This window comes from Gossypium arboreum, chromosome 3 (genome assembly GCF_025698485.1).
Source record: "Gossypium arboreum isolate Shixiya-1 chromosome 3, ASM2569848v2, whole genome shotgun sequence".
Taxonomy (NCBI): domain Eukaryota; kingdom Viridiplantae; phylum Streptophyta; class Magnoliopsida; order Malvales; family Malvaceae; genus Gossypium; species Gossypium arboreum.
Genome location: NC_069072.1, coordinates 12,134,946 through 12,207,034, shown reverse-complemented (window position 1 = coordinate 12,207,034; position 72,089 = coordinate 12,134,946). Strand labels below are relative to the sequence as shown.

General features: G+C 34.9%; 1 protein-coding gene across 1 annotated transcript; it reads right to left on the bottom strand.

The window, feature by feature from the left end:
* Positions 1–25,225: 25,225 nt before the first annotated feature.
* LOC108474446 (LEAF RUST 10 DISEASE-RESISTANCE LOCUS RECEPTOR-LIKE PROTEIN KINASE-like 1.5) lies at positions 25,226–27,613 on the bottom strand. The gene has a single exon (XM_017776368.2). It carries the CDS (start codon positions 27,353–27,355, stop codon positions 25,448–25,450), a length of 1,908 nt encoding a protein of 635 aa, XP_017631857.1. The 5' UTR covers positions 27,356–27,613; the 3' UTR covers positions 25,226–25,447.
* Between the last annotated feature and the right edge of the window lie 44,476 nt (positions 27,614–72,089).

The following is a 72,089-nucleotide window of genomic DNA, read 5'->3' as shown; positions in this document are numbered from 1 at the left end:
ACATACATTTAAGCCAAAATAACACGAACCACAAATTCAGACACTTCCAAGCCTGAAAATTCATTCTCGAATTTTACCTGATCGAGAATATTACTGACTCGTCGAATCCTCTGGCTCCCAAGTAGCCTCCTCAGTGCTATGATTCCCCACAGCACCTTCACTAAGGGAATAGACTTTCTACGCAGTGTCTTAACATCGCGATCCAAAATCTAAACTGGCTCCTCCTTGAATGTCAGATTTAGTCTAACCTCAATCTCCTCCACAGGCACAATGTGAGTAGGATCAGAGCGATACTGTCTCAACATTGATACATGGAATACGTCATCAATATGATCCAACTCTGGAGGTAGTTCCAACTGATATGCGACTGGCCCCACTCACTTCAGAATCTGGTACGGCCCAATAAATCGAGGATTCAGCTTACCCTTACGACCAAATATCAAAACCTTCTTCCATAGTGAGACCTTAAGAAAAACCATGTCTCCCAGAGAATACTCGATGTCCTTTCTTTTCAAATCCGCATAGAACTTCTGTCTATCAGAAGCCACTTTTAGTCGGTCACGAATCAAATGGACCTTAACCTCAGTCTCTGAAACTAACTCTGGAAACAGAATACGCGTTCACCCAACTTAGATCAGCACAAAGGAGTACGGCACTTACGACCATAAAGTGCCTCATATGGTGCCATCTATATACTAGACTGATAATTGTTGTTGTAAGCGAACTCAGCTAAAAGCAAGAACTCCTCCCATCTGCCTCGGAAATCTATTACGCAACCCTTCAACATGTCCTCCAATATCTGAATTACCCTCTCCGACTGTCCATCTGTCTGAGGATGAAAAGCAGTCCTGAAGTTAAGACGAGAACCCAAAGCCTTATGAAGTTTTCCCTAAAATCGAGACATGAAACGAGGATCCCTATCAGAAATAATCGAGACAAGTACCCCATGAAGTCTCACTATCTTAGAAATGTACAGGTTGACCAATTTCTGTAGAGTGAAGTCTGTCCTAACAGGGATGAAATGTGCAGATTTGGTCAACCGATCCACAACGACCCAAACAGAGTCTTTCTTACTGGGTGTTAGGGGCAACCCATTAACGAAGTCCATCGTTACTCGCTCCTATTTCTACATTGGTATCCTTATTGGCTGAAGCAAACTCGAAGTTAACTGATGCTCAGCCTTAACCTGTTGGCAAGTCAAACAACGAGTAATAAAGTCTGTCACCTCACATTTCAACCCTGGCCACCAGTACAACTCTCGAAGATCCCTATACATTTTGTTCCCACCAGGACGTATAACATAAAGGCTACTATGCGTCTCTCTTAGAATCGACAACCTCAAATCCTCATCATTGGGTACACAAATCCTATCTCAAAAATGCAACACCCCATCACTGTCTCCTAAAATCAATGGTAGAACCAACCTCAACCTGACGGAATCGCAACTCAAGAGACTTATCCGTCAACTGTTTATCCTTAATTCGATCCAACCACGTTGGCTTAACCTGCAACTTAGCCAGAAGACTCCCATCGTCATAAAGACTTAGTCGATCGAATATCATTCTCAAATCGATCATCGCACTACGACTTAACGCATCTGCCACCACATTGGCTTTACAAGGATAATACTCAATGTTGTAGTCATAATCCTTAAGTAACCCCACTTATCGATGCTGCCTAAGATTTAACTCCTTCTAAGTGAAGAGATACTTGAGGCTCTTGTGATCAGTATAGATGATACACTTCTCGCTGTACAAGTAATGCCTCTAGATCTTAATAGAGAAAACCATCGCTGCCAACTCAAAATCATGTGTCGGATAATTAGCCTTGTGAGTCTTGAGCTGACGAGATGCATACGAGACCACTTTACCATCCTGCATCTAGACGCAACCCAAACCCACATGTGACGCATCACTGTAAACCATGAAATCCTTGCCAGACTCAGGTTGTATCAAAACTAGAGCCTGAGTCAAGGCTGTCTTGATCTTCTCAAAGCTCTCCTGCTGAGCGTCCTTCCAAACAAAGGAAACCTCCTTACGTAGTAACTTATTCAATGGCACTGTGATCAACGAGAACCCTTCTACGAAGCGTCGGTAATAACCTGCGAACCTCTGACACACTCTTCGGCTGTTTCCAACCCAACACAGCTTCAACCTTTCGAGTATCCACTCTAATCCCCTCTGCAGAAACTACATGTCCCAGAAATGTCACTTCTCTAAGCCAAAATTCGCACTTACTAAACTTCGCATATAGCTGTTTCTCTCGAAAAATCTGTACAACCACTCTTAAATTCTCGTCGTGCTCGTCCTCAGACTTAGAATGTCATCGATGAACACCACCGCGAACTGGTCTAAGTAGGGCTGGAACACACGGTTCATCAAGTCCATGAATGCTGCTGGTGCATTAGTCAACCCAAAAGGAATAACTAGGAACTCGTAATAGCCATACCGAGTCCTAAATACCATCTTATGCAAATCGGCTTCCTTTACTCTTAACTGATGGTAACCTGAGCGCAGATCAATCTTAGAAAACACTAAAGCTCCTCTGAACTGATCGAATAAATCGTCTATCCTTGGAAGTGGGTATTTATTCTTGATCGTCAACTTATTCAACTGATGATAATCGATACACATCTTTATCGTGTCGTTCTTCTTCTTCACAAATAGAACCGGTGCTCCCCATGGAGACACATTAAGACGAATAAACCCATGATCCAACAGCTCCTGAATCTGAGCCTTAACTTCTATCAACTCATTCGGTGCCATTCGGTAAGGGGCGATAGACACCGGAGCTGTACTAAGAATCAACTCAATCCCGAATTCTACCTCACCGCCCGGAGGCAATCCTGGTAATTCCTCTAGAAAAACATCTGGAAAGTCCTTCACAGCACGGATGTTATTGACCAATAAGCCCAGAGAATCAGAAGCACTGATGTAGGCTAAAAACGCCTCACATTCTTTCCTCACCAGTTTCTCTGCTACAATCGCTGATATCACATCCTTTCCTCACCAGTTCCTCTTCGGTCCTCAAAACCATCCTCTTTTCAGTATAATACAGACTTACACGATGCTTCACCAGTCAGTCTATACCCAGAATCAGGTCGAACTCCCCAAACGGAAGTTCCATCAGATCGGAAAAAAATATTGTCCCTTAGACTTCTAACGGAATGTTCCTGAACAGCTTACTGACCTTAATGGACTGTCCCAACGGACTCACCATAGAAATCTCACTAGAAGTGCTCTCATGCGAAATCCCCATGGTCTCAGACACAGAACATGCAACATAAAAATGTGTAGAATCTATCTCTATCAGTGCAACATAAGGTATCTTAAGAATTAAAAACGTACCCGTAATGACATCTGGAGCATCTCCATCCTCACGGCGACGTGCAACATAGACAAGTGCAAGCTGCCTCGCCTCAATCGGCCCAGTATCCCTATCAGGTACTCTCTGACCTCGACCCATATCATTACCACCCCTAGCCTGTCCTCGACCCCTAGTTGGCTATTGTACTCCTCTCGGTGGCTACGCAGTTTCAAAAATCAAAGCTTGCACCTGATTACCCCTCAGTAGACAATCCTTAACTCGATGCTCAGTCGATCCATACCTCAAACAAACGCCAGTAGATCTCCAACACTCGCTTGGATGGCTTCTATTACATAGCAAATAGATCGCCACCCCAGCAAGTGCAACTGTAGGCCCAACTCTAACAGACCTGTCAGCCCTAGCTTTTTTCTTAGGCCTCATCCCAGAACCAGTAGACTCAGAATCCCTCTTAACTTTCCCTTTCTCACGGTTTTGGCGCTCAGAGCGCTTTACCTCCTCAGCTATCTTGGCCTTCTCAACCAAGACTGAGAAATTTCACTCCCTCTGAGGAGCTATCAAAACTCGCAGACTATCATGAAGACCATCCTCAAATCAAACACAGTGCTTATACTCATTTGTCACCATGTCCCTTGCATAGCGACTCAGCCTCAAAAATTCAGCCTCATACTCTGCCACTGAATGATCTTCCTAAGTGAGATTCAGAAACTCACGTCGCCTAGCGTCAGTGTAGTTAGCTCCCACATACTTACTCTGATAGGTGGTCTTAAACAAATCCCAAGTCAACCTATCAGGCTGGGTACCCTCCTTAACGATCAACCACCACTGGTATGCCTCATCGCGAAGTAGAAACACAGCCCCCTTGAGCTTCTGCTCATCAGTAAAATCCAAATCATCAATTATGTGTTCTATCGCCTCCATCCAATACTCGGCCACACTCAGAGCAACTCCAGCAATCCCTTTAAATATCTTAGCCCCATTCATCTGGAGTCGTTCTGTAACCGGCCCACGACCTCTAGATCCAACATTAGCTCCAGCGACCTCTCCAAAATTCGCAGTATGGCCTGAGACAATGCGTCGTCCTCAGCTGTACGGTCTTGAGACTCAGCACTCGTCTCAGTAACAGGTGACACCAGCGTCTCGCTAGTGTCCAGATTAGGGATCGTATCAGATACGAAAGACTCAGTTTGATTCCCTAAACGGCCTTTACCTCGACCTTTAGTACCCCGTCCATGAGTACCACGTGTGCTCATCGTACTTATCGAATTAATCTGTATTAAAGAATTTTATGCACATTAATTTACAGTTTCGATAATTATTAGCAGATATTTTATGCAGAACAATATCAGAGTTTCAGAGCCAGTTATCGCGAGTAATAAGCTCACTACAGTTTCAGTTTACACTACCTAAGTGTTTCAGTAAAGTTCTACCTGTAGTAGTCTCACAATACATACATAGTATTTCAAACAAATACAGACAATCTTTCATTTTAAGCATGCTTTCAGACAATAAATATCAAAGTGTCAGAGAACTTACAGGATCAGTACTGAAGGCCCAATGTACCACATACTTATTATCAGAAATATTTCCAATTATTTCACAAATCATTTTCTTTAAACCCAACTTTTGAAACCAAAATCCACAGTCGAGTTTTACAAATCTGGCTCTGATACCACTAAATGTAACACCCTAAACCCGACTTAGACGATATGGCCTAATCTGGCGACGTCACAAGAGAGTGTTTCTAGAAAATCTTAGCTAGTTAAAAATCGTTCAATTTATTATCGTTACTTAAGTCGTAAAATCTTCAATCCGATTATTAGGTAAACACATTTCATTATCGCGGAAGCTAAAACACCATTAATTCATTAATCAATAGCTTAATAGTTTAAAATCTCGAAAATAAATATTTAAAATAAAGCAGACAAAATAGAATGTTACTCAAAAATCCCTAAATGTCCAATAGTGGTCACCATCAAGCCCACCGCCACACCGATCTACCTACTGTTGAGGATTACCTGACATAAAATAAATAAAGGGGTGAGTTTCTGCAAACTCAGTATGTATATCCCCACAAACAGCATGTATACAAATAGATAATACAGATATTCGACCTTATCCATACAGATATCGCATGCAGATCAGATCAGATATAAAATAACAAAAATCATGCTCACCAACCCTACACACCAAGTATGGGGATAAAATTGACCCATCCAGCCCTACACACCAAGTGGTACTACAAAACAGTACATAACAGATATATGCAGCGTAGCTGCCCGATAATAAGCTAATCGCCTCTCAGACTTCCATCTCTTCACAACAACTCAACCCAATGCAATGCATCATAAATATCGTATCATACTTATATGTAGAAATCAGATCATATCATAGCAGAACATAACAGATATATGAAATCAGACAGATATACATGCTTATTGTAACATGCTTTACATACAACACAGTAATCATTCATAGTATAGGGTCTAAATAACGCTTACCGTCCTTACAGGCAGGTCACAGTCGACTTAGGTGACCCGTGCAACCTTACAGAACATTTTAGGAAAATTGGGCTCACACGCCCGTGTGGCCTGCCCGTGTGGCCCACACGGCTCAAATTAGCATTGTCCGTGTGGATCACACAGCCTAGCCTAAGACTCACATGCCCGTGTGGTTAACCCGTGCGACCCAAATGCCCGTGTGTCGCGACGCAAACTACCACACTGACAGACTACACGTCCTTGTGGCGTCGACGGACTGGTTTTTTGACTTTCGCCAAAACTCATTTTCTGTGCAATCGGAGTACACACCTGGTTTGTTTCCTCTACAAATCCAACCACGAGCACTCCAAAGCCTAAGATTGACAAAACCGAGATCAATCACTTAAATTGATTTACCTCAGATTAGATAAAACTTGAAACCCAAGATCTTCTTATCTTCGACGAAAAACGGTGTTTTCTTGCTGTTTAAAACCCTGATTAATGATCCACACCTTCGATGAAAAACAGTGTTTCCTTGCTGTTTAGAACCCCGATTAATGATCCACAGATCATTGAATCCCCTCTAAGTAACAACCAAAACCTTTCTTAACAATCTCCAACAGAAAATACTTAACTTATATAAAGCGATACTTACCGAATCGACAAAATCTACTAGCAAAGCACCAAGCCAAACGAAAGGGAAAGAAAAACAAATGGAGAGGAGAAGGAGAATAGGAAATTTTGGCAGCAAAGGGAATTTTTGGAGAAAAGAGAAGACGGCAAGTAAAAACTATTTTGCCAAAAAGGAGGAACAAAAAGATAACCCTAGGTTTTTTCCTTAAAGCCCACAACTTAGAATTTTTATAAAGCCCAACGCTTATTGAAACTTGTAGCAAAAAAATAATCCTAACGCCACTGCAGGGAATCGAACCCCTGACCCTGAGCGTAATCCCTTGTCACTTAACCACTAGATTAGCAGGCCCATTCTGTTAAATTTTTATCAACAATTCCTTATAAGCCTACTGACCTCAAGTCAGGCTTAATTCATTTAAAAACCCAAATTTAGCCCAAGTTACAGCCTGAACTTAGGACCTCCCAAACACATCCCAGAGCTCATAATTACTTAACCCAACATACATTTAAGCCAAAATAACACGAACCACAAATTCAGACACTTTCAAGCCTGAAAATAAAAAAAAAGTCAAAAATAAAAAAATTGGGGCTTTACGTTTTCGGTGGAGGAAGATGAAAATGAGACTCTCCTTCCATCCACTTCAGCCCATAACACTTAACATCTTAATAACCAACTACTCTTCAACCTACACTTACAAGTTAATCAAACAATTACTTATACTATTCATCAAGCATTCATAATAAACCATTCAATCATCTATCTGAAGTAGTAATAAAACTCCAAATCATTAAAGAGTCCACAATGTCCAATTACAAATCATTAATAGTTCAAGGTCTAAAACCCTTTAGATTAGTCCCACATTAACTACTTTATTAAGTTGGAAACACATCAAACATACTCAAGGTAAATTACATTGCTTTGGATCATTTGGTAGCTCACTTCTCCTTATTGTTTCAACTATATCCTTGCATTGTTAAACGTAAAAGAGTGTGAGCTTTTTCAAGCTCAGTGAGTGCTCAAAGATTGCCACAAGTAGTCACAATATCCAAAGTTAAAAGAAAGCATACTATCACAATTAACCATGGTAAGCAATCAAGTATAACTTATAGCATTCACATTGATATGTTGGCGCAATGTGATCATGAAGCATATATACAAAATATATTACATTGGACAACCAGATTTTCAAATGAGACCAATATAATATGTAGCATAAAGCTATCACCCACCAATCACAACCAATTATAGCCTCAGAAACAACCAATTTACCCTCCAACACAACCATGTATCCTCCAAACACAACCAAATATACCCTTCAAACACAACCATATATATAACCTCCAAACACAACCAAGTATACCCACCAAATACAACTAATATACCCTTCAATATATCCACTTAAACATGTATACTTACTGTTTTATACACACTTTCACATGTCACACAACTCAAGTTCATATCACATAGTCTAGTCTCATACCATACACTTCCAAGTGCTCACACTATGCTCAAATAGCCACAACATATAAATCTCATATAGTGTATAAAATCAATAAGACTAATATCATATTCAATCATAAACATATAACATTGTCATTGTCATCTTAATATAAATCACATAACATATCACATTTATGCATCATTTGTAAATCATCATTGGTTTAAGTAGAAACACTTACTCATGGAACTTAGGATAGGTGATTAGGCTACCTAATCTCCCTTTTAAAACTTTTATTTGTGCATAATTGTAGCGCACCAAACCACTCACATTGCAACCTTGACTTTAATGGCAAAAACTCAAATAAGCCTTTTTTTTTTGCCTTTCTCCTTACTTGTAGAACCTCCCAATGAGTCCGAAACTTTGCATTCACATTAAATACATTACAAAAACATTATAAACAGTCTCAAACACATTTAAATCATATAAAAAAATGTAGACCACAACTATTCTATCATATTTACCAAAAACTAGCTAGTTTTGTCAAAAATGCGATTTCACCACTCAAATCTAGTTTCTAAACCTTAATTTTGATTCCAAACATCCTAAATATCATTTAATTACCTATTTAAACCTTCAATTTAGGCTAATTACACGAATCTCATTTATTTGAAAAAATCAAGCTAAACATATTCATTAAAAAGGGGAAAAAATCCAAATCAAATTAAAATAACTTTTAATCGGATCAAAATAAGTTGAAAATAACTTTGAAATCGCAACTTACCTTAGTAAAATGAGATCCTCCATTTTCAAGCATAAAATCAACTTAAAATCAAATGATTTTTTATGATCTTGATTTAATCGATTAAAACTCAATTTGAAAAGCTAACACACTTCGTTTGATCATGAAAAGTCATAATGTTACCTCAATTTTGCAAAATCGACAAGCTACAAAGCTAATTCAAGTTTTGAACATATGAAGAACTTTAGATAAATTAAGGTTTCAAACATGAGTATTTTTCAAAATTGAAGAGAGATTTTGTGTTTGGAAAGCTTGAAAATTAATGAGGATGAACTAATTTTGAAAGTAATTGTAATAGCCCGTTTTAGGGTCAAATCAGAACAGTGGTTTCGGGACCACGAATCTGAAGTAGAAATATTTATTGTGATATTTTTTAAGGTCTACATTATGATTGAATGATTTTGTGAAAATTTCGTTAAGAAATTATATTGATAATGTGTCCAATTTGACTAAAAGGACTAAATTGTAATAGGTGTAAAATGTATGTTAGAAGCCTGAGGTGTCTAATTGTTATTAAATTTTAAATTGAAGGTCTTTAAATGGTAATTAGACCATTATAATTTAAATTTGGACAAAAATAGACATAGTAGGGTGAAATTTCAAAGTTTGGCATTAAGGGCATTTTGGTTATTTGGCTAATAAAGACAAAATTTAACAAATAAAAGATTTCATCCTCTCAATTTCATCCTCCCATGGCCGAAAATAAAAATATAAGACATAGCTAAGGTTTTCCAAGCTTTCAAGCTCGATTGTAAGTCCGTTCTAGCCTCATTTTTATTGATTTTCATGTTTTTGAGATCCTTGTAACCTAATCTAACTATTTCAATGACTAATTTGAAAGCCAGATGAAGTTTAAAATTTTAATCATGTTAGATATTTGTGTATTTTGATGTTTAATGGTATAAAATGCATGTTTGGTGTTAGATAAACAACTTCTGCTAAGTGATTTTCGGTAAAAATGTCAAAATGACTTATTTGTAAAAGTTATAAAATGAGTAGTAAAAGTGTGATTAAGTGGAAAATGTGGGATGATATGAGTATGAAAATGGTTCGGCTAGGCTTGGGTTTTGAAGAAATTGAATACATTTCATTTTACGAGGCTAAGGACTAAATCGTAAAAATGTGAAACATTAGGGGCAAAAATATAATTTTGTCATAATATGATTTTTGGGTCAAATTTAATAATGTGAGTATTAAATAAGTTAAATTTTTTATTATAAATTAAGAAAAATGAGGTTTGGACCTAGATCAGGGGAAAAATAAAGTGTTTGACGATTAGATCCAATTCTACTAATTTTTGTATCGAAGTAAGTTCGTATGTAAATAATGCAATGTTATATTTATTTTTTAAATGCTTTAATATTGCATGAATTGTGTGATTGACTCTTTGGACATATTCGACAAAGTTTCGACCAGTAAGAAATATCGGTTGAACCTTAGGAATAGCATAGGATACGAGTGGCATGTCACTAGAAACCCATGTATATATGTGTTTATGTAATCTGAGTGTTGGTCTTGTACGTCCTACCAGTGGCTGGGTATTCCGGCATATATTGCGGATACCTAACAACTTGTGTGAGCAGTATTGTGTAGCTACGTCCTGACTGACAGCTTGTGTGAGCAGGCCCGTGAATAGCTCGAGAGCGAGCCCATATGTGTTATGAGATATGAGGTAGCTTTAGCTACATATATGACACATATGTGCAAGATTTTTCGAGTCTCAGATAATATTCCAAGTGTTCAACGAGAATGTCAAAGATGTGAAAGGATGTGGTTATGTTACGAGTTGGTGCAGGTATGTACATAGAACTCATAAGTAATAAACTTGATGGGTGATGAACTATTGGTAAAGTTGTGATTGAGTAAGTTATAACTATGAGATTTTAGTAACATTTATGTTATCTCACTTTATATAAATTGCATGATTAAGGTGTTGTTAAGATGCATATTATTTGTATATGAACTTACTAAGCTATATAGTTTACTCCCCTTTCTTTCCCTTGTCTTTTAGTGTCACCAACTTAGCTCAGGTTCGGAGGCCGTCGGAGAGCCACTTACAATATCAACAATTATTTTGGTATTAATGAAATCAACATTTTGAGTTATGGCATGTATAGGGGACTTGTTCATTTTGTTACGTGTCATAATTGATTTGGCCAAATGTGTTGGCTTATATTGGTTAGAAGTTCATTTTGTATAAGGCCATTGGAAATGGGCTTGTAATACCCCTACCCGTATTCATTGCCGGAATAGGGTACGAGGCATTACCGGAGTTTACGAATTAATTTTTTTTTTTTTATATTCAATATAGCCCTTTTATAAATATCTAACCTTCCCTGTAATATTAAATCGAGACCAATACACATCAACCAAATCAATTCAACATATTTTTATGATAGATTCATGCATTTATATAAAATAACGTCATCACATATCTATAACCAGGTTTGTTAACCATACTAATGGGTAACTTTACATTCATTTCACGTTAACATTTACTTTGTTAGCTTATACATGCCATTGATTTCCAAAATAAAGTTTCTTTATATACCGAAATCTTGAGGTTGACAGTGTGATGTGTCTCCGACCAAATCCGACCTCCGAGCTCTTAACACTACAAAACAGGGAAAAAGGAAACGGGGTAAGCACTTTGTGCTTAGTAAGCTCATGTAACAAGAATTATACTTACCTAATATTTTCAATACAATATAATAAACATTCATATATCCATTCAATGCATTATTACCCTAACATGCACAAACTCAACATTCAAGTTAGTACAATAATTTCCATGTATCAATAATATATATATATATACCATGATTGATGTACTCATCAATACCATGATTTTCATTCCCTTATTATTTTTCATATTTATCCCGTTGAATTTATCAGAATTTCAATGGATTTTCAGAGGTACACTTTTAGTGTACAATTCCGGGTCCGTCAATTCATATTCATGTGCGCACATTTCCATTTCAGAGAGCACACTCCCGCGAACCTCAACCTTGCAGCGGGATTACCAGTCCAGGCTAAATCCCCTGCAATATAAACTCATAGAGTATTGTCGGGATTACCAGTCCGGGCTAAATCCTGCAACGACAATTACTCTAATGAGCTTGGATCCAATTACCAGTCCGAGCTAAATTCAGACCCTAATTCGGATTACCCGTCCGGGCTAAATCCATTTTACACATATTCTTTGGAGGGCTATATCGGGATAGGATCACCCGTCCGAGCTAGATCCTTTTACCGTCAATTCCTTTTCGTAAATCCATCGAATTTTCCTTTCATTCAAACGGATTTCTTCCCATTTTATCAAATATATCAATGTTTCATAAATTTTCATACAATGAACATTCAAATCATATTCATATCAAAAACATACAATCTCAAGTAATTTAAGAATATAATTCAAGTTACACGAACTTACCTTGATACTTGATTGTAAGCAGTAAAAATCTATTAATCCCGAACTTTTCCTTTCCTCGATCTAGCTTCAGATTTGAATCTTCGGATTTGGTGCAAAATTATGAAATACCAGCTTAGAAAACCCTCCTATGGCATTTTTAGCTGCTGGAATTGAAGAGAAATGAAGAGAAATCTAGATATTTCCTATTTAGTCCTAGTTTTATTTAGTTAATTTTGCAATATTCCAATTTTACCCTTAATTTATCAATTTTTCATTGATTGCATACCCTTGCGGCCAGCCCAAATAACTTTTGGGTCTAATTTCCTTTAAATCCTTTCTCATTAGACTAATAAGCTATTTAATCACTCTAGCAACTTTTACACCTATTACAATTCAGTCCTTTTCATTTAATTGACTACCCAAACATTAAAATTTCCTAACGAAATTTTAATACCACATTAATAACATTTCATAAATATTTATAAAATTATTTTTGACTCGGTTTTACGAGATAGAGGTCCCGATACCTTATTTTACCCAATTTCTTTAATAATTTCTTTTTCGAACTAATCACTAAATCGATAAAATTTTCCTATCAATATTTTCATACGATTTTCCTATCATATAAATTTTCAAGCAAAAATATTAAAATAAATTTTTCTTTAAATCGGATCTATGGTTACGAAACCATTGTTCCGATAACCTTGAATTTAGGCCATTACAACTCTCCCCCCTTTTAAGGATTTTTGTCCTCGAAAATCTAACCAGTAAAGAGGTTTGGGTATTGTTTCCTCATTGCCTCCTCCGGTTCCCATGTTGCTTCCTCAATCCCGTGCTTTTGCCACAATACTTTCACCAAATTTATCTTTTTATTTCTAAGCTCTTTTGTCTCTGTGCCAATATCTTGACCGGTTCTTCACCGTAAGTCATATCCGGTTGAATCTCTACTCATCGGAGAAATAACATGTGAAGGATCGATCGATATCGTCGTAACATAGATACATGAAAACATTATGGATTCTATCAAGTTCCGGTGGTAATGCCAATCGATAAGCGACCGGTCCAATTCTTTCTATGATTTCATAGGGCCCGATAAATCTTGGACTCAATTTACCCTTTCGACCGAATCGAAGAACTTTCTTCCAAGGAGACACTTTCAGAAATACCTTGTCACCGACTTGAAATTTAATCTCTTTTCGCTTAAGGTCGGCATATGATTTTTGACGATCGGAAGCTGCTTTTAGACTATCTCAATAACCTTTACTTTTCTTCGTTTCCGAATCAAATCAACCCCATGTATCTTCCTTTCACCGAGCTCATCCAATATAACGGTGTTCTACATTTTCTACCATACAAAGCTTTATACGGAGCCATTTTAATACTAGATCGATAATGTTATTGTAAGCAAATTCAATCAAAGGTAGATACCTCTCCCAATTACCTTCAAACTCTAGTATACAACATCGAGCATATCTTCCAATACTTGAATTACACGCCGATTGACCATCCGTCTCGAGGATGAAATGCAAGTCTTGAAATACAACCGAGTACCCAAGGCTTCTTGCAATTTGTCCCGTAAACGAGACGTAAATCGGGATCTCTATCGATATAATGGAGACAGCACTCCATGTAACCCGACAATCTCGAGATATGTACAGTTCAACTAGTTTATCTAAAGAATAATCCATACGCATCGAAATAAAGTGAGTGACTTTGTCAATCGGTCTACAATCACCCAAATAGCATCTTTTTCCTGAGACAAAGGTAGCCCGATATAAAATCCATAGTGATTCTTTCCCATTTCCATTCCGGTATAGTAATTGGTCAAGTAACCCTCAAGGTACCGATGTTCACTTTAACTTGTTGACATATTAAACACCTTGATACAAACTCGGAGATATCACGTTTCATTCCGACCACCAAGTACATCTTTTTCAGATCATTATACATTTTATTACTCCCGGATGTACGGACATAGTACTACTGTGGGCCTCGCGTAGAATCTTTCAGATGAGCTCAATTCGAGGTACACATACCCTACCTCGAATAATAAACAATCATCGAACCAATCAAATTCAGAATCATTACCTGACTCACACTGTGCCCGTTTAACCTGTAACTTCTCATCATTCTTCTGAGCTTCACATATTTGTTGTAAAAATGTCGGTTTAGCTCTCAATTCAGCTAGGATTGAACCATCATCAGTCAATGATAACCGGGTATTCATAGCTCGTAAAGCAAACAGAGATTTTCGGCTCAAAGCATCAGCTACAACATTAGCCTTACCCGGATGGTAATCAATAATCAAATCATAGTCCTTTATTAGTTCAAGCCACCTGCGCTGTCTCAAATTCAAATCTTTCTGTGTCATCAAATATTTCAAGCCTTTTTGATCAAGTATAAATATGACATTTCTCACCGTACAAGTAATGCCGCCATATCTTCAAATAAATACAATAGCGACTAATTCAAGATCATGTCTTGGGTAATTTCTTTCATGTGGTTTAAGTTGTCTTGAAGCATAGGCTATTACTTTACCTTCTTGCATCAAAACACAACCTAAACCATTTAATGAGGCATCATTGTAAATAACAAATTCCTTACGGGTTCAGTTGCACTAATACAGTGCTTTCGTTAATAGGTCTTTCAATCGATTGAAACTTTGTTGACATTCATCATCCACTCGAACTTTACATCTTTCGCAATAATCGAGTCATTGGAGAAGCTATCATAGAGAATCCTGCACAAATCTCCGATAATAACCAGCTAAACCCAAGAAACTTCTAACTTCGGATACATTCTTGGTGGACTCCAATTGACAATAGTGAGATTTTACTTGGATCTACCCCGATGCCTTTGGCAGATACAATGTGTCCAAGAAAACTCACTTCTCAAGCCAAAATTCACATTTACTTAATTTAGCATACAATTGCTTCTCTCGTAGAATTTGCAACACAATTCTCAAATGTTTTGCATGTTCTTCTTCATCCCGAGAATAAACCAAAATATCATCAATGAATACTACTACAAATCTGTCTAAGTACGGTCTAAATATCCGGTTCATCAAATCCATGAATCTGCAGTGCATTAGTTAGCCCAAACGGCATAACTAGAAACTCATAATGCCCGTACCTGGTTCTAAAGGTTGTTTTTGGCACATCTGACTCCTTTACCCGTAACTGATAATAACCTGATCGAAGATCAATCTTTGAAAACATAGTAGCACCTTTCAGCTGATCAAATAAATCATCAATCCGGGGTAACGGATACTTATTCTTTATGGTTACTTTATTGTCTGCCAGTAGTCGATACACAATCTCAAAGACCCATCTTTCTTTTTCACAAACAGAACCGGAGCACCCCAAGGTGAATGACTCGGTCGAACAAAACCCCTGTCAACAAGCTCTTGCAATTGTGTCTTTAACTCTTTTAATTCTATAGGAGCCATCCGGTACGGAGCTATGGAGATCGGAGTAGTTCCCGGAATCAAATCTATAGAAAATTCCACTTCTCTTTCTGGTGGCAATCCTGGTAATTCTTCCGAAACACATCAGAAAATTCACATACCATCGAATCGCTCGTATCTTTGACTCGAGATACCTTGGTGTCGAGTACATAAGCCAAGTAAGCATCATACCCTTTTGACATACCTCAGGTCGCCATTATCGAAATCATATCGATAACCCTCCGTCTGATCAGATTTCACCCGGAGCAACTCACCATTCTGACATTTTAACACAATATATTTTTGTTTACAATTTACTACCGCATCATGCTGGGTTAACCAATCCATACCCAATATCACGTCAAATTCATCAAATGGCAGTAACATCAAATCAGCTGGGAAACAATAACCTCTTACCATCAGTGGACAATTTTTACAAATTTTATCCACTAACACAGACTGGCCCAGGGGGTTTGAGACTTTAACCACAAATTCAAGAGGTTCAACAGATAAATTTTAACAATTGCAAGTTTAACACATATATATGAATGCGTAGAACCGGGATCAATCAATGCAAGAATATCAAGATCAAGTAAAGAAAATGTACCAAGAATAACATCGGTGTCAAGCATCTTCTCCGCACGAATGGCATATGTCCTAGCAGGTGCTCGTACCTCAGGCCTACCTATAGTATCTTTTGTAGCTCCTCGACTACCACTGACATTACCGGATGGTCGAGGTGGTCTGCCCCTCGAAACTAGATTACTCGGCTTCGATATATGTTCAACTTCTTTTTCAACCCTTTCTGGACAATCTCTGAGGAAATGGTCAAAAGAACCACATCGGTAACAAGCCCCACTCTTAAATCGGATTCACCAAAATGAGCTTTATTACAAGATCGGCATCTCGGTTTAGGAGTGCCAACACCGCCAACACCGGTCATCGATGGAGTAGAAGGCCTTGGATTAGTGCGTTGAGAACCTCGCTCTTTGCCCGAATACCCAATGGTCAAGTAGAACGATCCGATATTTCTTCAATTTCTTTGAAGCGTAAAACCGGATTTTCCCATCGGTCTTTTACTAAAATTCGAGCTTCCTCTCACTGTTTCTTTTCTTTGCTCAATTCTTCGCTTTATAAGCTCTCTCGCCAATGTAGCAAACTCTCGAATTTCAAGAATTCGATCAAGAACTTAATGTCTTCATTCAACCCTTCTTGAATCGTTTTCACATTTCACTTCGACTGCATCCATTCTCGAGCATATTTACTCAATCGAACAAATTCTCTTTCATATTCGAGACATCGATCTATTGCCTGCTTTTAGCTCAAGAAATTCTTTTCTTTTCGGTCAAGGAACCTCTGGTCGATATATTTTTTTCGAACTCGATTCGAAAGAATTCCCATGTAATTTCTTCTTTCGGAACAACTCAAGCTTTAGTATTCCACCAATGGTAAGTTGTATCTTTTAGCGGTGAGACGGCACATTTCGGACATTCTTCTAGTGTACAAGATAATTCTTCCGAACCCGAGTAGTATTTTCTAACCGAATTCAGCCCGCTCGAATCATCATCAACTCTCGCTCGTCAAATTCTTCAGCCCCATATTTTGAATTTTATCTCTGGAGCTTTCCTTTTCGATGATTCAAGACTGCACCTTGTGGGATCTCGGGAACGGTGAAGGAGCAGGAGGGAAGCTTGAACTTGCTGCACTACTGTGGTTAGTTCTTAAGTATTGATTAAACCATTCATTCATCATTTGAAAGAAGGTTGTTTTTGCCTCCTCCCTCGACCCTCCTGTCTCGGGCCTTCTATCGCTAGTTTCTTCTCTTTGTCTTGAAGTCGAGCATGACTCCCGACTTCCTCAGATTGAGCTCGGTCGGATGACATTACTATAAGAAAAACACATTTTAAATGGTCGAGATATCACACTATCAATAATAATTTAAATGGCATGTATAGCTAATCCCGTATTTGCTACATCGGTCCTAGAACCGCTAAACCGTAGCTCGATACCAATAAATGTAATACCCTACCCGTATTCATTGCCGGAATAGGTACGAGGCATTACCGAGTTTACTTAATTAATTTTTTTTATATTCAATATAGCCCTTTTATAAATATCTAACCTTCCTCGTAATATTAAATCGAGACCAATCCACATCAACCAAATCAATTCAACATATTTTTATGATAGATTCATGCATTTATATAAAATAACGTCATCACATATCTATAACTGTGTTTGTTAACCATACTAATGGGTAACTTTACATTCATTTCACGTTAACATTTACTTTGTTAGCTTATACATGCCATTGATTTCCAAAATAAAGTTTCTTTATATACCGAAATCCGAGGTTGATAGTATGATGTGTCTCCACCAAATCCGACCTCCGAGCTCTTAACACTACAAAACAGGAAAAAGGAAACGGGTAAGCACTTTGTGCTTAGTAAGCTCATGTAACAAGAATTATACTTACCTAATATTTTCAATACAATATAATAAACATTCATATATCCATTCAATGCATTATTACCCTAACATGCACAAACTCAACATTCAAATTAGTACAATAATTTCCATGTATCAATAATATATATATATACCATGATTGATGTACTCATCAATACCATGATTTTCATTCCTTATTATTTTTCATATTTATCCCGTTGAATTTATCGAATTTCAATGGATTTTCAGAGGTACACTTTTAGTGTACAATTCCGGTCCGTCAATTCATATTCATGTGCGACATTTCCATTTCGAGAGCACACTCTGAACCTCAACCTTGCAGCGGGATTACCGGTCCAAGCTAAATCCTGCAATATAAACTCATAGAGTATTGTCGGGATTACCGGTCAAAGCTAAATCCCCGCAACGACAATTACTCTAATGAGCTTGGATCCGAATTACCACCAAAGCTAAATTGAGACCCTAATTCGGATTACCCGTCCGGGCTAAATCCATTTTACACATATTCTTTGGAGGGCTATATCAGATAGGATCACCCGTCCGGGCTAGATCCTTTTACCGTCAATTCCTTTTCGTAAATCCATCGAATTTTCCTTTCATTCAAACGGATTTCTTCCCATTTTATCAAATATATCAATGTTTCATAAATTTTCATACAATGAACATTCAAATCATATTCATATCAAAACATACAATCTCAAGTAATTTAAGAATATAATTCAAGTTACACGAACTTACCTTGATACTTGATTGTAAACAAGTAAAAATCTATTAATCCCGAACTTTTCCTTTCCTCGATCTAGCTTCAGATTTGAATCTTCTGGATTTGGTGCAAAAATTATGAAATACCAGCTTAGAAAACCCTCCTATGTCGTTTTTAGCTGCTGGAATTGAAGAGAAATGAAGAGAAATCTAGATATTTCCTATTTAGTCCTAGTTTTATTTAGTTAATTTTGCAATATTCCAATTTTACCCTTAATTTATCAATTTTTCTGCGATTGCATACCCTTGCCGGCCAGCCCAAATAACTTTTGGGTCTAATTTCCTTTTAAATCCTTTCTCATTAGACTAATAAGCTATTTAATCACTCTAGCAACTTTTACACCTATTACAATTCAGTCCTTTTCATTTAATTGACTACCCAAACATTAAAATTTCCTAACGAAATTTTAATACCACATTAATAACATTTCATAAATATTTATAAAATTATTTTTTGACTCGGTTTTACGAGATAGAGGTCCCGATACCTTATTTTACCCAATTTCTTCAATAATTTCTTTTTCGAACTAATCACTAAATCGATAAAATTTTCCTATCAATATTTTCATACGATTTTCCTATCATATAAATTTTCAAGCAAAAATATTAAAATAAATTTTTCTTTAAATTGGATCTATGGTTACGAAACCATTGTTCCGATAACCTTGAATTTAGGCTATTACAGGGCTAATATTGGTTATAAGTATATTCATATAATGATGTCTCTCGTGAATGATGTGTTGATGTTTTGGTTGTGGATGTTTGGTTGAATGTATATGCTTGGATTGGTGCTATGTTATGTTGTGTAGATGTGTGCATTAAAGGGTGACAAAATGGCTTGGTAAATAACCTTATTTTTTTCCACACCTCCCGTGTGTCTAGGCCATGCGTGACACACGGTCTGCCCCATGGGTGTGTGATTCGGCCGTATGTCCCTTACACCCTAATTTTGAGAAATAGAATGCTCAGAATTGAGCATACGGGCAGAGACACTTGCGTGTGTTTCAACCATGTGGACGGCACGGCCTCGAACACAGGCGTGTGTGCTGGCCGTGTGAAGTCTGCACCTATTTTAGGAAAATTAATTTTCCACAAGGCCTAGCAACGGGGCATGTGACTTGGCTGTGTGATCTCAATTTGTTCATGAGTTACAAGTCAGTGAGTTACACGGGTCGGGACACGGGAATGTGTGACCACAAGGCCTGCCAACATGGGCGTGTGACCCATGTATAGTGGAAAATTTTTCTATGTTGTGTAAAAATTTTAAAAGTTCTAGGTTTAGTCCCGAACCACTTCCAATGCATGTTTTGGGCCTCGTAGGCTCGTATCAAGGACTTTATGATTAAATGCAAATAGTTTTAATTTAGACGCAAATTCATGACTCAAAATTCTATGGTTGTTCGTGTGATAAGTTCGGTAATGCTTCGTACCCTGTTCCGGCATTGAATTAAGGTAAGGGGTGTTACAGTAATACTTTGATTTGGTGTTTGAAAATTTTTTAAAGAAGATAAAGAATATGAAGGAAGGAGATGTGGAGGTTGTTAAATAGGCAACCAATTTTTAAAAATTGGGCCATTTTCCAATTTTCTCCCTTTTCCAAATTAGTTTTTATTTTTCAATTAAAACAAATTTTAAAATTATTTTCAAATCCAATATCATTTTTAAAAGTTGTTTTAACCAAATTAATTCTTGAACACTTATTTTTTATTTCTTAACCTAAAATTATTAATTCTAATTATTTTAATATTTTATTTAATTAATTCTTAATTATTTTAATTATCTAATATAATTATGGTTTTCGGTTCACTAACCCCCAATTTACTATCTCGATTCTACTAGCCTGGTTTTTGGGATGTGACGGTCATTTCTTTGAAAAATTCGTTAACTCCTCGGCATTGCAACTCTTACTTCACCCAAGGTTTCACCCCATCCATGAAGGAGAAAAATGTCTCATTCTCACCCAAATTGGAACTCTAGAGCATTAGCTCATCGATCTCCTTTACATACTCACTAAATGTGCGTTGTTGCGTAAGCCGATGATCTGTCATAATTTAGTGTAGCAAATTATACTAGTTTTCACATTTAAGTAGCTTAAATACAAGCATTTTCGTTATGTTTTAAGTAAGTTTCTTTAGTTTTACTTACATTCAATAAAATGTGCACATTGAGTCTTTTATTGACCTTAAAGGCTGAATGAGGCCTAAAGGAGAGCTAACGTACTTTGTAAGTGCACAGGAGACTGTTAGAAGGCATTTTGGGCCAATACTGGACGCTATGTTGCAACATAGGAGATCTGATGTCGCAACATAGAGAACAGAATGGAGAAAGTAAGAAATTGCCTTCAATGTTGCGACACAAGCTGAGGGTATCACGGCATACCCCTCAAGACAGTTGTAAAGGAGTAGATTGGCTGCTATGTCACGACACAAGTCCTAATGTGTCACGACATTGACTTTGTGACGAGAATAAAACACAAAATAGGGACATTTTGGTTTGCACAATCGAACTTAAAGTTCGAGAACGTCAGCTAACCTAGAGTTAAGGAAACGACTACTTGAAGGCTAGAAATAGGCTCTTTTGGCACACATTATAGACATATTCGATTAATTGATATTCTCTCTTTAGATTTAATTTCGTTTTCTTAGGTTTTTAAAGTTACGTTCATTTTGTTCTTTTTTTTTCTTTCAAGAGATTTGAATGGTAAATGAGATAAACCCTTATGTATTCGCATTCATTACCAATATCATTCACGCTTTTTTTTAAACTCTCTACTATTTATTCATTATAATTAATTATTCCATCTACACCATGTTGTTTATGAAAGCCATGATGAACTAATCTTTCTATGGGGTATTAGCGAGTAGAAGCATAATCTTTTAACTATTTTGTAGGGTTATTCAACGGATCAATTGTCTAGAAAATGAAGAACGTGAAACAAACCATAGTCCTGACAACCCTAGGAAGTCATCAAGATGGGAATTAACCCAAAATTAGAATTGCCCATTCGTGAACACATTAACCCCAAACCAATATGGACTGTGAAGTCAGAAGATAAGTAGTTCTTGTTGACTCGCTATATTAGTGAAAGATCGAAAGATCCTGCTAGGGTAGGGACTAGTTGATTGACGAAGAACCCAATACGACAGTTGATTGATATTGCTGAAGCGAGCTAATCACCCATCTTTAGATCTGATTCACTTTATTTCTCTCTATCTCTTGCAATTTTAATTCTTTTATGTTATTTTATTTTATTAATTTGAAAACCGTAAAAAAATATCTCTTATTTTACTATCGTACTATAATTATTTTAAAAGTATTAATTAGGTCTTTAAGTGTTTAGGTTAAGATTGATTTAGTACTCGCCTCCCTTGGGTACGATCCTTGGAGTACTCACTTACTTCATTGTCATATTACAACTCGACCTGTATACTTGCGAATACCGCCTTGTAATTCTTTATTTTATTGCAGTTTTCACACTCTGCATGTTAGTACGTCCGGAGGTGGTCAGCCGGCGTAACTTAGCCTGAGCTTCATCTTCGACATACTTTAAGTAAAACTACCCCTTAAATTCACTACAAAACTTATCCCAAATTCCAATAATGATACCAAATCATCTAATCTGTGGACCTACAATGGCACCATAACAAAGCAACATCAATAAAATACATTGTAGTAATATTTACCTTGGTAGCATCATCCAATATGCCTACGGCACAGAAATATTACTCTATTCCCCACAAGAAGTTGTCCACATCCGTTGCGGACTTTCTCCCATTGAACTCTTTCGGCTTTGAGAAATCTACCTTAGGCTTGGGTGCCGTAGCCAACACCCCATTTCTCAAAGCAGCTTTGCGAATATTAAGCTCATCAATCTATTCCTATAAGATTGTCATTATAGCCTCGAGAGCATTCTCTTTCTCAGTCAGCTCATCCAAAGCAGAATTAAAAACCCATTGCATTGCATCCATATTATCACTGAGGGTCTCTAGCATTTGGTCCTCGAGCTAGTCTTGCCTCAATTCCAACTCTGTAGTACGCCCATCAACATCCTCAAGGGTCTTATTCACATCACCCTTGGAACCCTCAAGTTTGGCACCCTGCCATCTCAAGCTGACAACATATCCCTCGATCAACTTAATTTCCTTGCCCTCCTACAAGTTTCTATTGGCTCAACTTGCTCGTGTAATCCCTCGATCAACTGGTACTTTCGAACTTGGCTGAAATATCAACTGTCACAAGGCTAGAACTTTAGTCAGGCAAACTGTGTGACCTTAGGTGTACTTCAAATCTGCCTAAGTCAGGCTACCTCTTGAAAGATGAGAATTCTCCCGAAAATTCTCTAAGGCACTAAAAAATATAGCGGAAGCAACTCGAAACGAAAGAGCAATGAAAGAATTGAAAAGCCACAAGAAAACAATACACACAAGGTATTTAAGTAAATGCTCTCAATCTTTAACTCAAGAAAGAATACAATGGAATCAATACAAATGAAGAGGAAAACCTATATTTATAGTTAAGCTCCCCAAATTCAACTGTATAAATTAAGTTACATCAATGATCAAGATTAGAGTTTATCTACAATTTAAAGTCCTAAGGGATTTAAACTTTATACAGTCACATCTGTTTAGGATTTACACTATTTACCCTGGTAACTCTAGTTTTACTAGAGTGTTTCATTAGACCACTAAGGCTTCAAGTAGATGGGCTTCCATGGGTTGCACGAGTCGATCCAATTCAAGCGAGTTAAATAAGCCTGATTTAATAAGTTGACCTCATGGGGCATTTTGTGCGCAATAGTCACAGGCTTTGATCCGTTGCCCGTGGCACTTCCAGTAATTAGGTTGATCATTGTGTCCCATTCCCCTTTCAAGGTGTTTGCCTCTTTGATCCCCATCCTCATGGATGTCAACCTGTTTTCCTTTCCCTTTTGTTGCAAAAATAATTTATTCTCAAACTACGTTAGAAGTTGGTGTCGATGAAAGTTTGCAATCTCCAATGTCTTGATTAGTGATCAGTAGTCTATTTTTACTAAAATAGGAAGTTTTATTATTATGAATATAATTATTTATCCTTTTATGATTTTATAAAAGAATAAATTACAAAATATTCATTTAATTATGCCTTTTGTTCTATTTTGGTTACTTAACTATTGATTTTTTCAATTTAATCACTAAACTTTTCGAAATTAAATATTTTAGTCACTTTGATCGATGCGGATTTTTTAATTGGTCTAATAACAAATAGTGTTAATATTTACACATTGTATTAAATTGATCCTAAATATAAAAATTTCAACATATTTAGCTCTCAATGTTTATAAAATTTATCATTCTAGTTCGAATTTTTAAAATAATTAACTCTTAGCATTTATAAATTTTATTAATTTAGTTCTAATTCTAAAGTTTTGATGATATAAAATTTAAGGCAAGGTCATTGAACAAAAGAGAATTGAAGAAGTAACTAATTGTAGTCTTTTTGGCTTTTGAAGATATTTGAGAGCAAAGGAGAATTGAGGATCTTCTGTAATGCAAAGAAACAAGTGATGATACCTCAAGAAATCCATTTTGCAACAAATGATAGGATACTCTCACTAGCAGTTGCTGTCCATTTATTTGACAAGGTTATAAGCAAATTCACTAAGTCATTATTCTGCTACTGATCTAACTATAGAAGCAAAATAGCAGTATTCACTACATGTTTGTTATCTTTTAGAGCTTTCTCCATGTTGATCACAGAAGGGTAGAATGATCAGAATTCGATCAATAAGTAAAATTCTAGTTTAAGTGTCTTGCTATATTTCTAGTCGATATACGTTCTTATTAAAGAATTTTCTTTTACACAAATCAAAGAGAAAGAAATTATGTGCAAGAGATACAGGCAGGAGAGTGAAGCTGCTAGGATGGTGTGTTATATTTTGTGTCCTATACTTATTTTAACATATATGTTTATGGCCAGCATGTGATGAGAATTAAAAATATAAATCTTACGTCAAAATTTTTGAATTAAAACTATATTAACAAAATTTTTAAATGTGTTAGAGAATTAAATTGGTTGAATTTTTTTTTATATTAAGAATTGTTAATACAATGAATGAATCAACAGAAGTAAAGAAGGAGATCCTAAAATGAGAGAAAATGATATTTTCTTGTTTTTGAGAAAAAAATGAAAACCGAAAAAGGAGCCCTCATTTTGGGGTTTAAAATTTCCTTTTTATTATATCAAGTCAAAACCCAGATGAGTCATTTTTATTTTATTAAAATTAAATAAAAAAATCAAATAAATAAAATATATAAACATTAAAAAATTAATGTTGTTACTCGACCAGTAAAAAACCTAGATCTTCTCGTGGCTAAAATATTTATTTTTAAAAGGTAATAATTAAGTAATTTTATAAAATTAAAATTTAAATGCTTAAATTGAGCAATTCAATGATTAAAAAGAAAAAGAAAAAGAAAGAGGTTGGATGAGAATAAATTAAGATATATTACAGTGCAGATGGGTAATTGTGAATGATTACTCATATGTACATTGCCAAAATTTCGTAATTTACCGATAAAAGATTGGAAATAGCCACGGAGAGTAATTAAAAAGAACTGTAAACCTACAGTTCAAGAAAGCAAAATTGAGTAAACATTTCTGACTCATTGTCTGGTCAAAACCCCACATGTGCACATGGTCCCCCTAACCCCACGTGACGTCAAACATCCCTATATTATCATCCTTTGCCACCTCACCATTGCTTCCATTCGAATACGACAATCTTAGCACACGTGTACGGTTCTTGATCCGTTTGAGTTCCCCCACTATCTCTCTAGCATCCGGCCTATCATCCTTATCAGCCGCCACACACCGGAACGCCAGTTCCGCCACTGCCTCCACGCCGTCCATCGGCTGCCCATCGAGGACCAAAGCCGGGTCCACCACCTCGTGCAACAAACCCATCTGGATCTTCGAAACAACCAAATCTGCCAACGCCATTTCCCTTTTCTCCCTCCTCTGATCCACCGCTTTCAGCCCGGAAATCAACTCTAGTAACACGACGCCGAAGCTGTAAACGTCGCTTTTCTCTGTTAGCCGGAACGACCGGTGGTAATCCGGATCCAAATACCCGGGTGTTCCCTGAGGCCCGGTCCAAACAAACTCCGATTTCAAAGACGAGTTTTCAGGGAAAGCCAAAAGCCTGGATAGCCCAAAATCACCAACTTTAATCCTCATATCTTTTTCGACGAAAATATTTGATGTCGTCACATCTCGATGAACAATGGGTGGCACCACAGAGAAATGCAAGTACTCAATAGCTAGAGCCGTTTGCAGAGCGATTTCGAGCCTCACTGGCCAAGTAAGTGAGGGTTTTGGACGGCAGTGAAGGTGGTCGGCTAGGGTCCCATTAGGAACATAGTCGTAAACCAAAAGTAACCCTCTGGGGTCGCTGCAATAACCGTGGAGTTTAACGAGATTTGGGTGATTTATTGACGAAAGAATCAAGATTTCGTTGCAGAAAAATTTGGATGATAAAGCGTTGCCTGACTGGTTGTTTTTGTGAAGGTATTTAACTGCTACTATCCGGTTGTCGTGGAGTTGGCCCAAGTAGACTGACCCAAAGCCGCCGTCACCGATTTTGCGTTCTGGGTCGAATTTATTGGTGGAAGATTCGAGTTCTTCGTAGGTGAAAACGGGAGGGAGGAGACTGGCAGAACGGTGACGCCGCAGGAACAAATCAGTGGGGTCTGCTACGGATTGAGATTTGAATTTCTTTGATCGGAAAATAACAAAGGTTACTGAAAAAATAAGGAAAATGCAAGTTAATGTGAGGACAGAGGATAAGATTGCCATTCTATGAGTGTGATCTACGTGAATCAAAGTAGGGGAAATGGTGGCTTTGGCTTGGAAACAAAGGAACGGTTTGTTGGGGTCGGAGAAATTGAAGCCGCAAATGCCGTTCTTCAATTTACAGTCTCGGCAGCTAGAGAAGTAAGAGTCTTGAGCTTCGTCCCATTCAACTTGAAAGCCCATTTTAAAGAAGAAATTTTGGAGGTAACCCAGGACATCAGGTTGGCATCCTTGCTCGGGAAGTTGGCGGGTTGGTCCGCAGTCATGGAAGAGTTTGAGTGGATGTTTGATGACGCCACATTCCCAGGCACATTGGTCGCAGTTAGAGAGATTTGAAGGGGAACAAGAACGGAGGATGGATAATCTAGAGCAAGAAGCATCGGAGATTCGAAAAGGGGAACCAGAAAGATTGATGTGAAGGAAATTGAAAGAAGAGCAAGTGGAAGTGGTAGTAGGGGGCAAAGGAGAGAGAGTGAGGGAAGTGGAGTTGGGATCGAAGTGGATTAAAGAAAAAGAGAGGTTGTTAATGGAAATGGTGGAGGAAGGAGTGGAGCAATTGATGGGGAAAGAAGGGTGGCCACACCCAGCAGAGAAAGAGAAAGGGAAAGAGGGTGGTGAAGTGAAAGGTGGGCATGGGGATGTAGAGGAACATGGATGATGAGGTAGAGTGGCTGCTTCTGTGACCACCCACTCAAAGGAGATGAAGAAGATGGTGGTTAATAATAGTAAGGAGATGGATGGTGGTGAAGGTGAAGGCATCAAGGAAAAATGGTAGAAGAGCAGAGTTTGCAGTTGCAGTTGCAAGTGACAGGGGTCATCAATACTCAAAGGGGAATCTGGTTTCTAGTCCCTAAGCTATGAATTGCCTGGGTTGTTGGAGTCTTTGGGGGGAGGGAACAACTTGTCACGTGAACTCAGGCGTAGTTAAGACAAAAATCAAAATTTTAAAATAAAGCTGCCCCTACACAGTACATTACAGGGTCAAGGCCTTGTGTGTTTTTGCTTTCTTACTCTCTTCCTTTAGCTTTTATCAAAGCAAAGCACTTTTACCCAAATAATATAATTTTGGGCCTAATTAAAGAATGACTTTGAACTTATCAAACTAAAGGTAGATCTAACATGATTAGATATTAGTAGTCATGATAGCCCTTGGGAAATTTCTCCTTACCCTAATATTAGCGTGAAACACTCAGGTTCCACGCCGTTCACGGGACACCATCTTTTCCTCTCATCTCCCAAATTTTTCATAAGCAAAAACATCTTTTCAGATTTTTCTACTCCTTCAAAATTTGTTAACTAAAAATGAGTTTAGGTGCAAAGTGCATTTATTTATAGTTAATATCAAAATAATAATAAAGATTAAATTAGATATTGTGGTGATACTATAGCATAAGATAAAAAAAAAAGTTAAACACATTATATCACACTCAATCGTCCATCTAAACTCATCTTAAATATGGTCATTTTTATAAATTATATGTCTATGAATACAACTTAATCATCATACACATTGATAAATTTTGATAAAAATATTAATAATATTAATAATTAAATTAAGAATTTTAAATTAAAAATAAAAGACCTAATTTTTAAGTAGTAAAATTTTGTCAAAATAGATGAGTGGGTAATCTATTAAACTAGTGTTAAATATTTTATTGGGTTTACATTAAACAAATCTAGAGCAGCGCGCCTCCTAGGCTACTGCCATTGAATTTGTAGCTGAGGAAGCTGTGCGGTTGGTAATGTTATACTGCTTCACATTTAAGAATTTCTATTGAGGGTTTCCGGATTTATATGTATATTATTTTATAGATTAATATAATTATTTAGAAGTTTAAGGATAATTTAAAAAGTATATATATAATAAGAAATAGGGGTGAGTATTCGATCGAGTCGAGTCGAATCGAGTCAAAAATTTTCGAGTTAGTCGAATTGACAAATCCTATTTTAGCAACCGAACTCAATTTGAAATTTTTTCGAATCGAATCGAATCGAGTCAAAAAATTTCGAGTCAAATCGTGTCGAGTTAATGAATCCTATTATTTATATTTAATGTTGTGTTTAGATGGACCGATTATTTAACTAGTAGATGAAGTACAAGATTATTTAACTACAGGAACAATATAATGATTTAGTCTTTTAACTTAATGAGTAAACATTTATCAAAACGACGTAGTTTTACCTTTTAACTTAATTATTTTGAATTTTAACTTTCAATAAAGTAAACATTTATCAAAACTACGTAGTTTTATCTTTTCTTATTCGGATTTTTGGATAACTCGAATTGTGTAATTCATATTCGAGTTAAACCGAAAAACTTAATTTTTTTTATTTGAGTTGATCCAAATAACTTGACTAACTCAAATAACTCGAACTATTTAATTCAAATTTTAAATTTTTTATCGAATTTTTTGAATCGAATCGGATTTTGCTCACCCCTAATAAGAAATAAAATTTTGTGAGGGGACGGGTACTGATATTGCAAATGAAATTTCACATTATTTTAAGGTTTACGTGAATTTAAAAAAGAAATTATTAAATTTTTGTTACTATCTACACTTAACTGAATGCTTTAACTAGTAAATGAATCAAATAATTTTTGTCCATTAAAAGTTAATAGCTTTAATTTTTCTTTTCTTTTAATTACTTTCATCATAAGTCACGTTATGATTATAACATGTGACAAAAATTATTATTAAAATCAATAAAAATTTCAAAATATTAAAAATGTTAAAAATTTTAAAAATATATAGAAAAAATTTTAATTTATGAAAAATCAGAAAACTATTTAAAATTACTAAAAAAGTTATTATAAAATATAAAATATATAGAATTTTATTAAAAATATAGAATTTTTTAATTTATAAAAATTATAAGATTTAATCTCCAACACGTGTTATATCGTGTTTGTAACACATGGTGAAAAAAGATAAAATATTATTATAATCAATAAAATTTATATAAATTATAAAAATATATAGGAGAAAATATAAAATTATAAAAATTTTATATAAAATAGAAAATATCTAATATTTATTAAAAATTTGGAAAATATTAAAAATTTTAAAAATATAAAAAATTTATTAAAAGTATAAAAGCCTAATGAAAATTATTATAAATTTAAGTTGTCTTTATATGAATCAAGAAAACAAACAAATAATCATAATTTAAATTTAAAACAATAAATAAATAAATAATGAGAAAGTGTAACACTTCATACCTAGTCTAGACATTAAGACCAAGTTTGGAGGTTACATCATACCATCAACCGAAACCAAACTTAATTATTTGAAGTTTAACAGTCGAAATCATTTATATAATTAAGTCAACATAAAAACCCAAATCGTAATCTGAAATACGAAATACGCCTAATAGTATAAGTTCAGATAAAACATTAAATAAGAAATAAAGAAATGACCAAACTCCTGCCACATCAATCCACCTAAGTATATGGGTTACCTGAAATCCAGACAAACAACCAAATGAGCTTACAACTCAATGTGTGTAACTTACATTTAATAATACTCAATAATATACAAATGTAGTTTCACTTTCCATTGATCAGTCTTTTCTCAAAGTCGGATACAGAAACAAAAATAGAGAATATCAAATACATATGCAAATTCCTACCCCTAACCGCTACACACCATCTCCGTCCATCCCGATACACCATACAAGGCATCAAGTACCCATCCATCCCTACACATCGCGTAGTGACTGTATGTTACGTTTCAGAATAATTGCAGCCTAGCTGCCAAATCGAATTGCGATAAATCGCCAGAATCAAAAATATATGTGGCTCAGTCACCAAATTTGGCAGATTATTAAATTGTCCATACTTTCTTCTATATACAGTCCCAATCTAGATGCAAATACAAATTTGACAGATATCAAATATAAGTATACAATAATATAATTTTAGATTATACTCATGTATTGGTATCACACTAATTACCAAATCTCATAACAATGTATATATATACATATCACAATAACAGATTACTTAGTAACAGATTGCCAAATAAAATTTCAATGTCTAATTCAGATTTTACAAGTCCTACGGTAGGCTTGCGTTTGATTTGAACAACGATTACGATTCTAGGAAAAAATTTTGATTTTTGACCCACAAACCCGTGTGGATTCATATGGCCTAGGTAGTTGGCTCGTGTGGTCCACACAGCCATGTGACTCAAAATAATAAGTTACACGATCTGGTACACGGCTTGACGTACACCCGTGTAACTCACAAGCCTTCACACAGCCTGGGCACACACCCGTCTCCCTGGCTTGTGTAACCCTAAATCCAAAATAGTGAGTTACACGGCTTGGACACGCGCCCGTGTCTCTAGCTTGTGTACCTCCAATTCCAAAACAGTGAGTTACATGGCCTGACACACAACCGTGTAGCGTCAAGAGCCATATTTTTCGGCATTTGAAATTAGCATTAAGTCAAGTTTTCGTTACACACCTAGTATAGTTTGGAAGTAGGAACAACGCAGAAGATTCCCATAACCTAAAACGACCAACCAATTAACACCTTAATCAACCAATTTCACACAATTTAACGCTGAACTAACTATGTCGAAAACTTCGACGCAAAACTTTCAAACAAAACCAACGCTTACAGATAAATCAGCGACAACTACTCGAATTAGCGCGTTGGAGATTGCTACCTTCGATATCTACACCTAAAAAGGAAGTCAAACGATCGCTTAACAAATAACTCAAACAAATTAAGTTGAAACCAACTTCGACAAAAGTGAACGAAAACGGATGTTTAATAGAAATTTTACAATTAAACTCATGCAATTAACCTTTCAGTCAACAAATGATGAAATGCTCACTTACTCGACCTCACAGCAGCAAAAATTAACAACTTCAGCAATTGAGAAAACCAAAAAGAAAAAGAAAGAAAAAGAAAAAGAAGGAAGAAGAAGAAGAAGAAGAAAAGAAAAACTAACGTAAAAGAAGAAAAAAATTACAGTTCAGGAAACTAATTTTCTTTTTAAAACAAAACTAATTCTACAACATAGCAAAAACATATCCTCATTTCGCTTACATAGAGACTCAAACACAAGACTAGGAAGTATATAAAAACTTAATCATCAAACCAGCATACTCATTTTTTACATAAATTAACACAAAAATAAACTTAAGTCAAATGTTTATGGATAAAGGTTAAATCAAACAAAATAATAAATTTTTCGAAAGTGAGGGTTGAACCCCTAACATCCAAAACACAAACTAAGCACTTAACCACAAATTTAAAGATTTAATTATAATAAAATTTAACAAACAACACTCAAATTTTTGGGATGTTACAGAAAAATTGAAATTGTCCCATTAATCCTTTTATTCTCATATATCTGAATATTTCAAAGCCTTTTTGTTTCTGTGTCTTATCGTTCTTTTTTTTCACCACTTTTGTATCTTGAGAGTTAAGAAGATAAGGTGAGTAATACTAAATAAAGTATTAAATTGGGAGGAAAAACTTAAAGAAAAACATATAAAAAGTCTAAGACTTTCCATATTTTTAATAAATTTCTATATATTTTAAATATTTTATAATATTTCAGATTTTTTATTTTTAAATTTTTATTTAATACTCGAAATCCAAGAGTAAATACAAATACAAGTATTTTAATTATCAATTTATATTAAAATATATATTAAATATAAATATTTAAAGAAATTTATTTAATTTCCTGCTTTAACCTTCTCAAATACTTCATAAAGAGCTTGTTTATGCTTTTTCTTCAACCATTGTGTAAAAGGTATGCAACAATGTCATGTATATATAATCACCGAATATATATATATGAAAAAACATTTATTTTCCTAAAATTTCATGGAATAAAATCAATAAGGTTTATATTAACAAATTAAATTTTTTTATAATTTTAACATTTTTTCTAATTTTTTCTAAATTTTAAATATCTTTCTATTTTTTATAATTTTGAATATTTTATTTTCTTTTCTGGATTTTTATAATTTTTAAATAAAAATTCATAATTGGAATTTAATTATTTTACCTAAAAATAAAACTTGAGACATTATTTTAGTCAAAGGATTAAAGAAATCGTTTTAATACATTTTCATAGTTTAAATATCTAATTGAATGAAATAATAATAATAATTTTTAAAAGAAGTGTGAGACCTAATTTTAAAGTAGTTAAAATGGTAACCGTATGGCTTAGTGGTAGGTATAGGACCAAATAGAAGTGTTTACGGGCTGGGCTAGGTTGGGTCCAACCAAAATTTTAGGCTTGTTGGTTGGGTTTGGGCCCGCTTAAAAATGAGCTTAAAATTTTGTCTAAGTTCGGTTTGGATAAAATGTTAAAACACGTGTCCAGCCAGTATTAAAATTTTTATATAATTTTTTAAAAAATAATACATCAAAATACTAAAAATATCAAAATAAATATTTCCCAATAAATTAAAAATAAATAAATATATATATATACTTAAATAATACTAAGATAGATGCAATGTAACAAGCAAATACCTCTAAAATAGTAACAAAATTAACAATAAAATAAGAGTTATACAATAACAACAAAATAGTAACAACATAATAGTGAAAAAAAAAGTAACAAAAAAAAAGCAGTTTCTTTTTTTTTGCATATTTAAGCTGGGTCGGGTTTGGAAAAAAAGCCTTACTTGAGGCTCGGCCCATTTTCTAAACGAGTCTTAATTTTTTACCTAAGCCCATTTTCGAACATATCTTTTTACCCAAACTCTCTCACTTTTCGAGTGACTTTTGAGCCGGGCCAGATAACTTAGGCTATGATCAGGTGTAGGCCCAAGTCATGGGTGGGTTGAAATGAAGTCCAACTCATTACTGCCTCTTCAATTGTCGCTTTAGCTTTAACAAGATTCGAGAGACGGCAAGCAAAACAGTTTTAAATTAAACATTTATTCTATTATTTATGGTTGTTTTCATTCAATCATTTGAGTCCCAACATTTTTAATCAGATAGTTGATTTCTGGTGTTAAATCTATCTTCATCAGCTAATAATATATTTTCATTTTTTCCTTTAATATCACAATTTATTTTATGGATAATTGTTTTATACATTATTAATGGAATAAAATAATTACAGACCTAAGATTTTTTTCATATATTTTTATGTTATTTATATAAGGCATATGGCAACATCTTATACACATTCGTGAAGGTTTTCATTTTAACTTCATTGACAACCTTATTTCATTATATATTTGTGAGGCTTTTATTGAATTAGAGTTTTTTTTTTCTCCTTTTAAATAGGATATTTCAAAATTAAATCCTTAAATTGAATTTTTGTTAATATTAAATGATGTTAATAGACATGGGTGTAAGTAGCCTAATTTGCCCGGGCCCATCAAAAACAATAAAACAAAATAATTAATTAAAAAAACACAGTCCAAAATAGCTCATTTATAGCCTTCACCAGCCCAAATACAAATTACAATCCAAATTTCAAAACCTATTTTATAATAAGACCAAATTAAAACCCAAGCTAAACCTAATTTATGGGCCCAATGGTCCAACTTCGAAACTGGCCCAAATGGCCCAAGTACATGGGACCTCGGAAACACTAGGGTTTCCCCTCTGTGCCGCAGTGACCTCCAGCGCGTCATGGCCACGTCCACAGCTTTTTGTACGGTGGTTTCACTTGCAAAAAAGAAACAAAATAACAGCAAAGAGGGGAGTAACAATGTACAGTAAATTGACAGCAAATAATAGAAAGGTCTAAGGGAAAATTTCTTTTATTTTTCTTTTTCTTTATTCGGCTATAAAAGGGCTGAAACCAACTATTGTATTTTTTTGGATGATACAAAAAAGAAATATAGTCAGAGAAGATTAAATGTGATTCATTGATTGGTTCTTCGTTCTTATTTTTTGCTTTTTATTTTATTTTATTTTGAATCTATTTGACAAATATATATAAAAAAAGGGGAAGGTTTACTTACTTGTTGTTCGGTGTCAACCTAGTCGATGTTTGCTCCTCCGATCTAAGGGCAGATGGATCCCTGGGTATCTGGTTAAAGCCCCGTCGGAGATGGAGACACATTAGGTGTTGATGAAGACCGCAAATCGGAAGAGAAGGGGAGGAAATGAGAGAGTTCTAAAGTTTTTAGGTTTTTTTTTTAAAAAAAAACAATGGTTAAAATGATTTTAAAACAAAAATTTTGATTTAAATAGTAAAGGGAAAACGACATCGTTTCGAAGGGTATTCTCAGAGGCCAAAACGACACCGTTTTGAGCCTCTGACCCGTGACCCGACCCGATTGCCCTCAGGATCTGCGTGTTTCTGCGATGAAGGGATATTTGCGCGATTAGTCTATCCCTTTCGCGTTGTTATTCGATTGGGTCCCATTTCTATTTCTTTTATTTTTTTAATTTTTTCTCGATATTTATGCACAGTTTTAATTTGGTCTATAGTTGAACGCTGTGTTCAGGGGCTGGGGATAATTGCATTTTTAATCCCTATTTGTTTGCACGCATTGTATTTTAGTTCTCAATGTTGTTTAACAGTTTTATTTGTTTGTAAACTATCCTTTTGATTTCGTTTTTACTTCAATTGAGTCCTTTCCTTCTAATTTTAGTTTTTTTGGTAAACTTGTTTTTATACTATTTATTTTAAATTATTTTACAAAGGATTCATTATTCATTTTTATATTATTAATTATTTTAAATTATTTTAGGGTATTCATGATTTTCTTTTGAAAATTTGTTTTAAAAATATTCTATGGAATTATTTTTGATTTTATGCTATATCAATTATTATTTTTATATATTCTTTTGTTTTTTTATATATTGTTGTATTTATATAATTTATTTATGTTAGAATTAATTATTTTATGTATATTCTTTGTTTTAAATTATTATGATAGCCTTTTCAAATACTCTTATACATTATTATTTTATATACATATATACATAATTCATATTAAATTATTTTTATTCTATAAATATGATTTCTTTTAGATTAATATATGTTATTTAAATTATCATGTGTATTACTTATTTTAAAATTTATACATATAATTTATTGTTGTATATTGATGATTTCAAATTTCTTCTTTTTCGTATTATTCATTTTAACCTTTTTTATTATCATTTTAAACTTGTTACATTTCATTTGCGTTAATTTGCTTTATATTTCTTTTAAAATTGTCTTTTTAATTCGTCAATCTTTGAATATTAATGTTAGTGTTTGCATAATGTACGACGTGAGACTATTGCCATTGTATCCTAATTTGTTCCACTGTATTTTCATATCATTATTACTCATTTGTATAGTATTATTGCCATGCATTATTGGTGCATGCTCGTTACTATGCTCTTGTTTCTTGTTATTGCACCGTGATTGGAATTCCAACTATTATTTAATGTCGATCATTTTATTTACTCCAAACAAACCAAATAAATAATCGTTTTTATTTGAAATTTTCTCAAAACAAGGTAATATTTTGTGTTTGGAAATCCAAGGAATCGTGCCCTAACGTGCTGGGCTTCGATTTTTTGATTCACCAAATGGCTAAATATCCTTTTAAAATTTAAATGCATGAGTTTTGGAAATCACGAGATGATCTTGGTTTCGAAGGTTTAAAATGTCATATCCTAACGTATTGGATGTGATATTTTATTCCTTCGGAGTAGGAGAATCTTAAAATCCAACTCGAATTATTCAAACATCTTCTAAAAAAGGATTGTATTCCAAAACTTTTTCAAATTTTCGACATTAAGACAGTAATTAATCAATTAGGTACCAATTTTGGGCGATATGAGGGTGCTGACCCTTCCTAGTGCGTAACCGACTTCCGAACCCGTTTTCATAAATTTCGTAGATCAAAATCATTATTTTAATGAGTCAATTTTTTTTTGTTAAAATGATTAATCTCAAGGTGATCCGATCACACCTCGATAAAAGATCGTTGGTGACTCCATATTTTATTTTAAAATTGATCCACGTTTTTCAAAAAAAAATGGTTTTGACAGGTTGGCGACTTTGCTGGGGACCCTATAAGAGAGTCAAGCCGTAAAATTGGTTATTTTCTGTCATTTTGTCGAAAATTGAAAATTTGATTTGAAAAATCATGATTCTTTTGTTGCATTTGTTTGTGATCCTTATGATTGTTGTGGTTTGAGTCTCGTAGAATACTGTTGCATTGCATTGCATGATCGTTGTGGTTACACATTTTAACTGGGAGTGAGAAACTATGCCTTCGTGAGGTTTTCACCTTCGTATGAGCTAGTGGATTGCTTCTGGAATACATCCATACCTATATCTTCGTGAGATTTTCATCTCTGAATAGCCATAGGGAAATGTATTCCCCTGAACTGAACTCGACCCATATAAGCCTATAATGGGTGGGGATTGAGGAATTTGCTGGTTCAGGCACCCTTCCTTTAGAACTGAAATGCATATAGTGAACCTTAAGAGTCTACTTTAGGTAGAGCTATGCTGAACCTTAACGGTTACCCAGATAGGTGTTTGACTTTTTTTTGTTTGCTTTGATTTTTATCATTTGTATATGATACTGACTTGTTTGTGTTTTTTTTTTTTTTGCTGTAATTGCATAACATTACATATTTAAAGATGTGTCGATTCGTGTTCGGTTACTAAGTTTGAAGGCTTTCCATAGAGAATAAATTTCTTGATAAAGTAGAGGATAATGCGACTGTCTGTATATGGTATAGTCTAGCTAAGGGGTATACATCAGAGTTGTGGGACTTCACCCGTATAAGTTTGACACAAAATGAGCTTCAAGAATGGAGAGATATATGGGCCCATTGGGATGATGAGACTAAGCAGTTATTCTACCATAATTATGGCGATCTACCTTATTTGCTCAACATCAAAGTGGATAAGAATTTGTTTCGGGCTATGGCTCAGTTTTGGAACCTTGCCTATAGTTGTTTCACTTTCGGAAAGGTAGACTTGGTGCCCACTATGGAAGAATATACCACCTTGCTTTGCTGTCCAAAGATCCAAGTCGGCAAAACTTACTCTCGGGCTGCTAATGTCCCAACTTTTGTGAAGCAGTTAATGAATATTACTGAGATGAGTGAACAGTGGGTTACGGTTCGAATTCAGCAAAAAGGGGATAGTAAATGCATTTTTTGGGTGAGTTTGAAGGACTTGATCCTAGTACATCTGGATGTAAAGAAGAAAGTTGACGTCTTCGCCTTGAGTATTTATGGTTTTGTAATCTTTCCTAAAGCTTTAAGGTATATAGATAAAGCAGTCGCTGATTTATTTGATCGACTTGATAAAATGGTCACATCTATACTTGCAATTCTAGCTGAGACATTCAGATCTTTGAACATGTGTCGGAGGCCAGGCGAAGGCAAATTTATCGGGTGCGCACAGCTATTATTGGTATGGTTTCATGGTCATTTCTAGAAAGTGGACAAAGTCTCTCATCGAGTCTTCTCTAAGAATTATTCTCCATTAAATAAGGAAGTAGCTACGCAAAAGAGGGATGACATATCAGAGGAAAGGTGGATGACAATTCTTCAAAACTTATAGAGGAGGATGTTGAATGGAGAGCCTTTCGGATGGTCCCCGACGAGATCCTTTATCGATGTGGAAGTTTTGATTGGGTACCTTTGCTTGAAATTCGGGTAGTCATTGGATATGCCCTTTTGTTCATATTAAGGCAGTATAAATCAAGACAATTTATACCGGCGACGCACGGGCTAGCTCAATGTGAGTTCTCGTATAAGGGAGACAATTATAAGAAAAAGGTTCGAGAGATTTCTGATGCTTGAAAGTAGACCCGTTGGATGAAGAGATTGGCTGTTGGTTCAATGACGACTCTTGAATACAACAGATGGTTTAGTAAAATGATTAATGATAATATTCCTGGGCTGAATTTAGAGGATGCTCGATCAATGGAGGAATACTTGCAAATGGTCCCATTAGAGCTAGAGATTATAAGGCAAGACTTCGAAAGGAAGAATTCAGAACTCGGTAAGAAGTTAGAACAACTAGAAGAGGAAAAGATGCATTTAAGACTAGATGTCGATGTTCATAAATTGGAGACTGAGAAATTAAGAAAAAGAAAGAATAAGGCTAAGGAGGATCTAGATAGTTTGAAAATAGATTATAAAAAGCTACGTCTATCAATGAGAATTGTCGGGTTGGGAAAAACTTTAGAGCAGTGGCGTCAAAAGATTCGAGAAGAAAAGATCAAAGCTGATCAGTGGAAAGGAAATTTCAAGAGGCTCAAACGCGAAACGAGGCTCTAGGGAAGAGCCTGTCGGAAGCTCAAGATGAGAAGATCGGGTTGAAGGCTAGGATAGTCGAGCTAGAAAAATTGCTTCACCAACATCATAGCCGCAAACCTGTAATGGAGCTGAAGGCGAGCTTGGATAAGATTGAAGAACTGAAAAAGAAGGTCCAAGAACTCGAGATTGTGCTATAAAACAATGAGCTTAAGATTGAGCTCCTTGAAGCAAGTAATGAGCGGTGTAATTAGCTACTCCATCAATATCAGTGTCAAATTAGGGGCAAAGACTACATTATGGGTGAAGCTGTGGCCCAGATTTGAGAGGTGGCTGACCATCTACAGACTTTAACAGTTCAAGCAGATGTATTGAGTGTGAAATACGAGCTAGAATCAGACCGGGGCTGAGAATTGGCTTGGTTGTTTAGGAAAGTGAAATATTTGAGCATTAGGGCTAGGTCGTATCTGTAATCCATTTCTATGTAAAGAACTTTGTTTTCTAGTAAAGTTTTCTAAATAGGATTGAATCAGAATCGACGCCTTTTGCATTAATTTCATGTATCTGCATTAAATTACATCATATACATTAAAGTCTACCAAAAGATCCTAATTAACTAAGAATTATTTTAGTAATCTGGAAACCGACAAAAGTAAACCAAGTATATATTCTTACGGTACGTGAAGAAAAACCAAAGCAATGGACAAAAGGTTAGAAAATTTGGAACAAATGTAGAAAAAGATGCAAGAACAGATGCAAGCACAAATACAGGAGCAATTGGCTAAAATCCAGTAGGATATGAGAGACCAAATGTTAAAGTCCCAAAGGACTATGATGAATCAGATATCCCAATTGCTGGTTAGGGGGCAGGAAAAAGGAAAAAAGTCTTACGATTAATGATGAAGAGAATAATAAGGAGCCTCCTTATCCTCCAGGTTTACCCCAACACATGCTCAAGCACCACTAGAAGTAAACCCACGGAGACCATCTATTACGATCAGGCCTCAATAGTTTCTGGCCGGAGTTTCGACACCAAAGAATTTCCAAGCTGGCTCAGGTTCTAACCCAAGAGATAACCTAAATAATCTAATTGTTCCTGATTTGGATGAAGTTATGGAAGGGGAAAGGGCAAGGACAGAATCACAAAAGCAGTTAGAGAACCGATGTAAATGGCTGGAAGAAAAGTTCAGGGCAATGAAAAGTGCTGATAGTCATCATGGAATCAACACTAAAGATCTGAGTTTGGTCCCAGACTTAGTACTTTCTTACAAGTTTAAAACGCCAGAATTCGAGAAGTATAACGGGACTAGTTGCCCTGAAGCTAATATTATCATGTTCTGCAGAAGAATGACTGGGTATGTTAACAACGATCAAGTACTGATCCATTACTTCCTAGACAGTTTGGTGGGGGTAGCATCCAAATGGTACAATCAGCTGAGTCGTAGCAGGATTAGTTCATGAAGAGATTTAGCATAAGCATTTATGAAGCAGTACAACCATGTGACAGATATGACTCCTGACAGGATTACTCTGTAGAATATGGAGAAAAGACCAAATGAGAGTTTCAGACAATATGCACAGGGATGGGGGGAAGTGGCCATCCAGGTTTAGCCGTCGCTTTTGAAGAAAGAAACCACAATGCTCTTTATTAATATTCTAAAGGCTCTGTTTATCACCCACATGTTGGGAAGTGCCACAAGAAGCTTTTTAGACGTGGTAATGACTGGATAAATAATTGAGAATGAAATAAGAAGTGGAAGGATAGAGGTAGAGGAGAATACCAAAAGGTTAACCTCGCGAAAAAAGGAAAACGAGGTGAACAATACAAACATGGGGTACTCAAAATCAGTTATTGTAAGCTAACCAAAAGTAATGGCAGCTGGTCAGGGCTCATCAAGACAAGAATCTAGTGCGAAGTAAAACATTAAGAAACTCCAATTTACGCCAATCCCAATGATGTATAGGGAGCTATATCAAAGTTTATTTGATGTGTATGTGGTGACCCCTTTTTATTTAAAGCCATTACAGCCCCCATGCCACAAATAGAATGATGCAAATGCTCAATGTGAGTACCATGCAGGGATCACAGGGAATTTATAAACCGTAATTTATACATATTTTTACCCCATGCTTAACACATTTTATGGATTATTTTTCCTTATAATTGGTGAATTCGATGCTCTGAATGCTTTAATTTCATGTTTTATACTTAGGCGAGCATAGGAGAGCGAAATGAACGAAAAACGAGCAAAAAATAAAGAAAATAAGCCAACGTACTAAACAACACGGCCTGGACTTCCTCACACAGGTAAACCACACGGCTGTGTCAATTTGGCAGAACCGAAGCACGACTCACACGGGTAGAACACACACCCGTGCCATTCTAATAGGTTCGAGCACGGCCTGAAGTAGTTGCACACGGGTGTGTCCCTGCCAGCCCAAGTTGAGTCCAATTCGGAAAAGGCTAATTTTAAGGGCTTTTAGGCATTTTAAAAGCCTATAAATATACCCTAAAGGAAGAGGGAAAAAAAAGAGAGAAAATGAGGCAGGGAACTACTCAAGAGAAGCCGATTGATCCATCTCAGAAGCCGGATTCACCATCAAGACTGAAGATCTCCCCTCAATTTCCCTTCAAGAGTTTTGGGTTTTCTTTATGTTTTGTATTCATTATTCTTCTGAGATGTTTTCTTTTAGTTATTAACTAAATCTCCTAAATACCTAAGGGGAATGAAACCTAAGACGAATCTTGTTATTATTTTCTGAATTGTATGATAAATATTTAACTTGTTCTTAATTATGTGTTCTTAATTCTTGTTTTGATATCCTAGGATACTGATTCAAGATAAGCTCTTATTCAGAGGAGGAATAGACCCTGTCTAAGGGTACATTTGTCATAATTAAGCGGGGTTGATTGCGCGCCTAGAGATAGGGTGACAAGATTTTGCCGAATTAGGGTGAAACCTAATAAGGGGATCCATAAATCGAGTTAATGCAACCCTAGGGTGTTAGTTAGAGAAAAGTTTCAATTATTAAATCTAGGAATTAGACGTTATTAGTCTTGAATAGAGATAATAACATAACTTAGGGATCTCTACGGAACAAGTTAAATGAATAAATCGTCCGATTCGGAGTCAGAATAACAAGTTAAGTCTAGGTGGATTCTTCCTTAGGTATTGTCTTAATTCAATCGTTTTTCCACAAGTAATTCCCCAATTCTATTTTTCGTGAATTCTTAGTTTAAATAATTAGTTAGTTAAAACAAAACCCGCTTATTCTTAGGCTAGATAATAAAAAGATAGTCGTTACTAGTACTTTTAGTTCCTTTGGGTTCGACAATCTAGTCTTGCTAAAACTATACTATTGTTCGATAGGTACACTTGCCTATATTGTGATAATTGTTAGTTTCAAGAATGATTAATTATAAATATATAAAACTTACTTGTCATGAAAATCGCGATCAAGTTTTAAGCGTCATTGCTGGGGAACTAAGATATTAGGAACACTCAATTTTATTACTTTAACCATTTATTTTTCTTGCAAGTTAATTCTATTTTATTTTTATTTATTAATTTACTTTTTCTTTAACTTGACAAGTTTTTATAGTTCATGACTACAAGAAACCCGTCAGGACTACTACTTTTTAACGAAGAAATCGATCGCACACTTGCAGAGACCAAAGAGAAATAAGGTAAAGCTTAAGATACACAGAGAACGAGCAAGAGGTCGATATTCAAACCCCAAATGAGGAGATGGCTGAAAACCAAGACAATCAGCTACCTTCTGCGATACCCGTTGAACTAGTAAATCAAAATCCTGCTCCTCGTATTATGTATGATTATGCTAAACCTACTTTAACAGGAACTGAGTCAAGTACAGTTAGGCCTACTATTGTTGCAAATAATTTTGAACTAAAACCTAACACTATTCAAATGATACAAAAATTTGTTCAGTTTGATGGTTTGCAGGATGAGGATCCAAACACTCACAAGGTAAATTTTCTGGAATTCTGCGATACATTTAAAATTAATGGCGTTTCTGACGATGCCATTTGTCTTCTGTTATTCCCTTTTTCATTGAGGAACAAAGCTAAACAGTGGTTAAACTCGTTACCACGAATTTGGGAACAAACGACTGAAAAATTTCTATTAAAATATTTCCCACCGGCTAAAACAACCAAATTATGTAATGATATCTTTTCATTTATGCAGATGGACTTAGAAACTCTTTACGATGCATGGGAGAGATACAAGGACCTACTGCGAAGGTGTCCTCACCATGGACTACCTCTATGGTTGCAAGTTTAAACATTCTACAATGGTGTGAACCCCTCAACGAGGCAAATTATTGATGCAGCAGCCGGGGGAACTATCAACAACAAAACACCTGAAGAGGTTTACAGATTTATTGAAGAGATGCCACTGAATAACTATCAGTGGCAAGTTATGAGGACTAAGCCAACTAAAACAGTAGGCGTTTATAACGTTGATTCGATCACTATGCTGTCAAACCAGGTAGAACTTCTAAATAAAAAGATTGATGGTTTATTTGGTTCTACTCAGATACACCCAGTAATGAGGTGCGAGACGAATGGAGGAGGAGCATGCACAGAGTATCAACCCTTCAACCCTAGCATCGAGGAGGAACAAGTCCAATATATGGGTAGCAATAACACTAGATCCCAAAATAACCCATATAGTAACACTTATAATGCAGGTTGGAGGAACCATCCCAATTTCTCGTGGGGCAGTTAAGGAAATCAAAGACTACAACATCCTCTGGGTTTTCAACAACCACCCTATCAACAGGAAAAGAAACCGAACCTTGAAGAGATGCTATCTAAATTTATCTCGGTGTCAGAAACCCGTTTCTAGAACACCGAGACAACACTTAAAAATCAACAAACTTCGATCCAAGGGCTCGAAACTCAGATAGGCCAGCTTTCCAAACTAATCTCCAAACGACCACAAGGTAGCTTTCCAAGTAATACTGAACCCAACCCAAGGGAATAGCTCAACGCGATTAATGTTCAAGATGAAGAAGGATTTGTTGAGCCTAAGCCAGAACCAAAGCAAGAAACTATGGTGAGCAGAGATCAAGGTGAGGTAGGTCATAATAAAAACAAATTAGTGAATGTTGAATATAAGCCTCGTGCGCCATACCCCAACGCGATAAGGAAAGACCGCTCAGATGAACAATTTGGTAAATTCTTTAAACTTTTAAAAAAATTACATATTAACTTACCATTTATTGAAGCTCTATCGCAGATGACAAACGCAATGAAATTTTTAAAAGAGCTTTTAGCAAATAAACAGAAGTTGGACGAGGGGTCGCATGTAGAGTTAAACGCAGTTTGCTCAATTATTCTACAGAACAAACTACCCAACAAACTAAAAGATCTAGAGAGTTTTACGGTTCCTTGCTTAATTGGTAGTTTAGATGTTAATAATGCATTAGCTTATTTTGGAGCTAGTATTAACGTCATGCCCTACAAATTGTTCAAACAATTAGGTCTTGGGAAGCCCAAACAGACTAGGATGAGCATTCAATTAGCAGATAAAACTGTAAGATTTCCTAGGGGTATTATTGAAGATGTGCTAGTTAAAATCGATAAATTTATATTTCCCGTTAACTTCATTGTTCTAGACATAAAGGAGGATAGCAACACTCATTCGATTTTAGGACAGCCCTTTTTATCAACTGCTACGATTATTGATGTTGGCACAGGCGAGCTCACACTCCGTGTGGGAGACAAAACAATTACCATTCAAGCTCGCAATTCTGGCAACACATTGGAAATTGAAGGTGGTCGTCTAAACCATTCTACTAAAACTGATAATATGGTGCAACCTACTTTGCAGGAAATGAGTCTGAAGGAAGTACATGAGTCATTCTCAAGCACTAGCAGAGGACCTATTCATGAAGATCGAAGGCTACAAATTGAGGAGCTAGATGAATGGCGGACGCATAAACTGAGAACACACGATAAACTAAAACTACGCCAGAACGAGTTCAATACCTTCCCAAATCAACTTAAGGTTAGAGATAAAGTATTATTAGATGCCACAGATCTTTACATTGTCACTACCAAATCGAGTGAAGAAATCCCTCTACGGTACTTAGCATTTTCCCATTCGGTACAGTCGAGGTAAGTCATCCCAAGTTCGGCACTTTTAAGGTAAACAACACCCGTCTAAAACCTTATTTCGATGAGAATGATAGTAGGAATAAGGAGTATAAACTCCTCGAACCACCATGACCATTCAATGGAGAGGTAAGTCAAGCTTAGACTATAACAAGCGCTTCTCGGGAGGCAACCCTAGTACTAATGGTTTTAAATTATTTAAATTTCAACTTTTAAACATCTAGGTCACTAACAAAGTCTTTGAGCATAGGTTCCCAACTCCACACGACCGATCACACAGATGTGCTTCAGGCCGTGTGACAACCACGGATGAAAACATGGTCGTGTGATACGGCCGTGCGAAAACAGGGTAAAAGTTATCTTTCCCAACATAGGATGCGATAAGTGGCCCCAGGCGTGCGACCTTGCTTTGGTCAAATCTGCCAAATGAACACGGGCGTACGACACGCTCGTGTCTAGCACCAGTGGACAACACTGTCAAAATAACACGGGTGTGCGCAGAGCTACACTACCGTGGGAAAAGTAAACCACATCACACACGGTCATGTAACATGATCATGTAGCCACACAGCCTAGACACACGGGTGTGCCTGAAGGCCGTGTGACGACATCTCACTTCGCGACAAACACAGGCGGGACACGATCCGCACGGACGTGTGAACTGGCCGTGCCACTTGAAAAAAATTAGATTATCTATCTTATTTTATTTTTCTTTTATTAATTTTTGAATATTATTTTTTTTAAACACGACTTATCTTTATGATTATTATCAAATTAGTCCCTCAATTCTCCTTTTGTCCTTCAGAATCATGCTTGTCCTCCAGCTTTATTTCCAACAACTTGCTCTCGCTAATCTAGGAATTTTATCCATTTGTAACTCAGGAAGTTTTACTTTTCTCCCTATCTTATGAACTTACATTTGTCAAAATATCTATCTTTGTATATTGAGGACAATGTACATCTTAAGTGTGGGGGGTATTCATTTCACTATCAGAAAAATCCCTGAATGATTGCCTTGTTCTCTTGAAAAGCTCTCATATCATGTTTAGGATAAATTTTGATTGATTTATAACTTTTATTAATATATCTTGAATTAAAACATAGGCATTTATGCATTGATTGTTTAAACTTTAAGACATTAGGGAATCAAGCATGATAAGTTGATTTTTAAGAATTTAAAAATTTTATGTTGTTTCCCCAAGTCTAGGTATTATCTTAAATTAGAATTGACAAGTTTAAACATCAAAAAGCCATAATTTTGTGATATTTTTGAGCCTTTTGAGCATCTATTAATTCTTTCATACTCACTTTTATTATTGCTTTGAGTGCGTCAGTATTTAACTGTTATTCTAGAACTTGCTTGATTATGCATGTCAAGACCACACTATTTGATTTGATATGTTAAAATGATTAAGGCACTTAGGATTAACCCACTCATGTCATGAAAATCCTAACTCCACGATTAACCCTTAGTAAACCCTGTTGAGCTAATAAGCTATTTCTTGTATTACCCTTAATATTAACCCTTAACCCATTATGGTTGAAATCTCATAAATTAAATTTGATCCCTATTTTTGTCGAGATTTAAATTGAAATAGTTGCTCAGTTATGTCTTGTTCTTAATAGTTAGTCTATGTTATTTAACTTGTTCTTAAAAAAAATGTGTATACACATTAGTAGTAATCTTTTGTTTTTGAGCTTAAGTATTTAAATCCCATATTCTGAGAAGAAGCTCTGTTGTACGCAAGTGATGATTAAATCTTTTTCTAGTTAAGTGATTTTTCAATTCAATTTCGATTCTAACCGTTTCTTTTAGCTTGTGACCACACCCCCTAACCAAAGCCACGTTACAACCCTCTAAAGACCTTTTGATTGATGTCTCATCTCAATTTATAGTGGTGAAGATTTGATTTTCAAGCAAGCTTATGGTAATAACTTTTCATATTGACTGATGAGTGCTACTTTCATTGTCCTTAAAGACTTTGAGTGATTTGATCGAATCTTTAGTGAGGATGTTAAACTCCATGAGATTTCGAATCAAGATAACCACTTAGATAAGGGGAGATGCCTAAGTTTTGCGTGATTAAATACTCAACTTGGAATGTTTGAAGCTCTAATGTTCTTTTAGTTAAATTCTCAATATATGATTACCTGTGGATTATGAGATTATAAGTTGAGAAGGATTTATTTTGATTATGAGTTGAGGATTTTACTTGAGGACAAGAAAATGCTTAAGTGTGGGGGTATTTGGTAAACCGTAAATTATACATATTTTTACCCCATGCTTAACACATTTTATGGATGATTTTTCCTTAGAATTGGTGAATTCGATGCTCCTAATGCTTTATTTTCATTTTTTATACTTAGGTGAGCATAGGAGAGCGAAAGGAACGAGAAACGGGCCAAAAATAGAGAAAATGGACCAACGTACGAAGTCAACACGGCCTGGACTTCCTCACACGGGAAAACCACATGGCCGTGTTAATTTGGCAGAATCAAAGCACGACTCACACGGGTAGAACACATGTCCGTCCCATTCTAACAGGTTCGAGCATGACCTGAAGTAGTAGCACACGGGCGTGTCCTTGCCGAGCCCAAGTTGAGTCCAATTCAGAAAAGGCTAATTTTGAGGGCTTTTAGGCATTCTAAAAGCCTATAAATACACCCTAAAGGAAGAGGGAAAAAAAGGAGAGAAAATGAGGCAGGGAACTGCTCAAGGGAAGCCGATTGATCTATCTCAGAAGTCCCATTTACCATCAAGACTGAAGATTTCCCCTCAATTTCCTTTCAGGAGTTTTGTGTTTTCTTTATGTTTTGTATTCATTATTCTTCTGAGATGTTTTCCTTTTTAGTTATGAACTAAATCCCCTAAATACCTAAGGGGAATGAAACCTAAGACGAATCTTGTTATTATTTTCTGAATTGTATGATAAATATTTAACTTGTTCTTAATTATGTGTTCTTATCTTGTTTTGATATCCCAGGATACTGATTCAAGATAAGCTCTTATTCAGAGGAGGAATAGACCCTGTCTAAGAGTACATTTGTCATAATTAAGCGGAGTTGATTGCGCGCCTAGAGATAGGGTGACAAGATTTTGCCGGATTAGGGTGAAACCTAATAAGGGGATCCATAGATCGAGTTAATGCAACCCTAAGGTGTTAATTAGAAAAAAAGTCTCAATTATTAAATCTAGGGATTAGATGTTATTAGTCTCAAATAGAGATAATAACATAACTTAGGGATCTCTACGAAACAAGTTAAATGAATAAATCGTCCGATTCGGAGTCAGAATAACAAGTTAAGTTTAGGTGGATTCTTCCTTAGGTATTGTCTTAATTCAATCGTTTTTCCACAAGTAATTCCCTAATTCTATTTTTCATGAATTCTTAGTTTAGATAATTAGTTAGTTAAAACAAAACCCCTGATAAACCGTAAATTATACATATTTTTACCCCATGTTTAATGCATTTTATGGATGATTTCTCATTAGAATTGGTGAATTCGATGCTCCTAATACTTTAATTTCATGTTTTATACTTAAAAGAGCATAGGACAGAAAAAGGAACGAGAAACAGGCCAAAAACAGAGAAAATAGGCAAAAATATGAAATCAATACGGCCTGGACTTTCTCACACGGGAAGACCACACGGCCGTGTCAATTTGGCAAGCTCGAACACGGCCTGAAGTAATCAAACAAAGGCGTGTGCCACGGGCGTGTCCTTGCCGAGCCCAAGTTGAGTCCAATTCGGAAAAGGCTAATTTTGAGGGCTTCTAGGCATCCCAAAGCCTATAAATACACCCTAGAGGAGGAAGAGAAAGGGGAAGAAGAATAGGGGGTAAAGAATTACTCCAAGGAAGTCGATTGATCCATCTTAGAATTCGGATTCATCATTTCAGACAAGCTCTTAATATCCCAAGGCGTGTGTGCTACGGCTTTAGGCACGCCCTGTGTCTGGCCGTGTGTGCTGAAAAACTTTACAATTCAAAAATAAAGTTAATGATTCAAAGTGTTAGAAATTAAAAATAAAGAAATCAAAATATGTTAGTGCTCGGGTTGCCTCCCGAGAAGCGCTTATTTATAGTCTAAGCTCGACTTACCTCTCTAGTGAATGGTCAGGGTGGTTCGAGGAGTTTATACTCCTCATTCATGCTATCAATCTCATCAAAATAGGGTTTTAATCGGGTGTTGTTTACCTTAAAAGTGTCGAACTTGGGGTGGCTCACCTCCACCGTACCAAATGAAAAAATACTGAGTACCGTAAGAAGGATTTCCTCATTTGGTGTGGTAGTGACAATGTGGGGATCTACGGTATCTAGTAAGACTTTATCGCCAACCTTAAATTGATGAAGAGAGGTATCGGGCTTGTTTTGGCGTAGTTTCGATTTATCATGTGTTCTTGGTTTGTGTGCTCGCCATTCGTCTAGCTCCTCTATCCGTAGCCTTCGTTCTTTATGAGTGTGTCCTCTATCATTTCTGGAACATGGCTCGAGAATTTCTTTGAAGCTCAATTTTGGCAAAGTCATATTGTTAATTTTAGTAGATTCGTGTGGACTATTACCTTCAATGTTAGATGTAATACCAGAATTACGAGCTTGAAGGGTGATCGTGTCGTCTCCTACGCGAAGCGTGAGCTCACCTATGCCAACATCAATAATTGTTTTAGCAGTTGCTAAAAAGGGCCTCCCTAAAATCAAAGGGGTGTTATTATCCTCCTTTACGTCTAGAACAACGATATCAACGGGGAATATGAACTTATCTACTTTTACTAGTACATCTTCAATAATACCCGTAGGAAATCTTATAGTTTTATCTGCCAATTAAATGCTCATCTTAGTTTGTTTCGGTTTCCCAAGACTTAGTTGCTTAAACATTTTGTAAGGCATGACGTTAATACTAGCCCTTAAATCAGCTAATGCATGACTTATATCTAAACTACCAATTAAGCAAGGAATTGTAAAACTCCCTGGATCTTTCAATTTGTGGGGTCGCTTATTCTGCAGAATAGCTGAGCAGGCTACGTTTAGCTCTACATGCGACGCTTCATCCAACTTCCGCTTATTTACTAAAAGCTCTTTTAAAAATTTCATTGCATTCGGCATCTGCGACAAAGCTTCAATAAACGGTAAGTTAATATGTAATCTTTTCAAAAGTTTAAGGAATTTACCAAATTTTTCGTCTGAGCGGTATTTCCTTGTTGCATTAGGATATGGGATACGAGGTATATATTCTTCATTCACTGTTTTGTTATGACTTACTTCACTTTTACCTTTGCTCACCACAGTTTCTTGCATCAATTCTGGCTCAGGCGCAATGAATCCTTCCTTGGTTTAGGTTCAGTATTACTTGGTAAGCTACCTTAGGGTCGTTCGGAGATTTGTTTGGATAGCTGGCCTATCTGAGTTTCGAGCCCTTGTATCGATGCTTGTTGATTCTTAAGTACTGTCTCAGTATTTTGGAAATGGGTTTCGGATACCGAGATGAATTTAGAGAGCATCTCTTCAAGGTTCGATTTCTTCTCTTGTTGATCTGATGGTGTTGAAAACCCCGAGGATTTTGTGGCTTTTGATTCCCTTGACCACCCGGGAGAAATTTGGGTGATTCCTCCAACCTGCATTATAAGTATTACTGTATGGGTTATTTTGAGATCTAAAGTTATTGTTACCCATATAGTTGACTTGTTCCTCTTCGGTTGTAGGATTGAAGGATTGATATTCTGTATGCACACATCCTCCACTTGAGTCACACCTCATTACTGGATGTACCTGCATAGAAACAAGTAAACCATCAATCTTTTTATTGAGAAGTTCTACCTAATTTGACAGCATAGTAATTGAGTCAACGTTATAAATGCCGTGTAACACAACAAACCCGGCCCAGACGTTATAGCCGGATCCGACATGCCACATCGAAGCGTTCAAAACATTTTATATTGTTGATCCAGAAAAACCTATTTAGTGTTTTAAAAGATAATTTCATTATAGGTTAAAGTGAATGGAAGCTGTGCACCAGGTAGGAAACCGGAAAAGAGGAGGTGAGTTTATCGGACTACTTAAGTACCAAGCTCCCTTCGGATCCAATCCTAGACATGCACACCGCCATTGCCACACCTTAACGTCATGTATATTTCTAGGAAATTGATTTGATTAAGTCATTTTTAGGAAAAGTGATTAATTTTGGAAAATACTTTCATTGCGGAAGCTTTGCTTGTTGTCGTGTTATTTTGAAATCAATTGTTGTTTTTTTTTTGAAAACGCGCCCTAAAGCTATCCAATTTCAACAGTTAAAATAAGTAATACCTATCTTAGTAATACATATTAAAACCATCAAAAATAATTAAGCGGCCTCATTACATTTAAAAACCCAAAACTTCAAACGTAAATAAAAGGATGTCCAGTTCACGAGAAGAAAATCAAACTTTCAGAACGGGTGGCCACTCCGAATTCCCTCACAGCTCTAAGCCCACTATGGTTGGGGATTTCTGCGTGGATGAAAATAAAAGGGTGAGTTTGGGGAAACTCATGTGTAAGGAAAACCCATTCAAAGTCCAAGTCACTCAAGCCTATTGGGCCTAAGCCCATTCAGTAATGATGGTCTTGGACGAGCCCTTTCAGATTACAATAAATTGGGCCTTAGCCCTTATTCAGATAATGTATGGCCCATAGGCCTATTTCAAAATACATGCAACATCAATAACATATACAAGCCCATTTGGGAGACTACTCAACCCACCAACCACTACACTCCACCCGTACCACCATACACTCCATGTGGGATAGCTCAACCCACCCATTTAACACTCCACAGTTGAGCATTCTTTGCTTCGATTAACGATAAATTAAGGCAAAGCCTCCAAGACGTGGACAAACCACTTTCGGACTTCCTCCATCAATATCCCAATCCCATGCATCGATAATAACAACATGGCATGCATAAATAACAACGATCAAACATGCATTTAGGTCAATTTAACCCTAGGGTATTTGGTAATTTATCTACTAGGGGTAAAGCGTAAATTTTCACTTTTAAAGGTATTTCAGTAATTTATCTATTTTAGGGTTTTTCATGCATATTCCTACTTTTCACGTACTAACAGAATCACGTCGAGGGTTCTTACGAATTGGGCCGTTGGCCCATCATTCCAATTTAGCCCATTAAGCCCAAAAATATCGAGGGCATAGAAATCATGCACTTTGGTCCAAACATTGCAACTTACGAAACATTAATCGATTTACCTCACGAGCATTCGCACACTCGTAAATCTACAAAATACCGGTTTTCGGCATTTCAATTTTTGACTTTTGCCGATCTAGACTAAGAAAGAGGGTGTTAGTTACACACATTTTGCGATGATATCTTGTGAGATCCACACACGAACGCCTACAATTTGATTACTAACACGTTAATCTAACTATTCAAATACGAACTACGTATTAACCCCTTACAATATTCGGCCAACCACACCTACAGATCATAGTAAGCTTATAAGAAAACAATAAGCAACTCATTAACAATTTTTTGTCAATGTTTACCATATAATCATAATTTCACTGCAAGTTGTCTTCCTGAGCAACAGTCACTAAATTATTTATAACTGGAGCTATGAAACTCCAAATCAAGTTCCGTTAATTTTCCCTAAAAATAGACTCATATATCTTCTATCCATAAAATTTTCAGAATTTTTGGTATGGCCAATCAATACCAGATTTTTCTTAAAGTTTCCCATGTTTCACTGTTTGACTAATCTGACCACTCTTCATTACAAATCAAATTTCTCATTGTAAAGAATTCAAAATATGTTATCGTTTATTCAATTTGAAACTAGACTCATTAATCTTTAATTACATATTTTATTCAGCTTCTAATTCATCTCCCACAATTTATGGTGATTTTCCAAAGTCACGTTACTGCTGCTGTCCCAAGCAGATTTATTACCAAATTCACTCTTTCACACATAACTTGCATGCATGTTATTTAAACATGTATATCACCAATCAATCATCACATATCTATGATTTTACTTAAGTATAATCTCCAGTTCATCATTTTAAAGTACAACATGTTAGCCGATTTTTCCCTCTAGCATCTAAGGCACATGCATGTTCATTTGTTTGGCTCAACTTCACCTATCTTCCATTTTTTATCAAAAGAACATGAAACAACAACCATTTCCTTCATTTTAATTCATGACCAAATGCTCACAACACAACCAAAAACCAAAATATGCTTCAAGAGCTAAGGTAGAATCAAGAAGACCTCATGAACATCAAGATAGAAGCAAACTACCATGAACTTACCTTCAATTTTCTTCCTCAAGTGACCAAACATTCAAGAGCTTACTCCTCTCCTTTCTCTTCTCTAACTTTCGGCTATGATGAACAAAGATGGACAAAACTTTGTTCTTTTCACCCCTTTTTCTTTTAATAAAATTTCATATTTCGTCCATTTAATTCTTTAATACAAAAGACATGAAATGCCCATCATGGAACATTTACCTAAACCATTATTATGGAATATTTTCCTAACCCATTATCATAGAATATTTACCTAATCCATTATCATGGAACATTTACCTAACCCATTGTCAATTTGTACCATGAATTATGGATATCAAGTGCTCATATTGTCTACAACAACATGATGGCTGGCCACTTCATGTAAAATGGGAGGTTTGTCATGCAAATCCTCCTATTTTGCACTCCTATTTATTTGGCCACTTCAATTTAGCCTATAGCATTTTCAAACATTTTCACATAGGTTCTATTTCATAATTTCACCCCCTTTTTCTTATGGAACAAAAATTAACTAAAATTGGCGGCTTCTATCTTAAGCTTGGGACTTCTAGAGGCCCACTAACATAATTAAACCTATGCCAACATTCACAGAATTCCCGAAAATTGGGGCGTTACATGCCGGCCGTTTTTGTTGGCTTAGTCCTCATGACTTGCCACTGATAATTATTCAGTGACATTTCTTCAATGAATTCATAAGCCTCTTCAGGTGTTTTGTTTTTGATGGTTCCTCCAGTAGCTGCGTCAACCATTTTTTGAGTTGAGGGATTCAGACCATTGTGGAATATTTGTACTTGAAGCCAAAGCGGTAACCCATAGCGAGGGCACCTTCGCAATAGATCATTGTATCTCTCCCATGCATCATAAAGTATTTCTAAGTCCATCAAACTAAACAAACTGCTGTATCTTTTGAATTGTGTTAGGTTTCAGTTCAAAAGTATTTGCAGCTACAGTTGGTCTAATTACGCTAGATTTAGTTCTTGTTAGAGAAGGTTTAGCATAATCATACATAGTACGTGGAGCAGGATTTTGATTAACCACAATTGCAGGAGGTAGCTGATTGCCTTGGTTTTCAGCCATCTCTTCGATTGGGGACTGAGTATCATCTTCTTACTCATTCTCCGCATATCTTAAGCTGCGCCTTATTTCTCTTTGATTTTTGCGAACTGTACGATCGATTTATTCATAAAAAAGTAATAGTCCCGACGGGTTTCTTCTAGTCATAAACTATAAAAACCTGCCAAGAGAAAGAAAAAAATAAATTAATAAATAATAATAATAATGAAATAAAATTAAATTGCAAGAAAAATAAATGGCTAAAGTAATAAAAATTGAGTGTTCCTAATATTTTAGTTCCCTGGCAACGGCGCCAAAAACTTGATCGCGTGATTCGTAGCAAGTAATAAATATTTAAAATGAAGATCAAACCTAGACTAACTAATATCGCGATGTAGGCAAGTGTACCTATCGAACAGTAGTATATTTTTAGCAAGACCGGATTGTCAAACCCAAAGGAACTAAAAGTACTAGTAATGACTGTCTTTTCATTATCTAGCCTAAGAATAATAGAGTTTTGTTTTAATTGAATAATTATCTAAACTAAGAACGCACAGAGAAGAGAATTGAGGAATTGCTTTTGGGAAAATCGACTGACTTGAGACAATACCTAAGGAAAAATCCACCTAGACTTTACTTGTTATTCTGGCTCCTAATCGGACGATTTATTCATTCAACTTGTTCCGTAGAGATCTCTAAGTTATGTTATTATCCCTATTCAAGACTAATAACATCTAATCCCTAGATTGAATAACTGAGACTTTTCTCTAATTAACACTCTAGGGTTGCATTAACTCGATCTATGGATCCCCTTATTAGGTTTCACCCTAATCCAGTAAAATCTTGTCACCCTATTTCTAGCGCGCAATCAACTCGCTTAATTATGACAAGTGTACTCTTAGGCAGGTCTATTCCTCCCCGAATAAGGCGTGTCTTGAATCAATATCTGGGATATCAAAATAAGAATTAAGAACACATAATTAAGAACAAGTTAAATATTTATCATACGATTCAGAAAATAATAACAAGATTCGTCTTAGGTTTCATTCCCCTTAGGTATTTAGGGGTTTAGTTCATAACTAAATAAGAAAACATCTCCGAAGAATAAAGAATACAAAACATAAAGAAAACCCAAAACTCCTGAAGGGAAATTGAGGAGAGATCTTCAGTCTTGATGATGAATCCGGCTTCTGAGATGGATCAATCGGCTTCCTTGGGGTAATTCCTTGCCCCCCTTCTCCGTTTCCCCTTTTTCTCCTCTTCTCGGGTGTATTTATAGGCTTTGAAATGCCTAGAAGCCCTCAAAAATGGCCTTTTCTGAATTGGACTTAACTTGGGCTCAGCAGGGACACGCCCGTGTGCCACAGCCGTGTGACGTGATTATCAGGCCGTGTTCGATCTGTTAAATTGCAAACGGCTGTGTGGGTCAATAGCCAGGCCGTATGAATCATGAAAGCCTTGGTCGACACCCTCAAAAGACACAGGCGTGTGAGCTACTCGTGTGGCAAGGCTTAGGCCGTGTCATCTTCTAGATTAGGTCCGTTTTGTCCCTTTTTGGCTCAGTTTTTGGCTCCTTTCGCTCTCCTATGCTCTCCTAAGTGTAAAACATGGAATTAAAGCATTAGGAGCATCGAATTCACCAATTCTAATGAGAAATTATCCATAAAATGCATTAAACATGGGGTAAAATATCTATAATTTACAGTTTATCAATAGGGTTCCTCATCACGACGTGACAAACTGTCCAACCTTGTCCCGACAACCACTTTACAACATTGCGACGTGGAAATCTTATCATGACATCATTCAAACGACGTCACGACGTCACTCACTGTTTCTGTAATAAATTATCCAAGACTTGCAATTTATTTTAACCAACCAAGATATTATCATACCAACTCGTCAAATTGACCAAAAGAATAGTAAATAAGGTTCTAGAACCAGAATCGAATATTTTTACAATGCACATATCTAACCTACTGAACATCTAACCATTCCCAATCAATTTAATCTAATATTGTATATAATTGGTTAAGTTCATATCATCCACACAATACACCATACAGTGCAATCACCTATCTCGCTACCAACAAACAAACCAAACATAACTAGATATACATTACTTAACTCAAAGACAAATTTACATACAAGATGCACTACACCAAAATCATGAACTATATTTTAATACCAAGATTCAATTCCAACAACATTTACAAAGACATAACACCTACAAGACTTTCTATAGGTACATGCCAAGTTTACTAAGAACAAAAGGCCACAGAGATTGTGGAGTTGGGAAATCTTGATGAGATGTTGAAATAGATGCTAGAAACACAGATACGAACCTATCCTACACACAGAAATAAATCATGTAATCAGTACATCACTCAATAGTACTTCTACAAATTTGAAACAGTATAAGGAGATGGTACAATTCACACACATAGTATTGTTATCTAAGAATATGATTACTTATAGCTCAAACATGAAATCATCATTCAATATATATATTTCTAGTATGTAAAATCTCACACTATGTTATCTTTCGGATCATAATTGGAGTTCAAAAATTTATTTTTAACTTATTCATGGATTACCCAACCACGATGACCTACCACCCCAGATTGCCCAACGACGATGGCTTACCACCCTGAATTGCCTGGAAACGATGGTATATCGATTCAATTCTGTCATCTTGGGTTGCCTGACAACAATGACCTACTACCCTGGATTTTTCCTGGTGACAATAACTTACCACTTTGGATTGCCTAGCAATGATGGTTTGTCAATCCAATTATGTCATCATGAGTTGTCTGACAACGATTACCTGCCACCTAGGATTGCCCGACGACAATGGCTTACCATCTCAAATTTCCCAACAATGATGGTTTATCAATTCAATTATGTCATTCTGGATTGCCTGACAACGATGGCTTATCAAATCTGGCCCACTAGCTCATTGATCGTCTTTGCCAAGTTTCAAATGGCTATTAATCATTTTTCTTCAAATTCATTTTATATAACTCAACATGCTTCAATTTAATTTCATACCAATTAACAAATATAAATTAATTCCATGATTACTAATCTATTCATTCTAATATTTGTCTCGATATTCAATCTCAACTACTCTGATTCATTTAATTCAAATTTAGAGTCTACTACAGGAGGGTACGATGAGTAATATCACAAAAATATATAAATTAAATAAGCATTAAATCATAAAACACTTACCGAAAACTCCAACCTATTCGTCGAGGATTTTAGCTTTTTCTTTCCCTTTTGCGGATTTTGGGTCGACGTTAGCTACATATTAACATAAACATATAATTCCATCAATAATCAACCAATTTCAAAATCAATTGACATTTTATACAAAGTTTACAGTTTATTCAATTTAGTCTCAAAAATCGAAACTAACATAACTTCCAAAATAAAACTCAAATTTGAATTCTGATTTCACCCTAGTCCATTTGGGCCTTCTTATTTCTTAATTCTACAGCCAATTTTATGGTTTTTTTCATTTTAGTCCCTAAGGTACAAAATTATCAATTAACATTACAATTTAGTCCTTTTCACTTCTAAGCTTTAAATCTATCAATTTAATACCTAAAACTTAAAGATATAGTCAATAACATGTAACACCGTAGGCGAATCTCATCTCGACAAAGCATGGAAGAGACTTGCGCTATATAAAGGGGTAGCAACACTTAAATGGCAAGAGGCCCTTTGGGGGTGTATGGGTGCTCCTAAGAACAAAGCCGTAAGGGTCATATGCGCCTAAAGCGGACAATATCTTATAGGGATGGGTGTTGGCTATGAATTTTATTAGTATTAAAGCCACTCGTCGTGCCTCTTGAGCGATGGTGCGCAAACCTCAACGAGGATACTGAGTCCCTAAGAGGGTGTATGTAACACCCTAGGTGAATCCCACATCGATAAAGCATGGGAAAAACCTGGACTCTATAGAGGAGTAGTAACACTTATGTGGTTAGAGGTCTTTTAGAGGTGTATGAGCGCTCTCAAGAACAAAGTTGTGAGGGTCATGTGCACCTAAAGTGGATAATATCTTAACGGGTTGGGTATTGGCTATGACATTTAGCTAAATGTGATGTCCCAAACCTGACCGAGACGGTCCAACCTAAAATTCGAACATCACATAAGCCACCGATGTGACTCTCCGTTTAAAACTTTACGGGCCACACCAACCAACCATACACACCACACAGTTGTAGAATAATTCATATATGAAATTAGTCCTAAGTGCATGCTTTTCTAAATTAATCATTCCATTCACACAAATAGAAGGTATAAAGCATACCTTAATACTCTGCGGTTTCCCTTAGTTGCAAAAATTTGTTAGTTCATTTAATTATCTTCAGATTAATCAAGTAATAAAATCATCCAAACAAGCAATCAAGTAAGCAATTATAACATTAAAAAGTCCCCCCAAAAAATACAACCAATCCATAATGTCCGTTTACAACCCTTTGAAAATTTTATTTAAAATGTCTAAGTCTAGTTGTAGTACTAAACCCTTGGAACGACCTACTTTGCCTTCACTTTGAAATTTAAAAGCTCAACATACATACTCTAAAAAAATACCTTGCGATGGATCACCAAATTGCCACCCTCCTAGCTAACACGCGAACTATTTATCTACAAGGTAAAGTAAGGAGTGTAAGCTTGGAGAAGCTAAGTGAGTATAGATGCATACAACACAAATATACACACTAGATATGTTAGGATTTAAACATACTTTAAAAATTCACATATAACAAAAATTACATACTTAACATAGTGATATATTGGCAATTCGTGAATATGAAACATAGTCAAATTATATACTCATTGAAAAAACAGATCTCCAAAACACACCACATGACTCATAAAGTCGTACGCTATCTCTATATAAGTGTAGCACATATGCTTACACTCTTCAAACACACCACGCTATTTACGGTGAATGGAGCTATGCTCGACATTCCCTTATCTCTCCAACGCCATCTGTAGTTCAAAATGCCCAAGACATAGTAAAAATGTGAGTACTCATAATCCTATGGCATGCCAATGATATCCAACGGTTTCAAGTGTTCATATTGCCAACTGTCGAAAAATTGCTTGTATTGGAAGTTTGAGGCATATTCTCAATAGGTAAATGTGGAGAGTTGAATCATAAAATTATGGTTTCATATTCTACTCCCTGATACTTTTACAATGGTATATCATATGCTCAAAATGGTTGAGTGATGAATGAGAAATTGATGCTCAAAGTAAGCTATTTGGAAATATTATTGAGGAAAAGTAAAGACTTAGATCCCACATTGGTTAGATACCAAGTGTGAGATGTGTTTATATATATGAACTCTCTTAAAGGGTAATTAAATAATTAAACTTGTAACCCTACCTCACACGCAGGGGGTGCAAGTCCAAACTCGACAGGGCTGGGGCGCACCTACACAACATGGGCAACAAAAAATGCTCGGACCGATTGGGCCCAAATGGGCTTGCGGATATTTTAGCCCAACTTGAATTTATTTTCTTTAGCAGATAAAATCTGCTTATATATGGAAACTTATCTTATTGATTTGATTCCAATAAATCTGATTAAAATTTTAAATCAAATTGAGTTAATGGTAGATTTTATATATGGAAACTTATCTTATTGATTTGATTCCAATAAATCTGATTAAAATTTTATATCAAATTGATTTAATGGTAGATTTTGTGTATTTTTTTCCAAAATCCAACACTCTACATGCCTATAGAAGGTCATGATTTCTGAAGGGTTTTACACACTCATACTCTTTGATAATTTCTCTTGCCGAAACTTCGTTGCTCTCAAAACTCTTCCTTTTTCTCCTTCGTATTTTCAAACATTCTAGTGATAGAAAAAGACATTGTTCATTCATTGATCGTTGTAGAGGTGTTGCTACTTTGATCACTATTTTTGTTGTATCCTAGAAGACATTCGTCCAACGTTACTCCAAGTACCGTAGAAGCGGCCGAATCTGTCTTAAGGAAACAGTGTTTCACAGGCCTCAACGTTTCGTAAAATCTTGATTCTCCTTTATTTCAACTGTTTGTTATAGTTTTATTTGATTTTCGTATTTGATAAATTAATTATAAATCATTTTATTTATATTTTATTTCATATGTGTTTATTTATAATTAATTTATTTTGTTCGCTAATGTGTTTTGTCTAACACCAACATATCTATTTAATCACATTCTATTACACAATATAATTGGCTTACACTACTGTTGAGCTCGCACTTAACATTTCACAATGATATAATTTTGCAATAATCAAAACTCGCAATATTATAAAACTCATAATCCACCTACGGGTTCGTGTATGCATATGCAACGCTATAATTTTCTTATTTCTATTTCTATAAAATTTGGACACAAATGTGTATCTGCTTCAGTGGTTAAGTGTTCTGGGTGTATGTGTGAGGTCTTGGGTTCAAGCCCTACCTTTGGCAAATTTTGGTTATTTTTGGATCTAAGCCTTACCTTTGTTCAGTGGGCTTATATTAAATTGCCTGTAAATCCATATAAGAATGAGCCTACTGGTTCGAGTGGTAAGGGAGTCAGTGTGTTGGGGGTCTTGTCTTCGAATCCTGACGTGAGAGTGGGTATTAATTTTTACTCAGTTGCTTGAGAGAGTATCGATAGAGATGAGATTCTGAGTAGTTGTTGTTAGTGGGATAGTGGGGAAGAATTTGGGAGATTTGGATTTTATTTTTTATTTTTCTTATTTTTCGAAAACTCCTCTCTTTCCAGAAAGAAAAATCGATGTTCTTTTTCCCTTGCTTTGCTCTACATTTTTGCTCTTCAGCAGCTGATACTTTCGTTTATCTTATTTCGCTCGGTAAACGAATCTTTGTATCTAATTGTTATACTTTTTGTCAATTGTTCGATAAGTGGGGTTTTTGTGTTTACATAATTTGTATTAAAAATTTTCGGTTGGAGCCTTATTATTCTGATTTGGCAGTGGTGATTCTCAAAGAACGAGACTTTTCTCTTTCAAATTTCTAGTTAAAAGCGTTCGAGGTTTGAGGGTTTTTGGTATTGTGGTTTCGAACTATTGTGCATTAAGATTGAGTTTCGAGTTTTGGTATGTCAATTTTAAGTTCTATAGTCTCGGGGTTGGTTTTGCATCAAAACTGTAACAGGTGTGTTCTCAAGTCGCGAGAAACAAAGTTTCAGCGATGCTCACTATGGACGCCACACGGGTATGTGGTCGCCCGTGTGCGAGACACGACCGTGTGCGAGACACGACCGTGTGGTGGCCACACGAGTATGTCACACGGGCATGTAGATTTTGGACTAGGTCATGAGGGCCACACGAGCAAGGCCAATTTGGGCGAGTGGGCCACACGGTCGTGTGGGCCCATATTTCTGAATTTTCCTTAGGCTCGTACGGGTTGTTCTGATCGACTGTGGGCTTACCGTAGGGTCGGTAAGGGCTAACCAAACCCTAGAACTGTAAATCTGATAGGCTGATGTTTTGTTCTGAGTATGAGAATACTATGCATGTCTGATTATTCCGTAATCTGTATATAAGCATGTTAAGAATGTCTAGTCTGTTATTACTGTATTTGTTTTCTGTATCTGTTTTGGGGTAGGATTTGTATATGTGGAGGAAGTGTTTTGTATGGCGGTCATTGCCTATATTCTGGCAGTTCGGCTGCATACTTTCTGAAATGTCATAATGGCACGATGTGGTGTGCAGGGATGGGTGGATGTTTTTAACCCGACATGGTATGATGGGATGGTCGGAGTTGGTGTGTAGAGGATGTGGGTAGCATTTTGGCATATTTGTTATCTGAATCTAAATCTGATATTTGAATATGAATATGAAACTGAGTCTTTATCTGTTTCTGATTGTGTATATGATGTTGTTTGACTGTATGCTTAATTCTGTTGGGTTACACTCTGAGTTTACGTAAACTCACTTTTGTTTGACTGTTTTGTCAGGTAATTTGCAAACTTAGGCAGATCGGTGCGGCAGAGACTTAGCGGTGACCACTCATCCATAAAACAATTAAAACTTAATTATTTATGGTTTATTTATGGTTTTTGGATTATTTTTGAGAGTTTGTAATTTCTAGAACTCTTTGGACTTTATGGTTTTATAACTGTTGGTTTTGGATTTATATGTTACTAATGCATGCTTAAGCAAAACGTTTTTCTCTAAAAAATGACAATTTATAAGAAAACAAAGGTTTTCCCAAAACACGGCTGCATTTTCAAAATACAACTGTTTTAAGGCTTCCACTGTAATAAGTTTTGGCAAATGGATTAATTAGATGGTGTTTTCAAGTAAAAACATGAATGTTCTAACGTGACAACTCCATTTTCAAAACCCCTACCATATGACGCTTCTGGATTCGGCCATAATGTTTGGTCGGATTTGGGGTGTTACAGCATAAATGTGCACTATCAATAGAATTCACATGATATAATCGTCTGCATTATATTGTTTATTTTTATGTCCATTCGCAAGTACTACATAACCATAAACAAATATATATGCGTATCTATTTAATAACCTTTGTCACATCAACTTTAGCAGACATTAAAAGTCTCTTATATATTTATATATATTAGATAGTACAAAACCTATAACCATATATATATATATATATATATATATTATAAATAATAAAACCCACACATACATATTATGTATAGCAGAACCACGCATTATATTATACATATAACACCCATGCACACATATATTATTATGTATATAGCACCAAAACCCATATATAATATATATAAATAACAAAACCCCTATTATATTATATATATACACGTACATTTTAGAAAAAAAAATTGCAAGAATTTGCACCAAGAAAAAGTTGATATTCACATACTATAATTGGGGGTTTGAAAGTCTCACTTTGACTCTCTAGATCTCGCAATTTATGCTAAAATACGACTGTAGCACTCTAAATTCAGCCTGAAAATTATGGTTGAATTTCAGAAATTATATTAATGACGCGTAAAATTATTTGTTTATTTAAAAATAGAGGTTTTGAGTTTGAAAATGTAAAAATTTCTAAGATTGACTAATTTTATCTCTTCGAAAATATTTAGTAAAATATTTTTATTCTTTTTAAAAGAAAAGTCATTTATTTGTAATGTTTGTTTAAAAACATTTAAATACTAGGAATTTTATATTATAATTATAAAAATAATTTTTATAAAGAAAACTCAGAACGGATTTTTATAAAACTATTTAGGAAATTTACAAATTATTATTTTGTTTATAATTTAAGAAAAACATAATTAATTCAGAAAAAAACATTTATCAAATATACTTAAAAACTCATAATTTTGCATGCATGAAAATTAATTATAAAGTCATAAAAATATAAATCACAACCTCTGGTGGCTTGTCTACAAATTTGATTATATGACAGTTTATTGTGTCGTGACACTTTTTGCAATTTGGTGTGTTGGTTGGACAAGTTTTCGAAAAACACGATTATGGTTTGTAGTAAAGATGGGTAGAACTGTTTTCCAAAAATCTGCATCGTTTTTATGAAATATGCATTGACACGATCATACATGGTATATTTATGAAAATTGAGTTATATGATTTTATGATTATCTATCATATATGTTTATATAGTATGTGATTGAGTTTGTGTTAATCTCACACTGGGCTTAAAAGCTCACCCCATTAGTGTTTCAACATTTCAGGTAACACTCAAACATAGGACTTAGATCATCACTTGGTGGAGCCTCTCGGAAAACTTTACTTTTATAGATATTTGTTAGATTTTTAACTGTTTAGATTTTGGGTTGTGTTTTTGTGGACTTTTGGACTTTACCTTCATTTTGGTTGTGATTTATATTTTTATGACTTTATAATCAATTTGCATACATGTAAAATTATGGCTTTTTAAGTATCATTGATAAATTAATTTTTACTAAATTAATTATATTTTTCCTAAATTATAAACAAAATAATAATTCTTAAATTTCTTAAATAGTTTTATGAAAATCAATTGCAATTTTTCCTTATAAAAATCATTTTTATAATTATAATATAAAATTCCTAGTATTTAAATGTTTTCAAACAAACATTACAAATAAATGATGCTTTTCTTTAAAAAAATATAGTTTACTAAATATTTTTCAAGGATATAAAATTAGTTAATCTTAGAAATTTTAAGTTTTCAAACTCAAAACCTTTATTTTCAAATAAACAAATAATTTTGCATGTCGTTAATGTAATCTCTAATATTCAACCATAACGTCTAGGTCAGATTTGGGGTTCTACAACAGCATACAAATGCACTCACCTGTAACTCACCACGACCCATCGAACTAGAAAACTTTATGATTGCCTTTATCTCGATTTGTTGAGGCTCCACCAGTGTTTTCAGCTTCTCACAAAAATATATATTAGTAGGTATTCAAAAACAATCTAGCTCACTCTCTTTTGTGTTTATACAATAGCTCTCCAATCACACATACGTATTCAACTTATTTCGTACAATCTATTTCGCTTAATTTCTTCTTTTTAACTTAATTAAATCCTTAATTTCTTCTAAATCCTTAATTTCTACCTCCTCACCCCCTAACTTCTGCCTAATTATAGATCTAGGTCGATAATTCAACTCAATATTACTAGACACTATCTTTCTCGAAAAACCGCTATTCATCCTTATTCTCAAAAGAAAATCATTTAATTCATGCAATTATTTAAAGATTTTGATAAATTGAATTTGTAAACCTTTTAATCTCGTCAAAATATACTAAAAATCATTTTAAAAACATCCATTATCTCTTTATTATGAGATTCACCATTTTTTTATGCAAAAGATAACTTTCAAACCATGAATCTTTAATTTTCTTTCTTAGGTTTATGAAAATTCAAATTAAAAACAACTAATAAAGAAATAATACATAAGTAAACAATAGATTTGCCTTTAGTTTAAAAACCTCCACGAATTTGCACCATTGAGCAAAAGCGAGCTAAGTTTAGGTGAGAAATTGGAGAAGAAAGAGTGATTTTCTTGCAAAATTGAAAGAATAGAGAGTATTTGGATGCCAAGAAAATATAGAAATGTCAAATTTTTTAGAGAAAATTTTTCAATCTAGATTTAACAAAATTTTAAAATGAAAAAGTATGGAGAGAAATTGGAAAGGCAAGTGGCTTTATAGCTAACTAATTTTTTTTTAAACTGGGCTATTTACCCTCTATGTCCTCTCCTATTTCTCCCTTGTTCTATTAACTCCCTTTTTAACTAGTCTTAATTTACACATTTAACCTCTACATTAACCACTATTCCAAATAAGTCTCTATTTGTTTTTACTAATGCCCCAATTATTAATATCATTATTATTTAATTTAATTATTATTTTTACTATTGTTAACTAATTATTTGTTTTATCCTATTTTAATTCCTGCACACAAAACCCGATTTTTCTTTTGAGCCCACAATCTAATGCCCATTTCTACTAACCCGATTTTTGGGATGTGACATGACATCTTTCTAAAACTTTAATAGTTTTACAAATTGATACATGGGTTAGCTAAATTAAGTTCCCATGATCTAAAAAATATAAGAATTGCAAGAAGAGGACCAAATTGAACTAACCAATTAGTTGTTGAAATTAGAAACTTTCACGTTTATTTTTCTTCTCCATTTCAGTAGTGAATTTATTTGCATGAAGGCGAAGGGAAACAAAATGCTTTCTCTTCCATTTCACATCTTTTAATCTTTTTCTTTTTCTTTTTTACATTTTAACTAATTTGATTATTATTTTATAACATATGTTTTAATGCACTAATGGCTCACTATCCACCATCTTTTCTAAAGTGGTTTAATTTCTACTTTAGTCCCTAGCCCATTATTTAATTAAATGTAAAACACTAAACCCGACCTGATTCGTCGGATCCAGATCTTAGGTATTACTAGTCAAAAACAATTAGCCAAACTCACTAACCCATATAGGATAACATCCTATATAATACATACTATTTTGAATTATTCAAGATTAAATTTCAAGAAACAAATATGGTGCTTAAACATAAATTATTACAAAATTTCTCAATAAATCTATCTAAAACAATCATATACTAAATACATATTCATTTAAGAACTCCTACAATACACCACCCCAACAACTCTATATGCATATTAACCCGACATGCCTCTTCCTTGGTGTAGTCCTAGCATAGTCCCTCCAAGGGTAGTCTTTTTTCATCGAAACCTGAAACAATTTACAAGTCTTGTAAGTTCATGAGTAATTTATGAATGTTATTTCATTGAATCTTGATGGTTAATTTATATTCTTTGATTATCATCTATGCGCCAACTAACTTTCTGAACTATCTACCGGGCGAATACCAATATAGTTTGATTCACATACGTTCGAATTGTTATATTCATAATATTCCAATTCTTTCTCCCCTAATTATCTAAAGATTCTTTGAAATAATAATTAAGTCCCTTATTTACATATATATGACCTAATTGAACTTATCTTCAGAGTTTGTTTCGTATAGATCATGTAATATTCCTTACAGTTTGGTTCGTATAGATCATGTAATATTCCTTACACTTATCTTAAAATAGTTGTTCCTATCATTAACTATAAACGGATACATATACATTTGGCGACTACTTATACAGATCTAAACACTATTAAATTATTAAACCAATCATATCCTGAATTAATACCTTACAACTCATATCGATAGAGTACTTTATAAATCAATCTGGTAACATCCACAACAATACTTCCAAATCTCAAATGCTCGTTATAATCAATATTCAAATTTCATAATATTTCAGGCGAAGTCATTATTCAATTTAGATTTGGCATATTCCAAACAACTTTAATTAAATCATACCATAACAAATTCACATTCACAATATCTTAAGCCATAAATAGTACGAATAATTCCAATTCTAACATTGTCATATCATCACGGTGAATACCTTCACTATAATCTAGATACATAATTCTTTTCAACAACATTCTCAGAACTTATTCAATTATTTCACTAATTTTACTCAGCCCTTAATCTTGATAACATCAATACTTTATCTAGCCATACTTCATACAGAACCGACAGACTTTGTTCATAATTTATCACAAAGACCAATTTACAAATCTTACCATACATATATGACAAATCATACCACAAAAGCCAAACAGAATATGCCATAAAGTCTTAAACATAAAATACGCCATAGAGGCATCATACGTAGTCTTGTGTTTACTGTCCCGGAGGATTTTTACATAAATTTATGTATCGTGATCTGCCATTTTGATTCATACATCATCGATGGCTACACCATGAACATATATACAGTCATACCATATCATGCCATGGGCCTTAACCACATAATCTTACACACATTCATGTATCATATTCTATCATTTCAATTTCATTATTCTGAATGCTACACCATGAATGGTTCCCAATCATACCAAGCTACCATGGACCTCTATTACAAGGTCTTACACTTGTTTTCAGACTGTGAGATACTAGTCTAGTTAGTACTAAAATTGCTCTACCAGAGTCTTCACAATAGAACTTCAGCTCAACATTCACTTGCACAGACAATCAACTCTTTACTAGCTCGTCCATTTCATATACCAACCCTTACCTATCTGCTATCAAACATCATCCCATTAACTGAACTTTATACATTTTATTATAACACATCTTTCATCTTTACTAGTTTCTATAAACTTCACCATCACTCTATTTTTGTATGTATACAAATATTTTACTTATTTGAATAGTTCATATAAAAGAGTCAGATTGAAGACTCATCTCATTTTCACCAACAGTAGTATTTTGAAGCTCCATACTTGAACATCTAACACGATTTAGCAGCAAAAACTACTTACAAAACATAAAAACACCATTAAAGACTTATCCTATACAATTTACCATCATCTCAAAGACTTACAACCCCCATGCAAAGCCCTATACATACATCTTATTGTTCATATACTCAATACAGGTTTACTCTTTTAGAATCTAACATACAAAGTTGTAATACTTACCCTGAGATAAAATAATCACTGATTTAACTAAAAATCTAAGTTTCCAGCTCAAAAAAGAAGAAATGAGATCAATTCTAGAAAAGAATTGAAAAGTAACATTTTGAATCCAACCCTCCCCAAAACTTTTCTCAAAGCCCTTATCACAATATATAAATTTATATTCAATCTCCCTTATAGAAATTCAACAAGTTTCATTTAAATCTAGCGCTTGTCTCTCTTAGTGGCCTACAAACTCTAAAGGAAATATAAATAATAATTATTGCATAATAATTATTAATACGGTTAATTCAATTGGTTCCTAACCAAGCACATCACATTCTAATGAGAACAGTACTAAACAAACTAGGCGTACTACACATTTGGCAATAACTCATGCTATAATTTACCTTTTTGTTCAACTAAAACCCTTTACTCATTGGCTAATCAGAATAATCTAAAATCAATTTTCCACTTAATTACTCGACGAATACTATATGCCCACAAGTATACGCTAAAAGAAACAATTAGCCTAGTTACAATCCACCAAACGCAAGTTCTTTCACTGCTGTACGCATTATCCTTGAACCTACCTAAACTGGGGTGTGATATTAAATGTCTAATTGAACTTTTATCACTTTTACAATTTAGTCCCTATACCTTAATTAGACACTAATTTTGACAAAATTACCGACTCAAAATTCAATTCAATTCTAATATAACTCTATAAATATTTAATAAGTATATTTACGGGTTCATTTTATGAAAATGAGGTCCCAAAACTGAATTTTTTGATACCACTGACTTTTGGATTGTTATAGAAAAAAATTCACACATAAAAATTATATTTACTAAAACGATGATATTTGAAATAATTAATTGATTTTGTAACATTAGAATTTACCATACCCACAATGTAGATAAAAAATAATGATATTTTAAATATTTTACATATAAAAATAATAATGATATTTGAAGTAATTATTTGATTTTATAATATTAGAAATTATCATACCCACAATGTAGGTGGAGAAAATAAAATTTAATATATAAATAAAAATATATAAAAAATTAATTAATGTTTTAAAACTAAAATATATTTAACATAATGATAAATATAAAATTATATTTTTTCATTATATAATTATTAATTTATTTATATAAATAAAGGAGTTATTAATTAAAAATATTTTTAACATAATAATATATAATATATTTTATTATATAATTACATATTTATTATTTTATTTATATAAATAAAAGAGTAATTAATTAATATGTTGAGTTAAAAATAAAAACTTGAAAATAATACATATATTAATTAAAAATAAAAAACTTGAAACAACATGAGATAAAAAAATACAAATGCTTTTAGGAGAGGAATTGATCTTGGTACTTAAGGATGTAACAACTAATATTTGATTGTCTAAACGGAAAAAACTAATGTGTAAAAAGAAAAACGTGTTTTTTAAAAAGCGCTTTTCCCAAAATGTGTTTTTGCAAAAATGACGTATTTCCCTCAATAATCAAATTTTGGGCTTATATCCTTAATTTTTTTCCCTTGAAATTAGCATATATTGCTAATTTTTTCTTTCCTTTTCGCCTCTCTCTTTGATGTTTCAAGTAATTTAAATGGAAAAGAGGGAATGGTGAACGAGTCTGTGAAAGAAAATGTTATGGCTTTCATTTAGAGTGTAATGGCCCAAATTTCAGTGATATCGGACTAGTAATTTGAGATCACTAAATCCGACATGTGAGTTTAGATATTAGTAAGTAAAAGTTAAGTGTGGTTTTAGAAATAATTTCGAATTAATGAAATTATGAATTAAAACAAATTTGTAGATTAAATAAGATAAAAACGAGGTATCGAGACCTTAAATTCATAAACCGAGCCATAAATATTTTTATAAATATTTATAGAGTGATAGTAAGTTAGAATTAAAGTTTCGTTAAGAAATTTTAAGGTTTCGGTAGTCAATTGGGTAAAAAGGACTAAATTGAATTAACTGCAAAATTGTGAAATGTTATTAAATAGCTCTAGTAATAATTAAAGGATGACTAAATAGGCAATTAAACACCTATTATTGGGCTGGACGGCATGAGTGTGCAGGAAAAATAAAAATCAAGTGTGAACAAGGGGCAAAATTGGAAATAAGGTAAAAATTAAATTGTAAAATATGATATACTAGGTAAAATCTAGAGTTTTCTTCATTTCTTCATCCTCTCCAGCAAAAACACCATTGAAGGGTTCTTTTAAGCTGGTCTCTCATATTTTTACTACATATCAAGAAAACAAAGTGAATCGTGGAAAGGAGAAAATTCAAGAATAGTCCCTGACTTTCTACGACTTTTGCAAATTAGCCCAAGTAAGTTCATATGGCAAATTTAATGTTTTGTTATGAAAATATTATGGTTTTTAAGTATATTATTGTAGATGAATATTATTAAATTGTAAAAAGTATGAAATAGTATTTAAGTAAAAATACATATTATTTGGAACAATGGATTTGAGTGCTTCCATTTTGTGACCATAATGAATTGACAGAAAAGATGTGATATGTGCTTCCGTATAAGACCATAGCTGGGCTATGGCATCGGTACAATGTGATTCGAGTTCCCGTATAAGACCATAACTGGGCTATGGCATCGGTGTGATGTGATAATGTGATTCCGTATAAGACCATATCTGGGATATGGCATCGGTATGTTATGTGATCCGTGTAAGACCATGGCAGGGCTATGGCTTCGGTGAGTGATGTGTGACAATGTGAAAGTCCATAGTTTACTATGGCAATGTGATAATAAAGCACTCAATTCCTTTATTGTTCCTTAATTTGACAATGGAAGCAAATGAGAAATGGGCCTAAGGGAGTTAAATTTGTGAATAGCAACTTGGAAATTATCCAAATGAGTTTATTAATGAAATTGTGATTTGCAGGATGAATTAGATAAGCTAATAGATATATGATTGTGTACAATATTTGGTAAGATTTGTGTAATTATGCCTATGAGCTTAGTGAGCTTCTATAAGCTTACTTGTGTATGTTATTTGTTTTATAGATTGACTTATATACATACGGAGGATCAGATCTACATCAAGGGTCACACTATCCAGATTTACTTCGGTAGATTTTGTTAAACAACTTTTTGATTTATATGGCATGTAAAGGAGTTGATTTGATAATGTAATTGTGTGAATGATTAATTATGTAAAGTATGTTAAATGTGATGCTTTGTGTTTGAAAATGAAATATACATATTTTGGATTGAAATAATTGATTGGTTGGGTTTTACTAGTGTATAATTGTGTTTAGGTACAAGAAATGGATAAAAGAATGTTATTTGATCAAGATTTATAAGTCAATGTTTTGGACATAAATTAAGTGTGTTTGATATGTGAAAATAGCTTGAAAATAGTGAAAAATGAGGTTTTCACACGGTCAAGTCACATGGGCGTGTGCCCAGGCCGTGTGGTAAAGTCAGAATCGCCCACGGGCAGGCCACACGGGTATGTCCCAGGCCACACGGGCGTGTGCCCCTATTTTCAAGGAAAATTTTTCAAAATTCCCGGTTTAGTCCAAAATCACGTCCTAAGCATATTTTGGGCCTCGTAGGTCTATATTAAGGACTTAAAGATGAAATTTGAGAAATTTTTAAATTGAAATACAGATTTATGACTCAGTTTTATACGTTTATTATTGTTTAATTCAGGTAGCACCTCGAACCCTGTTCCGGCGTCGGATATGGGCGAG

Excerpts from the sequence above, each read along its gene's own strand:
- LOC108474446 (XM_017776368.2), bottom strand. The coding sequence starts at position 27,355 with ATGCCTTCACCTTCACCACCATCCATCTCCTTACTATTATTAACCACC.